Genomic DNA, 55,584 nt, shown 5'->3' on the forward strand with positions numbered 1-55,584 from the left:
GGCATTTCCAAAGCCTGCCCATCTTCCAGTATGGAGTGTAGGTCTACTTCCAGCTCATTTGCCTCAATCACTTTATCTCATTTCTGGACATGTGCAGATATGGTCATCTGCTTCTGTTTTGTGGGCTTATTCAGGAGTTATCTGTGGCCTTAATACTTAGATGGGTATTTTGGCATTTTGTATGCTCTTTGATTGCCTCCAGGTACATGTGATCAGGAAATGGTTTCCCTTTTCACTCTTCTTGAGAAATTTCAAGATGCCACTGTTGGTTGTTTTGAGGTAATTTAGGTTTTAATTTTCAGCTTATTTCCTTTTTTGTCTGCTTGTCCCACTCCACAATCCCCGTTCAGGCCTTTTTTCTAGTTGTAAACAGTTCAGTGCCAGCTGTGGCCGTTTGGTTTTAATTGGAAACTGTCTCTTTAAATTTCAAGGAGATCTGTACACATGCGTAGTAGAAACCTCCAAGGGTGGGGCTGGGGTGCCCACTAACTCAGGCACCCCTATAGTCACCAGAATGGAGGTGCAAAGACAGCAAGGGACCAATGAACAGCTACCAAAAGAAAATAATGTCCACACTTTTATCTCTGCGGTTCTGCCAGGCGTCTATGGCCGCTCTGATCCTTCCCCTGTGTGGTCTCAACCAAGATGGTGGCACCTGGAGCAGCCGAGCGTCCCGCACTAGAAAGCAATGGATTTTTTGCTTCTGCCACAAATTCCCGCAGCTGTAAGCCTTCCAACCTTCTAAATATTCTTTTATATGTGGTTCAGAGTTCTGGGACCATCCCCTGAGCCTGCTTGGTCAGGTAATCTGTGTTGTTGCTGGCGGAGCTCTTTACGACACTTCCACCCAATCAGCCATCTTGTTTGTTCTCTGTAAACACCTTTTAAAACAATTTTTTAAACATAAAAGGTGATCATATACATGGACCTCACCAGATGAAATACACAGGCATCAAATTGACTACATCAGTGGGAAGAGACAGTGGAAAAACTAAGTATCATTAGCTAAAGGGCCAACTCATTTGCAAGTTCGCACTGAAACTGAAGAAAATTAAATCAAGTCCATGAAAGCCAAAATATGACCTTGAACCTATCCCTCCTGAATTTAGAGACAATCTCAAGAACAGATTTGATGCATTAGACATTAATGACTGAAGACCATAACAGCAGTGGATGACACCAAGAGCATCATACAGGAAGAAAGCAAAAGGTCTTCTAAAAGATTGTAAAAAAGAAGGCCAAAATGGATGTCAAAAGACACTTTGAAACATTCTCAAGTTTAGCGAAGCTAAAGCAAATGGAAAAAATGATCAAGTAAAAGAGCTGAAAAGAAACTTTCAAAGTGCAGCTAGAGAAGACAAAACAAAACATTATAATGAGATGTGCAAAGTTAGAAAACGAAAAGAGAAGAACATACTCAACATTTCTCAAGCTGAAAAAACTGAAGCCTTAACTTGTAACACAGAAGGAGTCTATGGGCAAAATATTGAGTGGTGCAGAAAGCATCAAAAGAAGATAGAAGGTATAATGCAGAGTCACTGTATCAAAAGAAATGGTCAATGTTCAGGCATTTCAAGAGGTGGCATATAATCAAGAACTGATGGTACTGAAGGAAGAAGTCCATGCTGTACTGAAGGTATTGGCAAAAATCAAGGCTCCAGGAATTGACAAATACAAATAGAAATTCTTCAACAAACTGATGCAGCGCTGGAGGCACTCACTCATCTATGCCAAGAAATTTGGAAGACAGCTACCTGGCCAGTGGATTGGAAGAGATCCCTATTTATGCCCATTCCAAAGAGAGATTACTCAACAGAATGAGAAAATCATCAAACAATATCAGTAATATCACATGCAAGTAAAATTTTGCTGAATTAAAAACTGATTGCAACAGTACATTGACAGGGAGCTGCCAGAAACTCAAGCTAGATCCAGAAAAGGATGTGGAATAGGGATATCATTGCTGACGTCAGATGGATCTTGGCTAAATGCAGAGAATACCAGAAAGATACTTACTTGTTCTTTATTGACAATACAAAGACTTTTGGTTGTGTGGATCATGACAAGTTATGGATAGAATTGCCAAGAATGGCTACTCCAGAACACTTTACTGTGTTCACAAAGAACCTGTACACAAATCAAGAGGAAGTCTGACTAGAACAAGGGGCTACTGAAAGGTTTAGAATCAGGAAAGGTGTGCACCAGGGCTGTATCCTTTCACCACACTTACTCAGTCTATATGCTGAGCAAATAATCTGAGAAACTGATTATATGAAGAAGAACATGGTATCAGGATTGGAGGAAGATTCACTAGCAACCTGTGATATACAGATGATACAACCTTGCCTGCTAAAAGCAAAGAGCACTTAAAATACTTGCTGGTAAAGATCGCAGATTAGTCTTAAGTATGGACTGCACCTCAGTGTACAGACAACAAAAATCCTCACAATTGGGCAATAAATAACATGATAAATGGAGAAAAGATTGAAGCTGTCAAAGACTTCATTTTGCTTGGATCGACAATCAACACTCATGGAATCAGCAGTCAGTAAATCAAATGACGATTTGCACTAGGCAAATCTGCTGCACATGACCCATTTCAAGTGTCCAAGAGCAAAGATAGAAGTTTGAGGGCTAAGGTGTACCTTGACCCTGGCTATGGTATTTTCAGTAACTCCATATGCATATAAAAGTTTAATAATGAAAAAGGAAGGTCGTAGAAGTATTGATGCATTTCAGTTGTGATGTTGGAGAGAAATATTGAAAATATCATGGACTGCTAGAAGAACAAATCAATCTGTGTTGGAATAAGTACAGCCAGACTGCTCCTTAATATTCAGCATGGGCAAACTTCGTCTCTCATACTTCTGACTGGTTCAGAAGGAACCAGTCCCTGCAGAAGGACATCACGCTTGGTAAAGTGGAGGGTCAGTGAGAAAGAGAAAGACCCCCAAGGAGATGGGTTGGCACAGTGGCAGCAGCAATGGACACAACTGTAACAATGGTGAGGGTGGAGCAGGACCAGGCTGCATTTCACTCTCGCTGAAGTTGGAGTTGATTCAATGGCACCTAACAACAAGCTGGACCACTGCAATTGCTTCCTTTGTAAATCGTCTCCCGCTTCCCAGAAATCCTTGATGGTAGCATAATTGATTCTATTAATTCACAACTCTGCTCATGCCAATATCCTGCTAAAAAATGTTTATAGTACTTCCTTCTTTTCTGTCAGTGATACACTATTCCTCATACTGGAATAAAGACTACTCTCAAAATATGTTCTTAGGGAGCATATGTGAATCTTTTCCATGACATGTGTTCTAGTCAAGTGTATAAACTTCCTTTTTCATCCTCTATACTGCCCCTGATAATTCAGTCCCTGGAATTTCCAGGCTTCCATTCCCATCTTCACCTATTGCATCATCAGCCTTGGAGATCTCAGCTTTGCTGAGATCTTACCTTGCTCTGAGGTTTCTTTTTTTGGCGAATGCACATAAAGCTTCATGCATTGGTACTTCAGAATTAACTCCAAGCTTCTTGAGTCCTTGACATAGATACCTTAGCCTAATAGGTGCCCAGTCCAGTGATCTGATGAACTATGTCCCTTGGCAGTGTCCCAGCTGTTCTGGTCTACTACAACCTTGCCTTCCCTGCTTCTCTTTTTATTCAGACACAACCAATAACTTGGCATGGGAAGAACTCCAGCCCTCATGGATTTTGTATTTTGTTGAAGGTGAAACAAATGTTCGAGATTGAGGTCAGTATCAATTTAGACTTATTTCTGGAAATTTTTGAAAATGACTTTTTTTAAATTTGAGAAAAATTTGAAAGCTAAGGAAATAAGATACTGTTAAAACAAACATGCAATCTCTCCCTCTCCCACAACACACAACAAAAAGTCTGGCTTTCTGCTCAATCCTGTCAAGTAATCTGTAGGGCAGAAAACCTGGTAGATCAAGGGGTAAAAACAATTGGAATTTGGTTGCCTAATTTTGAAACTTTTGTTTCCTGGGTGCTACTCAATATGCTTATCATTAACTGGACGGAAAGGTTAGAAAGGGACAGTGTGGTATAATGAATTATCGAATGTCACGTCTAGTCATAATCTGAAACTCCCACCCCACAACATGTCTGCCCTGCTACGTGTGGATCAGAGAAGGTGGGAGAAGATACTGATAGAATGACAAGATTCAGCTTGGATAAGCAGTGACAGAACGTTGCCTATGTAGATGTTAGCAGTTAATTATAATTATAAAAATTGGAAACTCTAGCATGGATATAAAATGAACCATCTCAGAAGCAGGAGGGGGGAATTCACTATTATCAAGAGTCAGGAATAGAGTGCATTCTTCAGACCCTGAAATCCCTGTGCATTGAACTTCCTGAACCCAGGAGACAGCTGTGACATTAAAGCAGCAGCAGCAGCAGCAGCAGAACCAAGGACCAGAGCAAGAGACAGAGCAGTGGCTTTCCCAGCCCAAAAAACAAGTAACACAGAGTGACTTTGGGCAGGAGGATTGTTTGCAGAATGGGGTGTCTCCAAATACTTACTTAGGGGAGCTAGGTTTGCTGACCCATGGAGCTAGAGCCAAGTGCCTTCAGGCTGAGGCTTATGGTAGTGTGATATGCCCTGTGGGTATTTTATCAGCAGTCTAAAAAGAGCTTTGTAACATTGGTGAGGTAGGAGAAGCCTGCCTATAGGCATGGCTCAGGAGAGGCGGTTCTGAGTCCTGACTAGAACGATTGTGCCCTGAGAATTTCTGAATTGTTATCTGCTAACTTCCCTAGCGCTGGACAGCAAAGTCAGTTTGAACTGCAACGTTGGAGGTTCAAGCTCATCAGCCGCTCTTCGGAAACCCTATACAGGATTACTATGGATGAAACCAACTCGATGGCATTTAACAACAGCAGCTTCCCTAATAAACCCCAAAACCGTGAGTATAGTATCTGAATTCTGTGTGGCTATTGAACTCAATAGAGAAAGTGTTATGAGAGAGGCGGTTGGTAACATTTTTTTGCAGATGGGGTTAATATTAACTGGGGTGTGGAGAGAGGGGCACAAGTGGTATCCATAGGGGGTCCAGCCTTGAGCCGAGTAGCCCTGAACATTGGCATGAATGGGCCAAGGTTACAAAAAAAGAGAACATATTCAAAGACAATATTAATATCAAGGTGAGGGAAGGAGTGGTGTTGATGAATGATAAAAAATGCGCTCTTGGCAATTATGTAAGTGATTAACACATGTGTATAGGCTACGCTAGAAGAGTTCATGTTTAAGGAGGAAAAAACCCCAAACAAGCATCAGTGTAGCATTATACTAAGAATAGATATTAAGAAGAAGACATACAGCATGTAGGCTCCTGTAGCCCTAAACTTATATCCTCTTCCAAACTCCTTGGCTAAAAATGGGAAAAAGAAATTTGGATATCATTCAAAGGAGAACTTAAGCTGGGTTAGGACATAGGAACTAGAGACTCTACTAAAAAAGTTAACTAAATCTGGTTTTATTGCACTTAGAAATGGACCATCTCATAAGGGCAATAAAAAACAAAAACACCAATAGGTTTAAACAGCAACACATGAGAACAAAACTTAGTGGAAAGACAACTTTCCTTAGTATTAAGGTTGATAAATGAATGGGACATTAAATTAGAACAGATCTATCTGGGATGGCTTGAGTTTGCTCCAGGTTAGCTGGGAGGCAGACCCAGAGCACCTCTGAAAAGATCTGCTCCCACTCCACATGCTTATGAGACTGCTTCATAGTAGTTATTTAAATACTTCATTGAACATTAAGAGGTGCTGTGGGTTAATGCTCCAGACTGCAAAGCCATTTGAACTGCAAGGTTGGTGGTTCAAGCTCACCAGCTGCTCCTCAGAAACCCTATACAGGGTCGCTATGGGTCGACACCGACTCACCGGCACTTCACAACAACAACAATACCTCCATCAGAGTCCTGGTGTGGTGCTGTGGGTTAATGCGTCAGACTGTAAAGCTGTTTGAACTGCAAGGTCAGTAGTTCAAGTTCACCAGCTACTCCTCGGAAACCCTATACAGGGTCACTATGGGTCAGAACCGACTCGATGGCATGTAACAACAATAGCAATATCTCCATCGGAGTCTTGGTGTGACTAAAGAATAAGCACTGGACTGCTAACCACAAGGTCGGTGATTCAAACCCACCAAGTCGTTCATTGGAAATCCTATACACGGTTCGCAATGAGTTGGAACCAACCCAGTAGCACTGAACAACAACAAAACTCCCTCCATTGCTATTATGGCCTCAGGATTGGTTATTTATAAAGAGAAATTATAACCTGTGATGAAGCTATTCCTTCAGACCAGCGCTGGAGACACTAAAAGCAAGCCTGTTGTCCCTGGGTGGTACAAATAGGTAATGCATCCGACTACTAACCAAGAAGTTAGAGGTTTGAGTCTACTCCGAGTCACTTCAGAAGAAAGGCCTTGTGATTGTGTCTCTGAAAAATCAGTCACTGGAACCCTGCTCTGACACACATGAGCTGGAACAGACTCGACTCCATGGAACTCATTTTAACAATAATGGAACCTTGCCTATGTGGATAGTGTGCAGAGATTTGATCTGTGCATAGCCACCCAGGTAACAGACTCTTTGTTTTCCCACTTTCAGTATAAAGAAGCCCATGACTGTGTCTGAGTAGATGGGAACGCGGGAAACTTGAGTCTATGGCACCTTAAGTAGTGAGTGTCTGTTCCCAGCCTATTCAAGCATTTTAGGCAGGAGAGGGCACTGAAAAGGCAAAACCAGAACCCGAACCCATGGTAGTTTCCTTATACTGCTGAGAGTTAATAATCACACAGTCAGTTTTATGTAAGTTAATTCTTTAAATTTAATCAGTCCTTTATAAAACTTCCCAATTAATTAGTAAAAGTTGGCTTATTTTATTAGCCTTAAACATTGGTCACTATTTAAACAAGACATTCTAAAAAAAAAAAAAAAAAAAAGCAATCACATAATAGTTTATAGTAATTTACAAGTGGATGGTATACATTTAGATACAGAGGTAGAAGTTCACTTTTACAATGTTTCACTAATACACATATACCAAATTCAAGGCACAAAATAGTTTGCTTTACAAAAAAATACTGTAAAAATCTCATTTGCTGTTCTACAATGTGAACAAAACTTTCAAAAGAATCTTTACACCCTTCCATACATACTCCATAGAATATGATTTTTTTTTCCCCCTCACTAATCATGGTTGGCACAAAAGTAGGGACTTTTCTTGGTAGAAGGTCCCAGTTGTAGAAACGGTTTCTTTGTGGAGCTGCTATGTGAGCTTGATAAGAATCCATCCAAAGACAAGAAACACAGCAGCTTCCTGAGGAAAGGGCACTTTCAGTATGCAGCAAAATTCACAGGTAGAAAATGTGTGGGCTTTTTGGATAACTAGGTCTCCAGAGCAATAGATACTTAATGAAATATTTCAAGAGCGAAAATAGAAAATTCGGCTAATGCTTTAGTTATTATCATTTTAAAAAGAGACCTAATCACTTTTATTACAAAACTCAAATATTATTCACCTCAAATTGAAAGAGATTGAAATTCCTTTTTAACAGAGCTGAACACACAAATACCATGAAAAAGCCACATAGGTTTAGCAAAACAGAAACTTAGGAAACATGAGAAATTATAGCACTATTAGTCCTTGAAGTTGCAAGGATGTCAACTGGCTAGAGTTTAAGAGACTAGAGTTTAATTATAAGAATTAATAAACTCTAAGGGAATTGAGAAAAAACACCACACATGAAACACACTGTAGTTGTTATCTTTAGACTTTCTGTTCATTACAAAAGATAATGGTAGTCTGAAGATACCATACAGGGCACGTCTAAAGGTTTGATTGGTTTTAGGGTTCTCTCTAAAAGGACCCCGCTGGCAACAATCTAACTTCATTTTCACTGATCACATTTTCCCAGTACTCTATTCAGTTAATTCACACTTTATTATTTTTTTAAAAAAGTTGATTAAAAAAAGAAAGTCAACATGGGTGTAGAATCCAGAGGATGTCTGTCAGTAATGCTGATGTGCACTGGATTGAAACATTTTGATCATCTCCTACTATAAGTGATATTCCATACAAAAAGATTCTTAGATTCCATTTTTTGCTTCATTATTGTTTGTGGCTTGCTTTCTTTGAGCAATAAAGGGGTACATACACTTGTCCGCTCCCAGGAACCGATACATACACACAACTGCTTCGAAAGGGAGGATGCTGAAAGAGGAAAGTCACGATCGTTAGTCAACAAGAAACCTGCTCTGAGCCAGAAGGGCAGGCAAAACGAATGGGCCCACGTAGGAACACCTCCAAGCAGACTTACCTCTTCATGAAGGTCACGATGTACATGAGCCGCGGGGTGCAGATCATGGGCTGGTCAGTGAGGATGGCCTGCATGGCCTGCTTCACACAGTAATCAGGCTTCAGAGGGGGCAGGAAAGGCTCAATTTCTTTCCTGAAAGTTATTCAAATCATGAAAATAATAATTAACCCAATTAACTAGGAATTAAGAATTACCTGATTTATCCCCAAGTATACATTTGTCACCAACACACACAAAGAATTAACCCAAAACATGAAAGTGGAAATACATTCCCAAGGCTGGCAGTTCAAACCCACCAGCCACACTCCTTGGAACTCTCAGGATAGTTATGAGTCAGAACCAACTCGATGGCACTTAACAACAGAAACAGTGAGCTTATGGGCATGCTTTATTTTCTTCATTGTGCTTTTACGTACCCAATATTTTCCTACTATGAATGTATTTTATTTGCAAAAGCTGGAAAGCCAAGTTAAAATAAAATTGGTCTGCTTTCCCTTAAAATGAGAAATTCATATTATTCAATGCCTTACAGTGCATTTCAGATTTTTTTCTTTTTTCCTTGCAACAGAAAACATACAAGGTGTTTGATATAACAAACACCATATTCACACAAGATGCCCAGCTTTTTGTAGTAAATGTAGTAAAAATCACTGTGCTCAAAACATTGGCATAGCCTTTCTGAGTGAAATAAAAGTTTTATGATTACCAGAATGTCTGAATAGGGAGATTTTCAGGGGCTCTGTAACTTTAGTTGAATCCACTAAGTTAGTTATATGCTGAAATAACCTAGCACAATACGGCTTCTTCCTTTCCCTTTCTGTTGTCCCACCACCGCCATCTACTTATCTCATGCCCACTCGACTCAACCAGGGCAAAGAGGCTGAGCACCACTCTATTCCTGAGTCTGGACCTGGGTCCGTTTGAGATGATTCAACCATAACGCTTCCATTTTAAGAATGGAGGCAATAAATCACCCTCCACCGACTGCACTGCTTGTCCAGGTTCAGTGTGTGTTAGGAATGGCCACTAAGTCTATAGGGAACTGGGTTAGTTATCTTCCTTTGACTTTCAAATTCATCTAAGCAGAGATCTCAAAATAAGGAGGACTCACAAGTATCCTCTTAATGATTCAGTTTTGCTTACTTAGTTCATCTCAAGTTAGATGTAACTTCTTGTTTATATTTCCATATGCCAAAGTGTGTGAGTATTTTATTTCATTTTTGGGAAATCCAAACAGTTCTTCTCACTCTATCAGAGTGAATCTAGCTCCATATACTCCCAGCAAAAAGGAAGTCTACAAATCTAGAGTATAACATTCCAAGATCTATTAGAAGGCTCCCTGCTCTTCTGTGACAGACTTTCATTCCAGAATCTGTCATGGTAAAGTCACCTCTCCTGGAGTCCCTTTTTGACCAATACTTTTATTAGGTCGAGGAGCATGGTAGCTTCATACAATAAGCACTGGATTGTGAACTACAAAGTTGGTCATTTGAGATCACCAGCCACTCTAAAGGAGAAAGATGACTTGAAACCAACTACACGGCACTTAATAGCAACATTAGGTCAGTGGTTCAACCCACCTTCAAAAACCTTACACAGGGTCACTATGAGTTAGCACTGACTTTGATGGCATGGAACAGCAACACATAAAGATTGCAGAAAAGAGCCCTGGTGATGCAGTGGTTAAGTGCTTGGTTGTTAACTCAATGGTTGGTGGTTCGAACACACCAACTGTGGGAGAAAGTGTGGCCATTTGCTTCTGAAAAGATTTACAGCCTTGGAAACTGTACTGGGCAGTTCTATCCTATCCATTAGGTTTGCTATGAGTCGGAATCAACTTGATGGCAGTAGGTTTTGTTTTGCTCTAAATAATGTATAAACAAAAGAACTTCTAAAAAAGCAGCTTGTTAAAAAATGCTGTGTATTTACTTTTTTTCCCTGGGAGGTGTGGGGAAGCCATTTCTTTTCTTGTGCTTCTAGATTAACTTCTGAAAAGTAATGGTACAGCAGGATTGCAGTAACTGATCCCACTAAACAAAACATGCTGATGTGGCAAATGTTGTGCTGTTCATACATTTACAATAATAAAGATTAGACGAAAACAAGCACTACACATCAGCAATCTTTTCTAATCCAGAAATTTTATAAACCATGACCGATAAAAACTATAGTTAATTATTGAATGTTAAAATGCAAGACTACGTTTTGAAGGTCCAATTCCTATATTCTCCTGATATGGGAAGATGAGTTTTAAAAAAAGAAAAATAAGCTTTTACTGACCTGATTCGGCAGCCTCTGAACATGCCAGTGTCTACAAGGTAAGGGCAAACCAATGTTGTTTTAATGCCATCTTTTTCAGCAGCCTTTAGTTCATGGCTCAGTGATTCATGAAAACCCACAACTCCAAATTTACTGGCACAGTAATCCTGAGTTAGAGGGGAGAGAGAACAGAAATGTTACGTAAGTGCACAAACTCCCTACCAAACAGACACTTCCCTGGTCCTATTGCTTTGGTTAGATGCTTGATACAAAAAGTTACAGGTGACTAAGCATAGAAAAGGAAACTGTTCTAAAAGACTGATAGCTGATGTGGTTCAGGGTAGAAACAGTATTTTCAAAGCAACAGCAGAAACAGATGAATACTTTTTGCTAAATCAACTACGGATCATATTACTTCAGGGACGTTACCACAAAAGGATTCTATGAAAGCTAACAAGCTGAAGTTAAAAATGGGCAGAGGTTCACTTTGAAGTGTCTGGAAAACTTACAAATGGTCTCTTGTTCAGTAAACTAGACTGAAAACCCAGTTTGTTTAAATTTATGTTAGAAGAACAAAGACAAGTCTAGCTTAGGATATAAATTGTTGTGATCTGACTTTCTTTTCACAGTAAAGTAAAATGAAAACGATAACCATACCCTATGAACTTAAACTAGAACTTAATCTTAGGATACATGGTATAGAAAGTTCTTCTCCATGACTCAACTTTAAATTCAGGAATGGAAATGTAAATCCCTTGAATGTAGAAATTCTATAGTATAAAGTGATGTTTTCTATTTTATGCAAACAGCACAAAAAACTACACACACACATGCTCTGGATTTGAATATGGTGAAGAACAGAGTCTGATTGAACCCAGTTCTTTTAAGAGGTTCATTTCTACAAATTTAAGAGCTTAGGATGCCTCACATTTGAGGTGGCCATCTCAGCTGATGACCTAACATGAGAGAGCACACTGTCAGCAAGCTTAACCAAAACAGAACCTCAGCGGTTGGCCTCATGCACCTCGTACCACAGGATTGCCACTGTCCTCCCACAGCTCCATTCTTGACCGTACGCCTTCAGCATCATCCAGCAGAACTGCTAATGAAAATGGGCTGTGCTGAGGCTGCCCAACCAGGTCTTTAACTGCTGCTCCTTTGTCAAACCAGCGAGGTGATTTTATGGCAAGAGAGGTAGAATTGCATTTTGACAGTTGTCAGTAGGTACAATTTCCCCCCCTGTTATTGTGGAACATTCTGCAAACAGCACACAGGTAAAATGTTTTCACAGACAATACCATCCTTAGGATTTTGGTATATTCCTCACATGAAAACCAGTTAAATGAAGGAAATTGCTTTATATCTGACAAACCTCAACTCCAGCAGTACTGAACAATCCCAAGGAGCTTGCAACTGTCACAATATGACCATGATTAATCTCCAGCATTGTGGGAAGAAAAGCCTTAGTTGTCTGAAAAACAAAAAAGGTAGAGTCAAACTTTAGAACTGATGTCATGAGTTTCATCTAATACCGAATTCAAGATTATAAGACAAGTTTTTACCTACATACTATTACAGTTCCCAATTCATTAAAAAGAAAAAAAATCTATTTAACAACGAGAGGTCCTACAAGCCTCTGGTTACTTTGACACCATATCATTGGCACTGCAGGTCATAAGCCATAGTCAATAAGACTGCAAGACAAAAGCTTTGGGCTACAATGTCCACAGATGAAAGGACAGCTATTACTCCCACTTCAGGCAGTGACACTAGATCAGAGGCACTGAAGTGCTTTGACACCTCAGTTTGTGAGGGTCCTACAGTCTACCCGTGTGTGCTGCTGGTGGTGGTGGTGATGGTGGTAGTGTGCCGTGGAGTTGGGTCCTACTCATAGGAGTCTGTATTAATGCTTCCCACATGACTATGTCTAAGTAGGAATAGGCCCACAAAAGAAGAGCTCTCCCATCATCATGTTCCAGTGTCCAGAGCTTTGCTACCAAGGTGTACTATACTCACAGGTGCTGAATGAAAATATTTTAGGACAAAAGTAGAGAATCATTTAGGATGAGAATGTGTCATAATGGTAACTCGGCACTGAACACAACGTGTAGCATTTTAAATGCCTGCACCATACTGTGGAGTTTACTGGGAATGACTCTTTCATGGAGGCAGGTGACCAGTCATTTAGAATTAAAAAGCTACATGGGCGAAGTCCCAAGGAAGTGCTGATTCCTTATCCACTAAACTCTCTGGCTTTCAAAATGCAATGCTGTATTTAAAAAAAAAAAAAAATGAGTATCAACTTCAAATTGCTTTAGGATGATCTATTAACTACGTTACCAGATGTCCAACAGTTTTATAACCTGCTTCTTAAAAGAAAACAGCAAACAGTAATCTGTCTACTATTGAGTTATAGCCTACTGCCAACACAGCTTCCCATGATTTATGTTGTTAAAAAAAAAAAACAAAATACAAAACAACACTATACAGTTTATGTAGAGAAGAGTTACATTCCTTTCTTGAAGGATTTCTTGGCCACAGTATCACCGAGCATTTGTTTTAAGTATGAATATCTAATTTATTATAACTTTTACATGTACAAGATCAAAAAGCTTGATTTCATTAGTGCTGAAGTTTTTTATGCTCCAATCCATGATGCATGCGGTTGCCATTCTTTGCTAAGTATCCCAAGGTTTTCTCCAGTTTGACTCCTGGGCAATCGTACAACACCCTCCCCCAGCACTCATTTCCTACCCTGATGACTCCAAGTCTCTATATGCCATCCTTACTTTCACCTGCCACTCTAGGCTGGTCCCCATCCATCACGACAATCTACCCCTAGTGCCCGCCTATACAATTCAACCACATATTTATATTCTTCAAAGTACTTCACTGAAGTCTCCTAATTATGCATTGAAAGTATTTAGGGACTTATGCCTTTGGCTAATTTTTATTCTAGTCCACCTTGACTTTGTCTATTTCTCTAAGATACATTTTCTGGGACTGTCTTTTTTGTCTTTATCTCTAAGATACATTCTGGGACCAGAATGGTTAGGACAATTCTGACAGTAATTTTTGTTTTGATCTTTTTGATAGTACAAAAAGTTGAGACCTGGTATTTCAGGTAATGATTAATTAAACTTTAGGATTAATAGGTTATATGTGTGGCTACTATATCAAAAATATGAATAAGGAAAACCAAGGAAGATTTGATGCCTTTGAATTATGGTGTTGGTGAGGATGGTGAGATGACTTCTGTAATACTCTGGACAAGAAATATTGTCAGAAAGGACCAGTCCCTGAAAAAGGACATCATGTTTGGTAGAGAGTCAGTAAAAAGAGAGCAAGACCCCCAAGGAGATGGACTGATGACCCAGTCAGTGGCTACAACACCTGGGAATGCTTCTGAGGATGGTGCCAGGCTGGGGAGTGCTTCATTCTGTTGTGCAGACAGTTACTATGAGTTGGCTGATACTTACCAGCCCTGAATTGTGTGTTACATCAGTACACCAAACATAAAGCAGTTCTAGTTTCTCCTTCACACACACAGGATACTATGTCTGCATATTCTAGAAGCTGATTTGGAGCTGCTCTGCCAACCATCTACCCGCAAAGAAAAAAATAGTGATCCAAATGGCCAGTTATCAGTTTGGTTTTTAAAACAAAACAAAAAAAAGATATGAAAGAATCTAAACATGGTTATGTGAGGTAAAATCTTTTGCAATTCTGTGTTGTAAACATATTTTCAAGCAAATATGCTTCACATTAAGTAGTTAGCAAAGTCTAAAGCAGGCTTGTTATAATATAGTTTTGTGTTTGTTTTTTAAATGTAGTTTTCTTTTGAGAGTGAGAAATCAGTTAAACAAACAAAACATGAAGATATTAGCAAAATATGTAATTTATTCCCTCCCCTAAGCAAGGGGCCTTCTATATAAATAATCTCTAATGTGTCAATCTATTTTCTACATTCCAAGACAAAGGGCGATGTTCTTCACCTGGAGAGGTTCAGTACTCATAGGTAAAATACTGCAATTACTACAACTACTACTAACAATGTGGACAACAACAAACAAGTTGTTGAGTAAACTGTAAACCACTCAAGGCCATACAACCAGCACAACCAGCCTTGGAACCCAGACAGTTGGACTCCGAAGCTCATGTCAAATACTTACTGAGCTCCTGATGTGTGCTGGATAAAGATAAGCCTGGGAGAAGAGCATTCACATCAGGACCACTCACACTTCTTTTAAACCCGTGCTCAAGTTTCACTTGTGAGTGAGCACTATGACGGCTAATCACTTCCTTCACTGGCTGAATGGAGGTGAGCAATTATCACTGGTGTGTTCTTTCTGCAGCCAAACTCTGCCTTATGTCTGGGGCACATTATCAAATAAACCCTGATCAACACTAATTCTATCCCTTACTTTACAAGAAAAATGCTACTCATGGGTGGCTAGAAAGCATCACATTTTCAGGAATTTTCTCAAATAACCAGACTAGTTTCCCTTTCTAATTACTCTTGCCCTCAAAAGTCTGGAAGGTGACATCTGAGATAGCACAGAATAGTCGACCCTTGACACAGTTTGACAGCACAAAGAAATCTGGCACTTTGTAATGAATTATTAATGTGCACAAATATTGCAGTATGTATGCAGTGGGGACCAGCAAAAGGTGAAGTGCTAGTTGCCATGACACCAGTCAGTTCAAGTTAGGGCTCATGATCTTTAACGTTGTCTCAAAGAGTCATTAGAAGAACATAAAGGGCAAATCTCAAATGGCTTATGTATAAATTCATACCTGTACCGCCTCTCTCAGTGAATCTAAGAGGAACTACTCAGATAATATATACCAAACAAGACGGCTGTGTTAAATCAACTCCAAGGATGGGCTATCTCGGGCAGGAATTACCAGCGAGTTAGTTGCTGCTCATGGAGGTTGGCAAGGTTAGCTAGATGCTAAACCTATGCAGAGAATTCTACTCTAAGAAACAGTATCACATCTATCTAGTGCCTCATCAGGATAAAAGGGCTGATCATTGATCTGGGCAGTTTCAGAGTCACATCCTGGTGTGGTGCCAAAGGATAAGCACTCATCCTCGAGGTTGGTTTGAACTACAAGGTCGGAGTTCAAACTCACAAGTTGCTCCTCAGAAACACTATATACAGGGTCGCTATGAGTTGGAACCACCACCACCACCAATATATATCCCTCTGTCTCATTTGAACAAGGAGGGATAAGAGAATGTAAAGTTGGAAAAGACCTAGAGATCATCTTTTCTGCAAAACAGGAAATTATTAATATCGATTATATAAAGCTTTGATTACTGTGATTTAGTGCCATTGAGTTGGTTCCCACTCATAGCAACCTTGTATACGGTTTCCAAGGAGTGCCTGGTGGATCTGAACTGTCCACTCAGGAGTCAGTAGTCTAGTGTTTGGACTCCTGGGTGGCATTGTAGAATCAGCATTGGATTGCGAACCACAAGATCAGCAGCTGAAACCCACTAGCTGCTCCTCAGAAATCCTATATAGGGTCGCTGTATGTTAGAATCGACTCAACAAAGTGTAGTGCCTATCCTATGGTGCCCATGCTTAACTTTATCACAAGACTCCAAAATGATAATCAGCTAACGACCCAGTGACAAGTTGCCATGTAATTCCAGCAAACGCACACACTGACATGCTTAGAAAACATGACTTACAAGCCTCGGGGTACCATGGTTCCTCAACATTCCCCTCCCAAGCACTGAGAGTGCTTTGAAAGACAACCGTGAAAGACATTTATAATATAAGTAAGAACTCGGAAAGAAACGTAAGTAACTGGAACTTAGACGTGCCATGTCATACATCTAGAAATCTTTGAAAGTTAGGTTTATGCCAAATTAACTTCCAACAGGCCCAGCCCTCCAGTTTATTCCTGATGCTCTTAATGACAGACTGTGCAGCTGCAGTGTCAGGACAAATCAGTCTAAAGTGAAGCAAAAGAGAATGCAAGGAAACATGGGATTTTGCAAAATTGCACTTTTGAAGTTTCTAGATTGAGAGCAAAAGTGTGTACGTAGAACACCCAGGACTGTGCTCCCCATATCTGTAAGCAATTCCAGGTGAAGAAAGCAAATTTCATTTTTTCACAGTAGGAAAAGGCTTCACAGTGTTATTACAGCAAGGCATATGCACAATTGTTCTGTGATTAATTCAATACTTTTTTTTTTTAAAGTTGTTTAAGTGTTTATCTCTTATTTGAATTTCCAAGAGACAATGCACATTTATGTCTAAAGAGGACAATACAATTGTGATGGGTAAACAACACATCAGTACACGGCATATCACAGCTTTCTGATGTGCTGAAAGGTTTTAAGACTCTTAACAAAACAAACAAGCATCATGCAGGGTTTGGGGTAGTGGGAAATTACAATGAAATCTCCACTGAACAAAAAAACCACGTAACTAGAAATCCTTATGTTGCCCCTCCAAATTGTGAAGTCTCATTTCCCTCAGTTTGCTGCTTCTGCCAATGTTGCATCCAGGAAGACTTATCTTTATCAGAATCACAAAAGCATATTCTCACACTTATTTACAAGGCAAAAATGACATCTGGTGGCACATTTCGCTCGGAGTTCAGTCATTGCTCCAGGAAAACAATGATTCATCAGCACAAGCTATTTAAAAGACTGAAAATATAGTGAAATGTGTGTTGTGAGGGTTAATAAAATAAATTAGTATGTGTTCAAAGGTTAAAAATGGCTAGTTTGGATAACGACAAATAGCTACTCTGTTGTTGCTATAATAATGAATATATTGACCACAAAACTTTATTTTGATCATATCAAGTGTTACTTGAAAAAGTACTTTTATTCATTACAGAATATCTAACTAGGAAGTAAAGCAGACTAAATCTACATTTACTAGCAGTATATTGACTTAAATATTGTAGTTGCGGTTGACAACACAAATTCTGAAATTCAAGTTGTTTAATGAGCCACCCCCATCCACCCACCTGAGTTTGTACACACAGAAAGGTCTCCTGACCAATTGTGCAATAAAGTCCCAAGATAGCTAAGCCTGGCAATACACTCAGACTTTACAAAATGTTCACCTTCATTCCTATCAGATCGAGACAAGATGTTCTTTCTTTAGAAAGGAGACTAAAGAATGCATCATCATAGTCAAATGTGTACCAATGTTACACATGCCATTTAAAAAAAATTTTTTTTAATTTTTATTCTGAGGCCACAGAACAGTTTAACGGCATAGTAGTTACTACTTAAGACACACACACAAAAATACTCCTAAAGTTAGTTACCCTGAAACCAAGAAGCTAATAAAAGAGCTGGGTTTTTCTAACGAATGTCTAGCAAAAGATACGCATTGTTAACTTGTCTTCCTACTGCTATAGAATGAGATGAATTTACCCCAAAGCAGCGATTCAGATACCAACATTCTCTTATATGTAAGGCCTTGCTACACAGAAACACCAGAAACTAGGTTACTTAAAATTCAGCCTGGCAATATTTTTGTGGGTCCCAATATGGGGCTGTGGAAAGTAAACTGGTCTTTGGAATCCAGAGACCACACAGTCCTGATTCTGCCAAGACTTAACCTATCTTTTATTGTTCCTTGAATGCTCTCTGAATCTTGGTTTAACTCAACTTGTGAGATAACGAGGAGATAGCTCCATGGTTTCTTAGCTCCAAAGTGTTCTATATTCAATTCTTTCTTCAGTTCCCACCATACATTCAAAGTACAAGTCATAACAATGAAGTTATTACTTTCATAAGACTCTCATAAATAGCTCAATAAGGTATCAACTTCATTAATGTAGTTGTTAGCATCTGGTGATCAGTAAAAATATCTATTCATTAAATAGTTATGTTGCCATGGTTGTATTTTAAAAAATAATATAGCAAGAACTCTTGTCTCCTACATATTAAATTATAAATTATCTGTGTGAAACAATCATTGATTTTTCTGTTTTATGTGAAACCAGTGCAGCTCAATGTTTTAACAGAACCTATGAATGCTGAACAAGGTCTTTGAAATCCTGTTTTTCCATGAACTGCCACCTGAGAGTACTGGATGCCCAAAGGAGTACTCAATGATCTTCCTTGAGTTTAGGCTCCTTTTTCTTTATGGAATAATGAAAATACCTCACAAAATTGCAGCCATATAGTCTGCCAGACAACAAGTTGTCATAAGTCCCGTTGCTTTACCCCATACTCAAGATCCTAGCAGATAATGTAATAAGACAGACCTCCCAAAGGGTAGAGGTTTTGGTTCTTCTTGGCAAGGGCACATGCACTGAGCTCAGCCATGGCTCAGGCCATCAGCAGTGACAGGACTCATTTGCCCCTGTTCCAAAAGTACAGCCCAGAAATGTCCTCATGATTAACTTTCGTCATCCCTTTAATTTCACATAAAGAATTCAAATTCTTCCCTTTTTTATATTACTTACTGTGGAAACTTCTTGAAAGATTCCTCTTGAAAACTAATTTTAGGTTATCCTTGAACTTAGATTTCACTTATTAAGGGTCTGTGAGGTGTCTTTTTTTGCAGTGTTGTTGAGAGCAGTACAGCCGTTAATGGACTCAAAGCAATTTATGAAAAGCAGAATGGAACACTGCCTGGTCCTGGACCATCCTCACAATTGTTGCTATGTTTGGATCCATTGTTGCTGTTACTTTGCAACCCATCTCCTTGAAGGTCTTCCTCTTTTTCACAGACCCTTTACAAAGCATGATGTCCTTTACCAGGGACCAGTCATTTCCGACAACGTGTCCAAAGTATAACAGATAAAGTCTCTTTTTGAAGTACTTCTTCCAAGACAGGTTCATTTGTTTTCTAGTACTCTTCAATATTCATCACCAACACAGAATGCATTGATTCTACTATATCTCTTTACTGATTGTCCAACTTTCACATGAATATGAGGTGACTGAAAATACCAGGGCTTAGGTCAAGTGCACCCTGGTCTTCAAAGTGACATCTTTGGTTTTGATCACTTTAAATATTTTGCAGATTTGTTCGTTTGAGTTCTTGACTGCTACTTCAATGAGCGCTGATTGTAGATCCAAGCAAAAATTTCAATCTTTTCTCCATTTATGTTATTTATTGGTCCAGTTGTGAGGATTTTTGTTTTCTTTACATTGAGATGCAATCCATATGAAGGCTGCAGTCTGACCTTCATCAGTAGTTCTCTTCATTTACAGCAAGCACGGTTGTGTCATCTGCCTATCACAGGTTCTTAATGAGTCTTCTTCCAATTCTGATGTTATGTTCTTCTTCATACCGTGCAGCTTCTCAGGTTATTTGCTCAACATACAGATTGAATAAGTATGGTAAAAGGATACAACCCTGGCGGACACCTTTCCTGATTTTAAACCATTGAGTATCTTCTTGTTCTGTTTGAACAGACTCTCGATCTATGTACAGGTTCCTTATGAGCATAATTAAGTCTTCTGAATTTCCCATTCTTAATGGTGTTATCCAGAGTTTGTTATGATCCACACAGTCCAATGCCTTTGCATTGTCAGTAAAGCACAAGTAAACATCTTTCTGGTATTCTCTGCTTGTAGCCAAGATCCATCTGCTGTCAGACATGCTATTGCTCATTTCACATTCTCCTCTGAATCCAGCTTGAATTTTGGGCAGCTCCTTGTTGATGCACTGCTGCAACCATTTTTTAATTATCTTCAGCAAAATTTTACTCGCATGTGATTGTTGTTGTTGTTAAGTGCCGTCGAGTCGTTTCCAACCCATAGCGACCCTGTACAGGGTTTCTGAGGCTGTAAATCTTTACGGGAGCAGAACACCTCATCTTTCTCCCGTGGAACAGCTGGTAGTTTCGAACTGCTGGCCTTAAGGTTCGCAGCCCGATTCGTAAACACTACGCTACCAGAGCTCCTTGTGATATCGATAATAATATTGTTCAGAGATTCCGCACTCTGTTGGGTCACCTTTCTTTGGAAAGGGCACAAATAGGGATCTCTTTCAATTGGTTGGCCAAGTAGCAGTCTTCCAAATTTCTTAGCATAGGTGAGTGAGAGTCTCAGTTTTGTGAAATACTTCAATTTGTACTCTGTCAATTCCTGGCACTATACCAAAAATAAAAGGTTGATATTCAATCATTTCAAGAGCTAGCATATGATTAAGAGTCAATGATACTGAAGGAAAATGTCCAAGGTGGACTGATGGCATTGGCAAAGAACAAGGTTCCAGAAATGGATGGAATACAAACTGAAATATTTCAACAAACTGATGTAGCACTGGAGGCACTCACTCATCTATGCCAAGAAATCTGGAAGACAGCTATCTGGCCAACAGATTGGAAGAGACCCTATTTTTGTGCCCATTCCAAAGAGAACTTGACCCAGTGGAATGTGAAAATCATTGGACATCATCATTAATATCACATGCAAGTAAAATTTTGCTAAAGACAATTCAAAAACAGCTGCAACAGTACATTGATGGGGACTCCAAGTGCTTTAAGTTGGATTAAGATGAGGACGTGGAATGAGGGATATCAGTGTGGACATCAGACAGATCTTGGCTAAAAGTAGAGAACACCAGAAATCTTACCTGTGCTTTATTGACTATGCAAAGGGTTTCATGACAACCTATGGACAACACTGTGGAGAATGGGAAAATGAGTATTCTGGAACACTTAACTGTACTCATGAAGAACCTGTACATAGACCAAGAGGCAGTCACTGGAACAGAACAAGGGGACACTGAATGGTTTGAAATTAGGAAATGCGTGCACCAGGGTTGCATTTTTTCACCAGAGTTAATCATCTGTATGCTAAGCAAATAATTAGGAAAGGTGGATTATATGAAGAACATGGCATCAGGACTGTAGGAAGACTCATTAGCAATATGTAAATGATACAACCCTGCTTGCTGAAAGCAAAGAGGACTTAAAATACTGATGAAGATTGAAGACCACAACCTTCAGTATGGGTTAAGCCTCAATGAAAAGACAAAAGTCCTCATCATTGGACTAATAAATACCATCATGATAAATGGAGAAAAGATTAAAGTTGTCAAAGACAACTGGTTGTTGCTGTTATTGTTAAGAGCAGTGAGTTGGTTCCAACCCATAGCAACCCTGTATAGGGTTTCTGAGGAGCATTTGGTGAGCTTGAACTGCCGACCTTGTAGTTAAAATCGACTTTGCAGTCCAGCTCATTAACCCACAGTGCCGCACTAGGATTCCAAAGACAACATGTTGTTGTTGTTATGTGCTGTGGAGTCGGTTCTGACTCATACTGATTCTGTACAGGGTTTCCGAGGCGGTAAATGTTTACGGGAGCAGAGCGCCTCATCTTTCTCCCGCAGAACAGCTGGTAGTTTCCAACTGTTGACCTTGCGGCTCACAGCCTGATTTGTAACCACTATGCTACCAGAGCTCCTTAGCATTCAAAAAAAATCAAATTTGTATTAAGCGAATCTGTTGCACTTCTTTAAAGTGTTCAAGAGCAGAAGTCTCACTGTGATGACTAAGGTGCCTCTGACCCAAGCTATGGTATTTTCAATAGCATCATACACATGTGAAGACATCAATCTTTATATGCTCAAGTTCATTGTTGATGACTTCAATATTCCTAGATTCATACATTCCACATTACAATATGAATGGATGCTTATAGTTGTTTCTTCTCACTTTGTATTCCATTAGCAAATAAAGATCCCAAAAGCTTTGCTTGTTCCAGCCACATAACTCAGTTGAACTCTACTTTTAGGAAGTCCTATTTTGAGTGCCTTCCAACCTGAGGGACTCATTTTCCCGCACAGTATCAGACAACGTTCTGCTGTTATTCACAAGGTTTTTGTTGGCTAACCTTTCAGAAAAGGTCTGTCTCTCCTTCTTTCTAGTCTGTCTTAGTCGGAAAGTTCTGCTGAGACCTGTCCACCATGGGTGACCCTGCTGATGTTTACAATACCGTCCACATAGCTTCTAACATGACAGCAGCACACAATTCACCACAGTTTTACAAACTGACAGGTGAGTGGTGGCCGATCAACAAGCGGTGGTATTACCAAAAACAAAAATAGCTCTTTGTGAACCTGTTAATGAAGTTTACAAACTGTGTAAGTCAAGTCAGTGATTCTTAAACTAAAATAGCTCTCATGAACCTGTTAATGAAGTTTACAAACTGGAAGTCCAGTTACTGATTCTTAAACTTTGGTATACATTAGCATCGTCTAGGGACATTGCCACATCCCGTATCAGTTATATCAGACTTTCTGTGGGAGACAATCAGGCACTGGGATACAATATTCCCCAGTGATACTAACAGATAGCTAACTTTGAGAACCAATGCTCTAAAACACAATTTCTTGTGTTTTAGAATTGGACTAGGAAATTTTATGTTGTGAGGCGGCACTGTCCTGTGCATTGCATGATGGTTAGCAGCATTCCTGGTCTTTAACCACTGGATACCTGTTCCTCCCACCAGCTGTGATAAACAATGTCTCCACACTTTGCCAAATGTTAGTGGGGAGGCGATTTGTCCCTATGAAGGCTACTCTGGAAGTAACATGTTGTTGTTAAGTGCTGCTGAGTGGGTTCTGGCCCATAGAGACCCTGTATAGGGTTTCTGAGGTGCTCCTGGTGGGTTTGAACCACCAACCTTGTGGTTCAAATTGACTTTGTGATCCAGCACACTATTCTGCAGTGCCACACCAGGACTACAGAAAGAAGTAACCTAGCTGTTGCTGTTGTTAAGTGCATTAACCCATAGCACCACACCAGGATTCCATACACATTAGCAAATCAAGTTCCATGTAGTTCAGTGATGAGTTTCTTCTAGTTTTGTCACAGTGACTTTTCTAGGTTTGCAATACATTTGCACTGAAGACAAACAAACAAACCCAACAACCACAACTTAAATTTGGGCTGGAAAAGCCATCATTTTGAGTTTTTATAGACCCAGGGGTTATGATCATTTGACTTATGGACAACTTTGAAATGACTGAACTGATCTCTATTTGCAACAATTCTTCCATCTCACTCATCTTCCTTCACTTGTTGCATGTGCAGCTTTTAAGTCACTCAAAAGGCTTCGAGCTTTTTCGTGCACTAACGCACCCACTGCTGTTGAATCAAGTCTGACTCACAGGAACCCTATTGGGCAGAGTATTACTACTCTCTAGGGTTTCTGAGGCCATAAACCTTTACAAAAGCAGACTACCTCAAAGTGCTGACCTTCTGGTTAGCATCCAGACACTTGGCCCACTGTACCACCAGAGCTCCTTCTTGCATTAAAACAAAAAATTCACTGCCTTTGAGTTGACTGCAACTCAGTGACCATATAAGGCGGTATAGAACTGCTCCTTAAGGTTTCCAAATCTAAGTCTGCATGAGGGCACACAGCCTCATCTTTCTCCCACAGAGCACCAGGTAGGTTTGAACCACTGATCTTGTGTATAGCAACCCAACGCTTAACCCACAGTATCACCAGGGATCCTTTCTTACACTAAAGTAAGGCTAAATAAGAACCACATGCACCTGTTCCAAACTTACTAAAATGTGACTTAAAGAAACATGTAGAAATGGATCCTTGTTAGTAACCTGGGGACTGCCTCTAAATCAGTATCTTGAAACTACCACTGTAATACTACCTGGAACTCTCCTGAAAGGACAATAATGCAGGTCCCTAATAGCTAGTCTAAGGAGCTCTGGTAGCATAGTGGTTACGAATTGGGCTGTGAACCTCAGGGTCAGCAGTTCGAAACTACCAGCTGTTCCGCGGGAGAAAGATGAGGCTTTCTGCTCCCGTAAAGATTTACAGCCTCAGAAACCCTGTACAGGGTCGCTGTGAGTCGGAACCGGCTCCACAGCACATAACAACAACAACAATAGCTAGTCTAGGATGTTCTAGCTTCTTCACAGAAGAACCAAATTAAAGTATAATAGAAGATAGCACTAATCAATTCTTAATCATAGTTCTGGCTAAAGCACTCAAAGGATTACTAGTAAATCTGAGAACTGAAAAGAAAGCTTTCTTTTAAGCACAGTTTAGTATGTGGCGACCCCATTCCTTCCAATACTCCACAATATTCAATGTCTACGATGCTAGTCACTGAGCTGGTGGTGGTGGTGGTGACAGCAAGATAGGTGAGCTCCCTCTCTCCTGGAGGCACTAATTTCCAGACAGCCATTTTGGTCTTCTATGCATGGCCCTGACTTCCTGCCATGAAGCTTATGGTTGAGGAGACTCCACCCTAGGCACAGGTCAAACGTGAAAACTGAGCTAAAAGGCACTGCTACAAATTGGATTATGCCTCCCTCCCTGCCCCACCTCACTGGAAAAAGAAAGAAATGTGGAAGTTTTCACCCCTGGATCTGTAAATACGTCCTGGCTTAGAAATCAGAGCTTCTTTTGTTATGTTAATGAGGTGACACCAGAGCAAGGTGAGCCCTAAACCTAATTCATCCTGAGTGGTGTCATATCAGAAGAGCAGAATAGGTACAGGCACCATTTAGTGATCCATTTATATGCCAGAAACTAGCAGACACCTACAAAAAGATTTGACAAGGCTGAGACCCTGATTTGGACTTTCAGTCTATGGATTTGTGTAAAACTAAACTTCTGTCCTTTAAAGCCACACACTTGTGATATTTTTTGTTGTTGTTATGGCAGCACTAAAAAACGAGGATAAGCACTTTGATTCTTTTAGAAGGTGGAGCTGAACTTATATATATAAAAACACTCTCGATCTGGTCTGACATTTTCCTAGGCTTTACGATTTCTAAAGGGCTAGCTTGCTCAGGAATGAAAGAGAGCTAGGGGTGGTGAAGAGAACAGAGAAAGTGGTTAAGAAAAGTGTTCAAGAGCCATTTCTCCTCATACTTTCATACATTAACAATCACCTGAAGATCCAAGTAAAATACAGTATGGTTCAGCAGATCTAGAAGAGAGGTTGGCAGTTGGTCTTCTGAACCTGTCCCCACTTGTGACACACTATTGTTGTTGTTGTTAAGTGCCTTCGAGTCGGTCCCGACCCATAGCGACCCTGTACAGGGTTTCCGAGGGTGTAAATCCTTACGGGAGTAGAAAGCCTCATCTTTCTCCCTGTGACACACTGGACCACATGAAAAGAATGGCGCTAGAGTCTATTACTCTAAATCCGAATTGGCTTCCGATCAAGTTCTCCTAGAAATTCACAATAGACAGACTAATCTCTTTCCCTTCTATCTCTACCCATGTGCCCTGAACCAGGATATTAAGAGGTTAGGGGCCCCATTCTCAACTCCCCCTACTTCCCCACACTGATCAGATAAAGATTGGTTTAAATAAACATCAAGAGCCCTCAATACTTTGTGTAGAGAACCACTGGAGTGTATGGACTGACTGTACATGTATTTGCCCTAGATCCATTCTCAGCACTAAAATCCCTGACCCTCAATGGAACAAGCTCTCAGTAAGACATCTAAAACATATCAAAACTTTACCCTCTCATTCACTGAGTCTCTGCAGGTTTAGTTTTCAAGATGAAGACAGGCTCAGTGATCTGCTTACTAAATCTACCATTACTAAACATTTTGCTCAAGGACTCTATAAAAGAATCCCAATCAGAAGGCAATACAGAACAGAATTTCAAATTCTCATGGAGTCCAGATTTTCTGGAATCTTCTTAAAACCAAATAATCTATTAGTATAACTAGTAAAAAAACAAAAACAAAACAAGAAAAAGTCTGCCTTGAGTACTAAGTGCTATTTTAAGAACTATGTGTATAGGATCAAATCAACAACAGCAACTTGAAAGATAGACAAAGCTTACAGAGCTATCTGGATCCCATGAGATACTGCTTAATCTTGGCAGAGCTATCTGGAATTCTGATTCCATGAGATACTGCTCAATCTTGGGCCATCCTCACAATTATCATTACACCTGAGCCCAATACTGCTGCCACTGTGCCAACCCATCTTGTTGAAGGTCTTCCCATTGCGCCAGACTGCAAAGTCGTCAGCTCACCAGCTGCTCCTTGGAAACCCTATACAGGGTCGTTATGGGTCAGAATCGACTCAACGGCACTTAACAACAACAACAACAATACTTTACCAAACATGAGGTCCTTCTGCAGGGACTGGTCCCTTCTGAAAACATGTCCAAAGTATGAGAGACGAAGTCTAGCCATCCTGGCTTCTAAGGATCAATCTGGCTGTATTTCTTCTAACACATATTTGCTTATTCTTCTGGCAGTCCATATTACTTTCAATATTCTTCTCCAATAATGTAAGATTATAGAACAGACTTTACATTTTCTAGGAGATAAGTTAAAAAACACTGTCATTGAAACTCTGGTACTAAGTATTTATAGAAATGTGTTCAGTCAGCCCTTGCTAAAAAAAAGTCCTTTTCATTCATTACTTTTTTCTTGCCCAGTTTGTTAATGTTGACATGCGAATAGGAATAGAAGGCAGGAAGATACACTACACTGTTCTCAATACCACCTCGGATATGGACTGTGAGAATTACAGAAGACGCATATAGAAAAGCAGTTGGGTTGGGTTCTAGTAATAAAACTCTAGGGTGGCACTGGTTCTTTAAGCTAGAAGTTTGCATGTGCTCTAATTTATGGAATAAACTTTTTGGAGACACTAAGCTAAGGCTAATCAGCTGATGGCTTTGGATGAACACTGGACTGCTAGCCACAAGGTTGGTAGTTCAAACCCACAAGTCGCTCTTCAGGAGAAGGATGAGACTTTTCTGCTACCATAAAGATCTGCAGTCTCAGAAGCCCTATACAACGTCACTATGAGTTGGAACCTACTCGACAGCATTTACCACCACCAATCAGTCATTGCTAAACTAGGCACTGTAATAAAAACAGAACAAAAAATTAAAGATGAAATCTTATATTACACCACAGGGTCAAAGCATAAATCTGTTATATGAGGACTTTCAAAGTTAACATGCAGCCCTGATACCTCTTGGTACAGGGTCTAATCCGGCTAGGATGAGGGTCTGGGCCCTAGCTTCTCTTTTCCTTAGTGGTGACCTTAGGCAAGTCCTATAACCTCTTTAGGTTTGCTTCCTCACCCATAAACACAGGGATAATGGTCCTACTTAATTCAGAATTACTATGAGGCTCAAATGAGAGAAGAGTGTTTATGAAACAGCTTTGTAAAATTTAAGTGCTATATAAAAGTACAGTGAATGCATACATAGCTCATTAAGCATCCATTTATAGGCTATTTTGGTTATAAGGGCTATCTATTTTTGGTTATGTTGTTGCTTCAAGTTCCTGCACTTCCTGGTTCTTACTATGTATGACTCCCAGTTTTCCCTGCCCTCTGTGGAGTGCCAGACCACTCCCGGCTAAAACCCAATACTGAGCACTAGGAGAAGCCTTAAAACCAAACAGCTGGCAATTAACTTGCAGCTGCCTACCTGTTTCCATCCAAAAACCTAGATGATGTTGTCAAACAAAAACAACATTCTCTCCCATATATTCCTTTTCTAATCCTCTTCCTTCAGTCTTATTTTACTAGGTGCAGAAACAATTGTTTTTAATATAAATATAAATCACACTGCTTGAGGGAAAAGAGTCCAGCAAACACAAAATACTGAAAGTTAATACAGAATTATTTTCAAACATTATACCTTAGGTTTCTCTTTCCCATGAGACTGTAGACTATCCTGTTTTTAAAATCCTTGAGAAATCAGTTGGGGGCAGTATGTTAATTACAATTTGCAGGTGGGAAAATTCAGGCTTTGAATTTTAAGTTTCACTTGTCCTCAAAATACCCATGTGCTTACATAAGTGACACCACAAATATTTTCCCAGCTACACGGATTTGAGAAGTGTTATTTTGAGGCCCATTGTTTAGAATAACACTAACAAGCTGAACCATGTTAATATTCAAAAATCTCAGAACTAAGCTATTTGAAGGAAAGGCAAGAAATTCACATTTTATGCAAGCAGCAAATGAGAGGAACACTGTGGTTTCCCCCAAACCGAAAAAACAATGTTAACAACGATACCACCTTTCACACATTTGAGTGTCTTTGAAAGTTTCACAGAACCAGTAATGTTTTGTTTCCAAATGTGAATTCATGGTAAGTGACTTGTCAGTTGGGTTAATTTGACAGCACTCAAGGTTGCAGCAGTAATTGCCCTTACTTGTTAAATATTCTAGCAGCATTTGCTGCGGTGTTGAAAGTTTTATGATCATTATGAAAGGATATTCCATTTTTTTCCCTGTGGCTCACTTAATTTTCGTTTCAGAGCATTTAGAAAAATGGTCCCTGACAGGTGTGAACTTGGGTTTTAAGAGAATTGACAAATAATGTAGAAAAGAAAAAGGAATTCAAGACTGGGCCATGCTGGGGATGATCAAGTAAAATATGTTGTTAGCAATCTTTCCTATGGAAAGGTTGTTGTAGTTGTTATTAAGTGCTCTTGAGTCAGTTCTGACCCTCAGTGATTCTGTATAGGGTTTCCAAGTAGTGGCTGGTGAGCTGGAACCATCGACCATGTGGTTCACACTGGACTCCCTGGGAATGATGTCATGATATAAGCCTACATGCCTGTATAAAGCTAGAGTAGAACTTGTTTCCAGGGCAAGATCCAGGTGACTAAAATTCGTAAACCTGATAAAACCTTTAAGGTCATACACTGCCTAACTATAATTTGAACAATGCTATCTTAACTAAGTGCTAAGTAACGTAACAGCAAGGTAAGTTTTTTAAGGCTACTATATAGAAACCCACTTAACAACAATATGGAAACCCTGGAGTCCTGGTGTGGGGCTGTGGGCTAATTCATCAGACTGCAAAGTCATTTGAACTGCAAGGTTGGTGGTTCAAGCTCACCAGCTGCTCCTTGGAAACCCTATACAGGGTCGCTGTGGGTCGTAATCGACTAAATGGCACTTAACAATAACAACATCTAGTAACCCTATACAGGGAGGGTTGCTATGGGTTGGTATCAACTCGATGGCACTTACTAACAACAACATATAGGGGCACAAATCAGCTGCACAAGACCTTTTTAAAATGTTGATGAGCAAAGATGTCAGCTTGAGCACTAAGGTGTGCCTGACCCAAGCCATGGTATTTTCAATAACCTCATATGCATGTGAAAGCTGGACAGTGAATAAGGAAGACTGTAGAATTGATGCTTTTGAATTATGTGTTGGAGGAGGATACTGAAAGTGCCATGGGCTGCCAAAAGAACCAACAGATCTGTGTTGGAAGAAGTGCAGTCAGAGTGCTCCTTGGAGGCCAGGATGGCCAAACTTTGTCTCTCATACTTTGGGCATATTGTCAGGAGGGACTAGTAGCTGGAGAAGAATATCATGTTTGGTAAGGTGGAGGGTCAGAGAAAAAGAGGAAGACCCCAACGAGATGGGCTGGCAAAGTGGCAGCATCAATGGGCTCAAGCATGGCAACAATTGTGAATTGGCCCAGGATTGGGCAGTGTTTTGTTCTGTTGTGTGTAGGGTTGCTATGAGTCAGTATCGACTCGATAGCACCCAAAAACAACAATATATAGCGGCCAACTATGTGCTTTACCTATCTACATTACATATTTGTATATTTTCAAAGAAAAAAACCGAGAGTTGGCCCTCTGAGTTATGCTTACAAGGGGGTCTACCTGAAAGGAGCTCTGAGGCTAATTAACACAAGCAATAAGGAAGGGTTTTGTTGTTGTTGTTAAGTACTGTCGGTTCCGACCTATAGCTACCCTGTATAGAGTTTCCAAGAAGTGGCTGGTGAGCTCTAACTGCTGACATTGCAGTTCTAACTGACTTTGCAGTCCAGCGCATTAACCCACAGCACCACACCAGGACTTCCCAAGAAAGGTTTAGGAGGTTCAAACTGACCAGCCGCTCCTCAGAAACTATTCAGGGTTGCTATGAGTCAGAACAGATTAACCGGCACTTAACAACAACCTACTAGTTTTTGAGGCACCCGGTGGTGCAGTGGTCAAGCGCTGGACTACTATTCAAAAGGCTGGTGGTTTGAACCCAGCAGTCACTCCACTCTGCAGAGAGCTGTGGCAGTGTGCTTCCATAAAACTCCAGCCTGGAGAACCTGATGGGCAGTTCTACTCTGTCCTATATGGTTACCAAGAGTCAAAATCTACTCCAGATAAGAAATCACTAATTGAACCAAGAGATTGTTGTTGTTAAGTGACATCGAGTCGGTTCCAACTCATAGCAACCCTGTTTAGGGTTTCTGAGGGCCAACTAATGGTTTGAACCACTGATCTTACAGTTCAAACTGACCTTGCAGTCCAAGAGACTACCATATCTTAACCTGATCCCGGAGTTATAGGCTCAAAATATTAGTCATAAACCATTCAGCTGAGAAGAAACAATTCCTTATTTCCTAAGGGCTATCGGTCAGTAGTTCAAATCCACCAGCTGCTGATCGGAAACCCTATAGAGAGGGTCACTATGAATGGGAACCAATTCGACGGTGCTTAACAACATTAGATTGCAAAAGTAGCACTGTGGCATAGTGGGTTACCAGTTAGACTGCTCACTGCAAGATCAGCAATTCGTATTCATCAGCCACCCTGAGGGAGAAAGATGAAGCTGGCTGTTCCTGTAAGATTTCCAGTCTCAGTAACCCTAGGGAACAGCTCTATTCTGTCCTAGAGGGTCTCTAGGAGTCGAAATTGACTCTACGGTAGTGTTTGGTTTTATTAGATAAAATTTTTTTTAAAGTAATTTTCTTTTTGTTGTTGACAATATACACAGAACATACACCAATGCCATAGTTTCCGTATGTACCATTCAGCGACATGAATTAGTCTTCAAATTACCAAACCATTCTCACTCTCCTTTTCTGAGTCATTCTTTCCCCATTAATATCAACTCACTGCTTTGGAGTTGCTGCTATTAATTTGATCCCATATAGATCTTAAAAGAGCAAAATACTCAATGGTGACATTATTTACTAGCTAAACTAAACTACTGTTTGGTTTAAAAACTTCAGGGGAATTGTCTATTAGATTTTGTAATACTCCAAAGATTAGCTACAAAAGGCCCTTTCCCCCCAAAAAATATAGGTTGTGTGTGTAGAAAGAAATAAGATGCAGATCCACCCTACCAGTACACCCCCTAGTGGAATTTCTTCAGAGTACAGTTTGGGGGTCCAAAATTATCCTACATATTCAGAACTGTCAGAGACCTGAATAGACCCTCCCACGTCTGGTGTCTACAACCACACAGTAGTCACGTGTCTTATTATTGACTAAGCATACCAGAATGAACCAAAACTCTAAGCATGTCATCTATCCACTCATCCATATGGGCAGATATCTAAATTATGCAGAAGCAAATTGGCTACTTAACGTAATTAAAACAGGCTTAATTGTAGTTTCTCAAAGAACAAAAGCAGAATTTTTATATGATGCTGCTATTAATATTCCTTAATGCAAGAAGAAACTTATATATATAAAAAAGTATTCTAATTCCCAAGTGAGGTTATTAAATTGCTTGAAAGAAATTTTCTGATTGCCATGCTTAGATATGTTCAAGTTACTGAAATCAATTTACTGGAATTTGCCCAAAACCTTGAAAATCTGAAAAATGATTAGAGTGGAAATATATTTAAGGGATGAGAGTAAATGGAAAGAGTGTGATCTGTTAAGCTAATAACCACAGGATCTGTGCTTCTTCCCCAGACCCTCAGTGACCATCCTGCTGTGAATGGCTCAGTATTTCTGGGGCATTCTCCATTCAGCCGCTCTGAACAAGCTATTCAATCAGGGTTAGCATTAGCACAGGTTAAAGAGGGCTTCCACTCTGACATGTCCTGGAGATTAATTTCTACGTGGGCAGATAGCAGATAAAGCCTGCGACCTAGAAAAAACAAGGGAGAAGAGAACAAATGCCACTTTTGCTTCCAGCCATCAAGCTAAATACCACAACTCACTGCAGGCTCTAACAAGGAAAGACCATTCCCATACCAAGAAGCTGTTGACTATTCTACAGGGATTACCACCCTTACTTAATATATTGTTGTTGCCAGCTGCTGCTGACTTGGCTCCCAATTCATGGCAATGCCATGTGCCACACTGCTCCTTAAGTTTTTCTTGGCTGTAATCTTTAGATCACCAGCCTTTACATTAGCAGCTGATCGCAATCTGCTTGTGTCACCTGGGCTCCTTATGCTTAATATTTGGGAAGGCTTCAAAAAGTTTGTGGAAAAATTCAATTATCTTTTAATTCCATCTTTCCACGAACTTTCTGAAGCTCCCTCGTATAAAGATATTATTTATTGTGCCAACATGAATTTGTCGTTTTCTCTCAGCAGCAGTAATTTATTTTGGTGGAACCATTCAATGCCTTTTGTCTCCTATTAAAACAATAATCTACTGGTAGAAGAGCAAGCAGAAGCTCTTTTTTGCAGGTTTCTTCATGGCTCTGTGCAAGTCCAGCTGGCTGGACTTCAGGATACACCAGGAAATGGAGCAGGTGAGCAGCTTGGGAAAGTAGGCAGAGATCAGCTTTGGGAAGATCTAAAATGTCAAGTTCATGAGTCTGGGCTTCATACATTAGGCATGATATGGTCATGCGAAGGTTTTAAGCAGGCATATAACAAACTTGAGTCTGGCTAAGACAACCCTAGGTGGGAGAGCAAATGCTGTAAACAGGGAAAGAAGTTCAGAAGCTCTTTCAAGAGCGCAGGCAAGAGGTGATGAAGGGACTCAGTAGGAGGTAAGAGTGGAAAGGAAGGAATTAAAGTGTATGGTGGCAACAGGACAGTTGGGACTAGGTGACCATGAATGTATGGTGGGCAGGGGAATTCAGGACAATGCTGATGTTTCTAAGCCTGATGATTGGCCACATCAAAGAATTCATGAACAGCCAAGAGAGTTGTATGGATTTGGGACCTGCCCTAGAAACTAGTTTGATTATCCAGCTTGAGATGCCCAGTGAGAAGAGGTGTGAGCATGGACTATGAACGAATCCTTGCATTTCAGGGGTAGGGAGACAGAGCGTTAGGAAAGCAAGTGAAAAAGAGGGAGAAAGGTGGGCATGTTATAGAAGTTAAAGGACTAGAGTTTCAAGGAGATTGTCAGGGTCACTCTCTGTAGAAACATCAAGCCACACACTGAATGTGACATTTAGAAGTCCACTGCTATTTTTTCATATAGCACAAAAATTATGATATTGGTTACTCAGCACTATTTTCTAAACTGAGATAATCAGGCACAGATTAGAACATACACAGAAGATGTCGGGAAGCTTTTGACATGATATAGGATCTAGTGTCTTGCTCATCAATTACGGGACATGACATTTCATTATGTCAGAGATTTTGATTTTACTAGCATGTTATAGATAGAGAAATTCAAAGTTCAACAGGCATGTGATCTTATTTTGTGTTAGGAAAGAAGCCTATGAAACAATGCTTTCAGGTACATAGTCCCAAATATCCAAGCAGTTGCTTAGAGTAAAACAAATATGCTTTACTCATGTTTTAACTGTTAACGCATCAGTGCATTATATAAGAACAAAATGAAGTATGTTTAACCCAGTGTCAATACACAATTCAGACCAAGACAAATGAATTCCATCTTCCCAGTGCTATCCTAAGATAGGGTCTTGGTGAGAGGCTCTGTAGGATAAGCACTGGTTAGTAAACCACAAGGTTGATAGTTCAAGCCCACCAGCCACTCCTTGGGAACCCCTATACAGGGTGGCTATGAGTTGGAACTGACTGGAGGGCACTTAACAACAACATTCTAAGAGATGTGAAGCAATACTCTCTAAAATATTCAGTTTTACAATTTTTAGTATTCTGTTACAGAAGAGGAACTACTGCCCAGTTAGTTTTATCTGAAAACTGGAGACATGATTTTTGTTTTTTTCTAACTCTAAATCTAAGAGGCCTTGGACAAAACTAGGTTTCCCTAACTAGAGAACAGAGGACTACAGTGTTTGAGATTAAAACCCAGTAAATCACATAAGAACTTAGACACTCGTGATTAAGGACATTTCTGTGATATGAGGCACAACCCGAGCACTAATGTCTTTAAGTGCTACATTACTCAGATCCAACTGGTGGGCTTTTACTTCTCCTGGATGGATTTTAACTAAATAGACTTTAGACATTTGGATATAGATAAATGCCTAACTCAGTAATTAGTATTTTAAAACTGTGAAACCTTTTAAGTTAAGTGGCCTATTAATTAACTACCAATTATCTTGTCTGACTACCATATCAATAGGAGTAAATTACCTACTAGCTATTTGACAGATTCAGTCCTTTACCATGCAAAATTTCTTCTAGAACATAAAATGCTTTTTGCTTCCCCCTTTGGTTTATCAGGGAACAATTTGCTGCTCACAAACAAGTTCTTTAGTCAAAAACAAAAAACAACAACTAGAGATCAATTTCTGCTATTAGAAAAGGCAAGGTAAGATTTTAGTCACTCTCATTAAAAAAAAAAAAAAAAGTGAAGCAATAATATTTTTGGAAAACGCAGGCTTGTAGATCCTGTATGGAGCCAACTTTTCATATAAAGTGGGTTCTTTTCAGCTTTCTGCATCTGAGACACAAAAACAGCCTAAGTGAATGATTTCTATGATCATTCAAGAGTTAGGATGCACTATATTGCATTTGTATAGCTTTTGGAATTCTGGTATGGCACTGTAAGATAAGCATAGGACTCTAAGGTCAGTTTGAACCACAAGTTTGAAACCCTGTATGGGCCACAATGAGTCGGACCCAACTTGATAGCACAACACATTGCATATGGAAGCTCTTGGTGGTACAAACGATTAACATGCTCAGCTAGCATTTCCTTTAAAGGCTGGTGGTTTGCATCTATCCAGAGATACCTACGACCGGGCAATCTACTTCCAAAAAGTCAGCCACTGACAAACCTATGGAGCTCGTAGTTCTACCCGGATACACATGGGGTCATCATGAGGTAGGGCTGACTCAATGGCAACTGGTTTACTTATCTTGCATCCATTCTCCATGGTCTCGTCACAATGCTACCCTAAGTGTTTCCCAGCAGATTACATTGACTACAATCACTTAATAGGCAACCTTGCTCTTGGGAGAACAGTGAGAGCAGAACACGGGGTGATGAAGGGTCCCAACAGACTGGAGGGCTGTGCAATATAGCGCCAGGCAGTGTGAAAACTTCGACAGAGTCATGGAAATGGCATGTGGCTGAGGCAAGGAAGGAAGTGCTATAGGGATTCTCCCCTTGAAGCCTAGCAGTGCCTTCAACTTGAGCTTGATTCAAATGGTTATATCAACACCAGACTTCTTAAAGTCACTAACATCACACCAATGAGCAGAGCTAACAGGTGATATTAAAAACATGCATGCAGGTGGGACAAGGAAGTGAAAAAATTGTATAGTAAAACAACAGGAGCTACAAGCAATAATGAATATAACCCAACACCCATTTGAAACATCATCAATCTTACATAGCTTGGCTTAGTCCAACATAATGCTTACCTTTTGAACACCAACCTGTGTGAGCATTTTCTGTGTAGGTTATCTTCTAAATATTTACGAAGAAACCTAACCTGTATTATTGTAGTTGTTGTTAAGTGCCTTTGAGTTGGTTCTGACTCATAGTGACCCTGTATAGGGTTTCCAAGGAACTGATGGTGGGTTTGAACCACAGACCTTACAGTTACACCAACGTCTAGGGTTCAAATAGTGCTATCTGCTAAGCTGGTATTTTTTGTTCAGTGCTTGATAATACCTAGCTGGCATTATCAAACACTTACTGAGTGATTTATGATTAGAGTTCTGTGCCAGACAGGGTAAAACAGATGTATTTAACAAATAACCTTCAAACAGCTTGCCATATACTTTGGTATGTAGGGTATGTGCATCCCAATGTAGACAACAGTGTACTCTGAATAAATACATACATACTCAGGAGTCCTGGTGTAGAGCTGTAGGATAAGCACTGGACTTGCTAACCAAAGAGTACTTCAAACTCACTAGCTGGTCCTTGGAAACCCTATCTATACAAGTCGCTAAAAGTTGGAACTGACTTGACAGCACTTAACAACCACCACAATCCACAACGTATATAAAACAGAGTCTTGGTGCTGCAGGACCGATAACCACAAAGCGGGCAGTTCAAACCCACCAGCATTCTGCGGAAGAAAGATGAGGCTTTCTGTTCCCGTAAGGAAACCTTGTATAGGGTAGCTATGAGTTGGAATGGAGTTGATAGCAGTGGGTTGGCTTTTTAAACTTATACCAAATGACACATGCTATTTCCCCCATGATGAGAATGACAACAAACGCTGCAAGAGATTAAAGAAAAGAAAAAGTCTTACGCATTTTACTGCTGCCTTCATCAGAAAGTAGAGGTTGGACAAGATGGTCTCTAAAGTTCTTACAGCTCTAATATCCAAAAATGCTAGGAAAGCCCTGCAGTGGGGAGGGTGGGGTCTATTGAGAACTTGAGCTAGGACTTATAAGGCACATGGAGTGGAGGAAGAGGGCATTCTGGGCAGGGGGAATAGTAAGAGCAATCATCTAGAAGTGGACTCACACAGTTCTTGAGTGGAAGGTGAGTATTCTGCATGCTTCTTCATTTCACTGAGCATGATTTCTACTATAAGTCAGGATCAACACACTATTTGTGTTTCTAGGAAAACAGGTATTAACTGCTGCCTCCTAGGAATCTGGCTCAAAATGACCTGTTTGAAGGACTGAACAAGTCTTTGCTAAGGTGATCTACTTTCTAAAATGTGTGGAGCAACTTCTTTGCCCTGCCAAGATAAATGACACCCTCATTTGTTTTTTTGTTGTTTTTTTTTTCTGGAAGGAAAACAGCACATGCCAATACATCTTTGAAAATTTACCACCTCAGAAGATTAAGGGAAGGGAAGCTGAATTCTGGTGGCTTTTATGACACCATTTAAAACAATATCACCTCAACCAACAAAAATCATTCAAAATTGTAGTGAGCATTCTTTTACATTTTAGTTGCTAGATCTCAGCTTTTTAAAAGGATTATAAATCTTGGCCAAGAAGTCAGAACTCCCAACTCTAAAATGAGTTTTCTGACTCAATATTGAAAATAAATTCTTAAGTTTAGATACTTAGGGGGAAAAACAGCTGGAGAATTCAGGAGCCACCCATATTTTAATATGAAGTGACGTCATAACTGACAAGGCTTCCAAGAACTCCCTAAATTGTGTGGTTAAGTCACATTTCAAAACACAGTGAGTAGGAAGGTACACAGATTCTGTTCCCGAATAATCTTCCTAAAATCAGGAAATAGCCTAACATTAAGCATAGCCTGCATATTTCGAAAGCTAAGACTATATAAATTTTCTGTTCCTTACACATTCATAAACTTAGGACTCATTTTTAGTATGCCTGTTGTTGTTGTCGTGTGCTATCAAGTCAGTTTCCACTCATAGGGGTTTCAAGGAGTGTCTGGTGAGTTTGAACTGCCAAACTTGCAGTTAGCAGTCCAATGCTTATCCTACAGTGCCAGAGGATAAAATGCTTTCCTACTATAAGTGTTTTTGGAGTTCTGGTGTGGTGCTGTGGGATAAAGCACTGGACCACAAGGTTGGTTTGAACTACAGGGTCAGGAGTTCGAACCCACCAACCACTCCTTGGAAACACTATATACGGTCGCTCTGAGTTAGAACCGACTTGATGGCACTTACCAACAGCAGATGTTTAACTGAAATTAATATGGGTTTTCCCTAGCAATATGGCTGTGAAATTTTTTTAATTCAGCAAAATAATCATGCAGAAAAAGTAATAAAGATAGCTAAACTCCAGAATATTTTGTGTAATTAAAACTGATACTGACATCTTACATTACCTAAGTCAAAGGGTACCATAAGAATCAACTCCAGTGTCTGTGGTTCATAACTATTCTATCAATGGTTGTATACATTATTTTTGAGATTGACTGGTTGACTGAAATCAATGAGTTTCCATGGTAGCTTTATCCTTCCTCTTTTTCAAATCTGAAAACTATAGCCTATCTATAATTTTCATGCATTTTTATTCAAATGGTGGGTGGTTATTTTACTCAAAACTACAAACACACAAGATTCTTGATGAACTGTACTGCCATCTTCTTCAGACGGGCTGGCTTGTATCCACCGGGCCACCCCTTATTTCCTTTGCTGCCTGTTCTTATGGATCCTATGAAGCAACAAGAACTGTAATTCTGTTCCCTACCCTCACTGCACACAACAAACACACAACGGTGTGCACACAGCAGCATACATACTCCCCCAAATTGGACTTAGGAATCTCCTTTCTTGTTGAAACATAAATATGAGTTAGCTCACATTATTTTTATGTTCATCTCTAGAAGTTTGGATATGAGAAGGCAGCTCATGTTTAAAAACAAAACAAATACCATTACAGTAATTCTCCAGGTTCAGAGAAAAGGTCTGATGTTTAGTGAGCAACATAAGTACTTACAAAGCTAGATTAAGTTTTTAAGCCGTTGCTAAAAAATTAACGAGGTTTAATGTGACCTATTTAGGAGAAACAGTTCTTTGTTGTGTTCTATTAGAAGGCTAATTAATCTGCCTATGGAAAAATCATGTATCTCTTTACTCTCTTTCTTCTTTGGATCCTATCTGTCTACAAAAGTAAAGATGAAATATATTATGAAGAAGAAAAGCATAAAGTGGACCAATAATAGACAATGTTACAAGAGAGATCTTCACACTCACCCTTGTGAAACAGGAAGTTCAATGGAAAAATGGGGGTTAGTCTTCCCCTCAAAGTAGTAGGAGTCACTCAGCTATCCCTTAGCCCCAGATGCTACAGCAGGAGTTCTCATGGTTAGAGTCTGAGGGGCTTAAATCCCAGCTCACCAGGTTTCACGACTCACCCAAGTGTACAATCACTGTCACCGGAGAGGCATCTTCTCAGCTGCAAAATTCTTGATGTTTTAAGAGGACAATGCCATGGACCTTGTGGAGGCTCAATGGATATTAAGCGACTGTCAGGGTGGCCTGACCCCTCCTAGTGGACCACAAATGCTGAGCTCTGAATCTCTGGCACTTTCTGAAATGTGGCTGGAACAGAATTTGGAAGCCTAAACTTTGACTTTAGGGATTCATATGAATAACCAATGTTTTACAAACTTTACAGAAAGTAAAATAAACAAATTCAGGGCTTTATGCTCCCTCTTGTTATTTTTATGGCAGGCTTTCAAAATGTTCAAAATGTTCAGTCCTCTGCCCTCTCAAGAAAAAGAGGGGGGAAAACTGGGGTGGGGGGGGTCTAAAACAAGTATTTTATAGTAACTGGCAAACATTGTGATTCACCACGGGGGGCAGTTAATTAGAAGGAAGCTCTGTGATGAAAGTACACAGGTGGCTTTCAGACGGGTACTGAAGTCTCTCTCCTTCCCAGCCTTCTCCCTGAGGATGGAATAGCAATAAAAACAAGGATGTTTATATTTACCCAGAAGTGTGCGTGGCAATTGACCATCATAGTTCTCTCAATGAGCTCATCAGGACATTCCAGAAGGTGATGCCCAGAGACCACGCCAGCATTATTGACCAGGACGGAGACCTCGCCAACTTCCTTGCGGACCCTTTCAGCCGTCAGGTAGACATTCTCTCTCTTCCCCACATCACAGGTGTAGGTAAAAACCTGCAAGTTACAGTGGGGCAGAATTTCTTCTTCACCATCCCCAGCTGTCCTCAGGAGACCAGATGAAGGCAGAAATGGAACAGAGAAGGGGGTACAGAAAGTGAGTCACACGGCAATGAAAGGGCAAATATCACACACAACAAAAGTACTACAGCGAGCTTCAAATTTCTAACACCATAAGGCTTGCCAATGACTAAATTTACAGTTGCCTGCCTCCCTCCCCTAAAAATATTTGGGAATTACAGCAATTTACCAGATAGCTTTGCTTACAGGAAAATCGTGTTAATTGTCACAAGCACAATATAAATCAGACCACATGGGACCAGATTCCTGGAGCTTAAAGACAGGTATACCGGCAAGAAACTTTCTCAGCCCAGAGTACGCCCCTTCCCAAACACACCCAGTACACACTCATTTTTGTGGGGGACAGTGGTCAAGGTGCTTACTGTTTCATGTGAGCACCTTCAAAATCAAAACTGTAATTAATAATCTGAATCCATCCAATTTCAAGAAACAAATGTAAAGTTTCTCATGAAAAAAAAATGGAGGTCACTGGTTTATCCTAACTTTGATGCTGACCCCACCTAAGCTTACAGGTAATTTTGCAATTTTACTTCAAGCCTAAGGGTAAATTCAATGCAATTTTACTACAGAACACACACAAACAATTTTAAAACCCAAGACCTTTTCATTGTAAAACACTTTTAGGTTGTGGCCGGCGCCCATAGTAAGCACTCAACCTCAAGGTCAGTTTGAACTGCAAGGTCGGCAGTTCAAACTCACAAGCAGCTCCTCCGGCATTCTATACTATGAGTCAGAAACGACTCCACGGCACTCAACAACAACAACAATCACGGCTAGTGAATATATAATCATTTCAACCTTGAGTTTTCTGACCTAAAATGCAGCTGCCAAAGATTTTGGTGACACATGATTGATATGGATAAGGTGGTGGAGCCTAAATTCTCAGCATAGTTCAATACTGTTTCTGGAAATGAAAAATACTGTCAAAAAGCAAGAATCATTATCCTTATGGTATTTACTTTGGCTTAAATATAAAAAAAAAAGTCTCAGATTCAGCTTAGTTAATAAGTATACAGAAATGAAGATTTCCCGAGGTTACGAAAAACATGGGAGAGCTTTTCAAAGCTTTCTAGTACTTCCCTCAAGAGGTGGGTATCTTTTCAATCATGCTTAGAGTATGTAACTAAAGCACTTAGTTATCTCTAATAGAAACAATGTTAATTTTCCTTTGGCTAAAGTTAACTGAAATCATCAATCCTTTCCCACTCTAGTGCGGTTCAGACCACAGAAACACAGATACAGTCCGAGAACATCTTCCCAGATACTAGTTTCCCATCGCTAACACGAGGGAGAAATTTTAGAATCCAAACCTGTGGCAACAAGTTTTCTCAGCTCCCCTACCCTCAGTGGGCTTATTAGGGAACACCACAGTCGCCTCAAAGAGACGAACTCAGTCAGTTACAGGTTTCGCATATTTTCAATACAGAGGTGATCACATTCTTTTATTACGGGGCAAATTTCACTTGCTTTCCGGGAGACCGATGCGATATTCTTTTCCTCGACAGCGGGGTTGACCGTGGCAGTGGAGTTGCGGACTATCCTCCCCACCCCCCAAACACACACACTGACGAAGGGCGCAGAGCTAGAGAGAAGGTTTGACCCAACAATGATCCGGCGTGGGTTACCTTGCAGAGCCGCGGCATCGGCAGCCTCCAGGTCCCGGTAGATGTGGCGCACCATGCCCGCCGTCTCCTCGTTGCTCTGCGTGTTGATGTCCCAGAGCACCAGCAGCGCTCGGCGCCGGGCGAACTCGAGAGCGAAGAGCCGGCCCAGGCCGCTGCCGGCGCCGGTGATGAGGCACACCTGGCCCGCCACGCTCTTCTCCTTGGGCCGCACTAGCCAGCGCGCCGCGGCCAGCACAAACGCCCAGAGCACTTTGAAAGTGACCACGAAGAACTCCACCACGATGTTCATCTTGACGCCCGGGGCCTCGCACGAGTCGAACAGCAGCCGCGAACGCGCCCACCCCGCGCCGGGCAGCCGGGCTCCCGGCCCCGGGGCGCTTGTCAGAACGGCCAGAACGAGAAGGTGCCCGCCGGGCTGGAGTGCGCGGCGCCGCTCCCTGCCTGCGCGGGGCCACTCCCGCCGGGGCTTGGCGCGGTGGCCCCGGGCTGTGCCCGCTGCGGCAGACGCCCGGCTCGGCGCCTCCTGCCGGCGGCCACCCGCCTGTATCGGAGCGACTGCCCTGGAGCGCTCGCCCGACCGGTCCGGCTGCAGCGGAGGTGACAGCCACGAGTTAGGCGGCGCGCGCTGCTCTCATGGCCAAGCCACCTTTGCCCGAGCGTCCCCGGAGCCGGCGCGGCGGCTTCCTCTCGACCTGGAGGAGGAGCGCACAGTGGAGACGGCGCGGGCCGGCAGGCAGCCGCGGGAGTTGTCAACTTGACTCAAGTTGCTAGAGGATGGGAGAGTGGGGTGCGGGGCAGAAGCGCCGAGAAGGGGTGACTCGCTAAGCGCAGGCGAGCAGAGCCCAACGGTTTGCAGCTGCTCTCGCGGTCTCGTGTCCCCGTGCCCTGCACGCCCCGCGGCTGTCACTCGGGCACCGGGCTCCGCAACGCAGCGCTGCTTGTAACTCGGAGCGCTCCCCGCTGGCTCTGAGCGGGCTCCACGCTCCGCTCTACATAACCCACGACCGGGAAGAGCCGGCGGCGGCATCGGCCCTCCCTCTGCTCGGCCCTCCCCGCCCCCGGGCGCACCCCGCCCCCCGGCCCAGCCCCCCGCCCGCTTGCTGTCCACCGAGCCGCGGCGGGGCTGCCCCTCTCACATGGCCGTGGCCGCAGCCTCCAGCCCTCGTCGCACCTCCCTTCGATGCTCACGCCCCCTGCCGTGGGGTGTCCCGGCCTCCGCCTGCCGGGCCCCGGGGTCGGGAGTGGTCCGGTCGAACGTGGCCATTCTTCTCCGGCCGTCCGGTCTTTACGTGTCCCAGTTCAGCCACTATCGTTAACTAGGAAACTCTGGACCGTCCCCACCCGCGGTCAGGCGCTGCGAAAGACAGCCCTGCAGGCTGGAGGAACGAAGAGGACCTCGGCCGCGCGGCAAAGGGAGCATCAAAGTGTGTGACGACTCGGCAGAAAGCCGGGCTTCCGGAGCGACTGCGACCAGCCATTTAGAAAGTGGACGAAAAGGCTCTCGTTTCCCTAGGCTGCTACCACCACCGCGGTGGTTGCCTACAGTACCCCATAACAGGCGGTTCCCTCCGACCGGTGGGCAATAGAAATACTGCATGCCGGGATTTATAGTTCTCAATCCGGTGGCATGTCATTTGCGTACATTAACCCAAACCCGTCGCCAACGAGTAAATTCTAATACAGTGACCCTGTTAGGGCATAGTAGAACTGCCTCATGGTGTTTCCAAGGCTGTAAATCTTTACGGAAGCACACGACCACCTCTTTTTTCCATGCAGTGGCTGATGAGTTCAAACCACCGACCTTTGGCAAACAAACTCTTTAGCCATTGTGCCACCAGGGCTCCTTTTGGATGCAATACAAGGTGGAATCCAGCGCAGTGTTGTCAGCACGGCCCTAACTAGGACCCCAAGTAATTAAGGTGTCAGCACTCTTTGCTCTTGTCATATTGATTTAAGAGCCTAATCAGTGTATATATTTTACCTGAAGTTTGATCAGAAAAGGCTGAGCCGAGCAGTTCTTAACTTTGTGTCTGGAAGACGGGTTCTCAGTTGTGGTTTCTTTTCTGGCTTATCCTTAGACACCCATAGACCGTGGGGCTTCACTCTCGCTGTCTTTAAGCGGACAGTGCGCAGGCGCCAACTTCCTTTTTTTTTTTAACCGGCTGGGACCATGGAGGTTGTCGAGTAAGTTGCTCCTTCCTGCTTGAGAATCCTTCTCCATCTTCATGACCAGGGCCTTTTTGTCTCACTTTTCCCTTATCTGACTGTAGCCTGTGCTTTTGCCCCTTTGTCTGTGTATTTGTGACGCTCTATGACACTAGTGGGACCCCGGGCTAAGGCGGGATACGGGCGGCCTTGGAGTTGAGGTGTTGGAGGTAACAGGGAACGGGAAGTTGAGAACCGACTATGTGCAGACCAGTTGGTTAGGTGAAGATCCAGTCTTCGGTAGACGCTCTTTTTGAGCCACGTGCGCGGAGCTTAAGGATTTAGTTCGTTCTTAGGCTGGCATTCGGCCAGACGACCCTGCCATCACTAGGCCTGTACCTATTACATGTGGGATTTCGAGACTAGAACCAGGGTTGGTTTTTCTGACTCCTAGGCCTTCTTTCGTTGACAGTGTAGGCACCCGCATCTCGCAGCGCCCTTTCAGACATAATGAATTCTGATATTTCGCTGTGGACTGTTTTTACTAGAGTATGGAGGCCGGTGCTGAGCAGCAGACCTAAGTTTGTGATTGCCCTCTTCATAAAAGGGCCCGTTGTTGACGTGGAGAGAACACGGCCTGCAACTTAAAGATAAAACAATTAGTGTGAGCCAGTGGCATGGTTCTGTTAAACCACCCTGTGATCTTTCTAGAAGGGAGTGAGCTTTTTGAGCTATTGCTAACATTCTCTGTGTGCCAACGTCAGAGAGAAGAAGAAGAAGGTTCCTGCTGTGCCAGAGACCCTGAAGAAAAAGCGACGGAATTTCGCAGAACTAAAGATCAAGCGCCTGAGAAAGAAGTTTGCCCAAAAGATGGTGAGTGTTCTTTTTTGAGGCACCTAACTATGTAAGATGGCACTTAACACCAACAACTCTGTAAGAAGCGCTCTGGTCGTCAACATTGAGAAGGAGTGCTCATTGCTTCGCTCGTGGGATTGCTTAGGTCTTTACTGGGGCATTCTCAAATGAAAGGTTGTTTGTTAAGTTAGGTGTTAGTATCTGCTCTTTGGAATGGTATTAAAGATTCTTACTGCTAGTTGTGTTTTGTTTTGATAAAGTCAGTTGAATAACAGATACTTGTTTCAGCTTCAAAAAGCAAGGAGGAAGCTTATCTATGAAAAAGCCAAGCACTATCACAAGGAATATAGGCAGATGTACAGAACTGAGATTCGAATGGCTAGGATGGCAAGAAAAGCGGGCAACTTCTATGTACCTGGTGAGCCCAAGCTGGCATTTGTTATCAGGATCAGAGGGTAAGTTCCATGTTTATTCTGTTAAAGACATTTCGTTTTGGTCTTAGGAAAGTTACAACTTCACAGTGCTTGTTGAGGCTTGATTCAGAAATGTAATACCTGAGGTAGATAAAAAAAGGAGTTAGCATTTTTAATAGAGTTCTGGTGTATCGCTGTGGGTTAATGCACAGGAATGCAAAGTCTGTGGTTCAGGCTCACCAGTTGCTCCTCAGAAACAGGGTCGCTATGGGTTAGAACCGAAGGCACTTAACAGCAACCAATGGTCTAGTTGCAAAACTGGGAACAAGGCACCTATCTTGCCTCTGGATGGATGCTTAGTTTCATGGAGACTAGGAGTCCTGGGGTTACGCTGTGAGATAATGCGCTGGGCTGTAAGGTCAGTCAGTGGTTCAAGCTCACCAGCTGCTCTTTGAAAACCTTATACATGGTTGCTATGAGTTGGGATCAACTTGAAAGCACTTATCACCTTCAGAAGTAACTAAAGTACAATTACAACGCTTAAAACTAATAATATTAGATAGGTACAGAATGAGGACAAGGTAAGGGAGTCAGAAAAAGATTTGCTTGAAAGAAGTTGGGGAGAGAATTTGGGTAACTAAAAGAAAATCTCCAGTAGTTTTGTGACATGAGAGGATTCATAACTATTTAGGTGGGACTTGTCTTTCCAAAATTACAATGATTAAATTTCTTATAATTGATTAGTGAAAATTCTGATAAAGATCAAATAGAGTGTTTTTTCCCTTCTCATTATCAGTATCAATGGTGTGAGCCCAAAGGTTCGAAAGGTGTTGCAGCTTCTTCGCCTTCGCCAAATCTTCAATGGCACCTTTGTTAAGCTCAACAAGGCTTCAATTAACATGTTGAGGATTGTGGAACCATATATTGCATGGGGGTAAGTTGTAACCATTGTTTAGTAATGTTTTATTGTCAAATTGGCTACATAGGAAAAGAAATTTTAGCTTTCACAATCATAATTCTTAAGGCGCCATGGTAGCTCTGGACTGCCAACCATAAGGTTGGCAGTTCAAACCCACCATTTGTTCTCCGGAGAAACAAGGAGCTCTCATCCCTGTAAAGATTAGCAGCCTCAGAAACCTTATATAGGGTCTCTATAAGTCAGATCCTTATTCTTTGTTCATTTATGTCTGCATTTTACATTCAGGTACCCAAACTTGAAGTCAGTGAATGAACTGATCTACAAGCGTGGATATGGCAAAATCAATAAGAAACGAATTGCCCTGACAGATAACACATTGATTGCACGTTCTCTTGGTAAGTTCTGCCTATTTAGGGAAAAAGTTTGATATCAGACTGAGATGTTTTTTCTGGGATTCTGTGGCCCTGCAAATTTCCCCTTGAACACTATCACTTATATATTCTCTACAATATTTAAGTCTAAGGAAAACATGGTGTGTTCTTTGGTTTAACGCCGATCTTAGTTAATAAAGCCATGCATTTCTTCCCTTGTTTTTACTCTTAATTTACTTTTTTTAATCTCACAGCCTGTATGTAATTGACAGTCATTTGAGTGCCTTAAAATTTCCAGGTAAATATGGGATCATCTGCATGGAGGATCTGATTCATGAGATCTACACCGTTGGGAAACGTTTCAAAGAAGCAAATAACTTCCTGTGGCCCTTCAAATTATCTTCTCCTCGTGGTGGGATGAAGAAAAAAACCACCCATTTTGTAGAAGGTGGAGATGCTGGCAACAGGGAAGACCAGATCAACAGGCTTATTAGAAGGATGAACTAAGGTGAGAGACTGCATCCTGAGAGAAGATTATTTGATAGTCCTGGATACTTACCTGCATTAAATATTGATTTGGGTTGGGTTTTAGTCTTAATGTTTTTAGTAAGTAAAAACTGTTAAATTACTTAAATTGGTGGGCATTTCTGTTGGGAACCAAAAGCCCATTTTTACAGTTGTCTGAAGTGAAATACATTATTAGCTGTTAAAGTCATTTGTTTGACTTTTTCTTTTTCCCTTTCAGGTATCTACCATGATTATTTTTGTAATCTGGTCAGCTAATAAAACAGTGAACGTTCTCAAATTGAAATTGTTGTATTGGCAACTTTTGTTAACCTGTCCTTTCCCCCCTTTAATTATGATAAATCTTGGTGTGTAATAAAATTTAGCCAAATCAACAGTCCATTGCTTCTAAACCTAGGGTCAACTTTGTATCTTGTGAGAAAGTTTATTACAGGGATTCCTCTACAGGTTTTTTTTTTTTTTTCTTTTCTTTTCTTTTTTCTTTTTTTTCCTGGTTTTGGACTTTGAATTGTGTCATATGGGTATCTTAAAGCCTCATGCCCAATTCACAGGCATTTGTGCATGATTCTTAAGTTAATGTCAAGCTTTTTGTTGCTGCATCCTTTGTTATGTATAATCAGAAGAAAACGCACTTAGGAGAAATTATTTTGTTGCATAATTTACACTTGGCAGTGAAGTTTATTAGCAAAAGCTTGGACAGCATAATTTTAGTATTTTTATAAATCACATTCCTGTATATTCTCTGCATCATCCAGACTAGTGAACTGAAATTTAGGTGTAAAATACATAGCATGGAGTCAATACAATCTCAAAGGTTTTTTTATGGTCTGTTGATTGTGCCAAGGGTGTTATGCAATGTGAACATGCTGTGAATTCTTTTGGCACTGTCACATTAGAATGCCTTAATTTTTAGTATTTGAAAGTTGCTAGGTAAATAGATTACGTTTTTCAGCTTTTGTATTGGCAAGTTTTTTGGCTTAGTGAGTTTCTATAGTATTAATGAGTTAGAGAGATACATTTGTTAAAAATGTTTTTTAAATGACATTGAATTGGTTCCAAGGAACAGCTGATGAGTTTGAACTCGGATCTTGTGGTTAGCAGACTAGTGCTTATCCTATAGCGCCACACCGGGACTTAATCTCTAGGTGGAGCCAAAGAGCATAAGTTTTGAATTTTTCTTTGATTTTGTTTAACTGGTTTAGTAGAATATAAGGATTAGGCCTCGTAGTCTTTGAAGGAAGATGACGAGAATGTATGCTAGATTGTCTTGTATGTGCTTTTGTGTCATGAAAGCTAACAGTGGCTCAGATGATGTTCAAGCCTGTTTGGCTAAGTGAAATAATGAGGGCCATCAGTGGCTTTTGTGGGAGTCCTGGTGTGGCACTGTAGAATAAGTACTAGACCACAAGGTCATTGTTTCAAACATACCAGCTGCTCCTGGGAAACCCTGTACAGGGTTGCTATGAGCCAGAACTGACTCCACTGCATTTAACAATTCACTTTAGTCAGTCCTTTCAGGCTTCATTTTGGATCTAAAATGAGCTTTTCAAAGGAACAATATTTTAGTCCCTCAAGGATGCAAAACTCATTAAGATAATGGTGTAAATTGAATGCAGAATCCTTTGGGAAAGGGCTAGGTGCTATAGTTATGTTAGCAGGGCTCCTGCTCTATGCATTAGTTAACTACGGTTAAAACAGTATCACAAACTTTTAAATGGCTTAAAACAACACAAATTTATTCTCAGTTCTTGAGTTCAATAGTCCAAAGTCAGTTTCACTGAACTAAAATCAAGATGTCAGCAGGCCCTTTTGGAGGGTTTAGAGAATCTATTTGCATTTTTGCCTTGTAGAAGCTGCTTATAGTCCTTGGATCATTGCCCCTTCATTTTATAAAGTGCTAACTTCTGTTTTTCATTCACTTACTCAAACACTGATCTATGTGCCTCATAAGAATTTATGTGATTACATTGGATTTCACTGGATGTTCATATCACAGTATCCTTAGTTAAAGTGTATCTGAAGTCACAGATGTGCCATGGAAGTCACAAGTCAGGGATTAAGGTGTGGATATTTTGGGGAGGCCATTCTGTCTCCTACAAAGATATTATTTGCGTGTACTACAAAACCTGTGAAATCTGGAACCTATTTATGGATTTTTAGGGAAACCCCAAATATTTTCTACTAAAAGCAGTGATAGAAAAGTGGTAAGATGGTACCCTGTTAAAGGCAGAAAACTTGAGAGACCTGGAAAAACAAAGGCAGCCCTAGCATATTCCAGTTTGTAGGTTCCCCCATATGACAGCTTGTGTCTCCTATCCTTTAAGTAGCTGTCTCACCAACCAGTAGATTCATAGCTGGTTTCCTTTACCTGATCTCTGTTTGCCATAGCAGCCAGTGATCTTTTCCAAAACAATTTTTTCTGCTTTAACTTTCTTTGCATCCAGCGGCTCTTACCACCCTTTAATTTGTTTCCCCTTCCCCTGTTACTTTAAAAACTGGCATGCTTCTGCTGTGGGGTCTTGGCACTTGCTAAACTTTGTGTGTGGAATTCTTAGCCCCTAATCTGTGGATTTGATTTCTTTTTCATTCTGGTCTCAGCACAGATTATTAGAGATCTTCACTGACACATCCCATCATATAACCCTATTTTTCTTAATAGTAGTATTTCTTACTAATCTGACCTTTTCCCATTTACTATCTCTGCTTTCCCCAGACCCTCTCTAATATAAAAGGCTTAAGTGTTCTTAGTATTGTAGCACTTACAACATGGCCTAGTGTGTTGCAGCACTTACAACATGGCGGAACTTTTTTGATGAGTATCCTCTTAAGGGAAGAGCCATTTAGAAATTTTGAATCTTTTCCTGGCACGTTGAGTATGAGTGTTTGGCGATAAAGGATTAATGAAAGGAGAGGAGTGGGGATTAGTGTTGCAATTATGATCTTTTTTTTTTTTTTTTTTTAACCGTGGAGGACTCAATTTCATCGTATAGGCTCCTGGAGATAGATAGGGTCATTGAGCAGAATTAAATTTACTAAGGAGTTCTGATAGTGTAGTGATTATGAGTTGGGCTGCTAACTTCAAGGTCAGTAGTTTGAAAATTATGTAGGAGAAAGATGAGGCTTTCTGCTTGCATAAAGAAACCGTATCTAGGGTTGCTAAGTCAGAACCAACTCCACAAAACATCACACTACCACCACCTAAGAGTCTTAAGGCCTGAGAGAAGATTTATCTTCAGTGTCTGTTATGGGCAAGACTTGGGAAAAGGTGACAAGTTGTACCCAAATAATTAAAGTGTATGATAAATAATAAAAGAATAGTCCCAGAATGGTACAAGTGATTGCTGCACTTGGTTTGAAGGTTAAAGTCTAGCTAGAGGTGCCACAGAAGGTCTCATGATCTACTTCCCAGAATGCCATTGCCAATCCTACGGAGCACAGTCTCTGACAACATAAGGTCTACATGAGCTAGAACTGCTCTGGTAACTGGTTTGCTGGGGAGATAGGTTCATGCTGAAAAGATTGAGGGTTTTTTTAAAAATAAAAATTGGACATCTGGTACTAGAGAACAATATGCATAAAAGAAAGTCAAAGAGATGGAAAAGAATGTTGAAATTGGGGTTAAAGCCAAGTGGATGGTCTTGATAAAACTCAAGGGAGCTGTTGCAGACCATTTAATAGACATTTGATCACTACAGAATGCCAATTTATTATTTAATCCAAGATCTCCATGTAGGTTTTAATGTACATCCTACTGTCCATAACAGGTAAGTTGATCAGTGTCTATTTTTCTTTTGTATGCCTAAGGGTCCTTGGAGCAGTTTCAGGGGTTCTGTGAGATCTCTAGCCATATTCCCAGAACTAAAGCTAGCAGTTTTAGGGTTAAGAAATGAAGGCTTAAAAGGTTGGGAACATAATTTGGTCAGACGCTAATAAAAGCCTCTAAATCAGGGTGTTAGGCACGCATTAGGAAATGCACACACCTCACCTTTCACTAAAGGACCTAAACACAGGAGTCATAGAAACATGGAATCTAGGATTGAATGACAGAACTCTGGGGTGACTTTGTCATAATCTGAAAGGGGCTTGCTAAAACGGCTAGTTAGGTATTGCTGGGCTAATAGCGGAGAAGTGCAGGCTCATCTGTACCTAATAACTTTGAAAGCTAAGTCTGATAAAAGCTGGTGTGCAAACACCTCAGAAATGTCTGAGTAGCACCAACGTTGTCATTAAACACGGACATCCTTCATTTACCCTATACTGAGGTGACATTGAACTCACCTTGTTTCATGATTGGCCCCCTGTGGATGAGCACTTAGAGAGGTGGCAGCCACCCATTACTGTCCATCCCCTACCATAGCCCCAACACTAAAGGCAGCGCCCTATAGTTCTTGTCAAGTAAGGCCTGGCAACCTCTTAGCCGCCTCAGCACAGATCCTGGATAGGCCACATCCTCTCACTTGGTGGGACAGCGGACCACTGCTTGGTGGCTCCCAGCACCTAGCAACAGGCTCCGCTTCGTGGGTGGGTGGGGTGGGCGGGGCTGTCGGGGCTCTGGGCCGGGCCAGAGCGGCTAATCGCCGCGCGCGGTACTATTCTGCGTCGCCGGGCTGCCGGCCGCCGAGCATGCTCGCCCGGGCGGGAGCAGCGCCCGTGCAGGCGCTCGTTCGCCTGCTCCGCCTCGCTGCCGTGACCTGCCCCGCAACATCGCCGGGCTGGGGCCAGGGGTCGGGTCGGCGCCGGGCCGCCGCCTGCTCCCACACTGCCCGCTTCCCCCGCTTCCGGAGCCTCCTGCCAGGGCGCGACAGGCTGGGTATGAGAAGAAACCCCACCCCTCCTCCACCGGACTGCAGGAAATGTGAGTCCTGCCAGGTGAAGCCTGAAAGGGAGGTCGGGCCAGGAAGTCATCTGGTCCAGCTTCCTCCCAAGATGGGGAAACTGAGGCTCAGAGGCAAATAGGTCAACAAGAATTCTTTTGAGTCATTTTATGAAAGGAGCTGGGAGGAAGTTGTCGTGGGGACCTGACCAGGGTGGAAGGGCGAGATGGAATGAAACCAGGAGCGATGGGCCTGTCTGCAGACACCTATACAAGCACACATCCTTCTTTAACAAGTTTGCTCTCCAGCTCTTGTTGTTGTTGTTGTTAAGTGCCATCGAGTCGGGTCCGACCCATAGCGACCCTGTGCGGGGTTTCCGAGGGTGTAAATCTTTACGGGAGTAGAAAGCCTCATCTTTCTCCCGCGGAGCGGCTGGTAGTTTCGAACCGCTGACCTTAAGGTTCGCAGCCCGATTCGTAACCACTACGCTACCAGAGCTCCTTGCTCTCCAGCTCTACCAGGGTTTAAATTTAAGAGAGGAACAGAGTGGTTCCCATTTTCTTCCTCCTTGTTTCCATTTCTGCCCCTCTACATGTGTGCCTTGTGTGTTGAGCAGGACTTGGAAGGCTGACCATGTTAATTAGATTCTTCTAACCCCGTTTTCATTGCTGATTTTACTTAGTACCTTGTGTGATTTACTTATAATTCATGTATTACTATTTTGTTGTTAAGTGCTGTCAAGTCAATTCCAACCCATAGCGACCCTGTACAGAGTTTCCGAGGCTGTAAATCTTTCTCCCGCGGAACAGCTGGTAATTTCCAACAGCTGACCTTTCGGTTCACAGCCCGATTCGTAACCTTTACTATGGGTTAAAAACACTAGAAGCAAATACTGTTGAATGGTGATGCATGGAGGAGATTGTAACCATTGCAGTGACATGAAATATGATAGGATGGGTTCTCCCTATCCAAAACTGCTGTTCTCCCATGTAAGCAATCACTCAGTACACAATAAAAGCTTTTAAAACACACGCGCATACTAGAAAAGGTTTGTGTAAATAAAACAATGCCTGGTCCTGAGACATCTCACAATTGTTGTTATAGTTGAGCCCATTATCCCCACCACTGTGTCAATTCATCTCATTGGGGGTCTTCCCCCCATTTTTCCTTTACTCTCCACTTTTGTCCTTCATTCAGCTTGAAGTTCTTCACCAGGAACTGGTCCCTCCTGATAATATGTCCAAAGTATGAGAGCCAAAGTCTGGCCATCCTTGCTTCTAAGGAGCATTCTGTCTGTACTTCTTCCAAGACAGATTTGTTTGTTTTTCTGGCAGTACATTCCGAATTCTTCACCAACACCTTAACTCAAATGCATTAATTATTTTCTGGGCTTCCTAATTCATTTGTCCAACTTTCACATGCATCTGAGGCAATTGAAAACACCATGACTTGGGTCAGGTGCACTTTAGTCCTCCAACTGTTGTTCTTGCTCTTGAACACTTAAAGACATCTTTTGTGGCGGATTTTCTTAAGACATCATTTCATTTCTTGACTGCTGCTTCCATGAACATTGATTGTGAACCCAAGCAAATTGAGGTCTTTGACACCTTCAATCTTTTCTTTGTTTATCATGTTATTTATTGGTCCATTTGTCAGGACTTTCGTTTACTTTATATTGAGGTTCAGTGCAATCTGAAGGCTGTAGGCTTTAATCTTCATCAGTAAGTATTTCAAGTCCTCTTAGCTTTCAAACAGCAAGGTTGTACCATCTGAGTATCACAGGCACAGGCTGTTAATGGAGGCTCTTCCTCCAATCCTGATGTCACATTCTTACTAGTTTTCTCAGATTATTTGCTCAGGATACAGATTGAACAATATGGTGAAAAGATACAACCCTGGACCCACACATCTCCTGATTTTAAGTAATTTAGTATCCCCTTGTTCTATTCAAACAACTGCCTCTTGGTCTATATAAAGGTTTCTCATGAGCACAACAAAGTGTTCTGGAATACCCTTTCTTTACAGTGCTATCCATAGTTTGTTGTGAGCCACATAGTCAGTGCCTTTGCATAGACAATAAAGCAGAAGTACACATCTTTGTGCTGTTTTAGACTTTAGCCAAGATCTATCTGACATCAGCAAAGATATCCTTCATTCCATGTCTTCTGAATGCAACTTGAATTTCTGGTAGCTCCCTGTCGACGTATTACTGTGATCATTTTTGAATGATCTACAGTAAAATTTTAGTTGCAGTGTGATATTAATGATATTGTTAGATCATTTCCCCATTCTGTTGGGTGGCCACCTTTCTTTGGGATGGGCACAATATGGATCCTTCCAGTCGAATGGCTAGGTAGATGTCTTCCAAGTTTCTTGACATAAACGAATAAGGGCCTCTAGTGCTGCATCAGTTTGTTGAAACATTTCCATTTGTATTCTGTCAATTCCTGGAGCCTTGTTTTTCACCAATGCCTTCAGTGTCGTCAGTTCTTGATCATATGGTCCTCCTTGAAATGACTGAACATCAACCAATTCATTTTAGTACAATGACGATGTGTGTTACTTTAATCTTTTGATGTTTCCAGCATCATTCAATATTTTTTGCCCATGTTTTTGTTAAGTGCTGTCGAGTCTGTTCCCACCCATCAAGACCCTGTAGGGTTTCTGAGGCTGGTGGGTTTGAACTATTGATCTTTTGATGGGCTTACTGTATAGTGCAGCACTTTACCTATAGGACTTCTTCCTTCAATACCTGTATACACCCTGTATAGAGTTTACTACAGTGCCACACCGGGACTCCGGTTTGCCCATGCTGTTGTTGTTGTTGTTAAGTGTTCTTGAATTGGTTTCAACTCATAACAACCTTATATAGGGTTTCTGAGGAGTGGATGGTGAGTTTGAACCACTGACTTTGTGATTCAAACCAACCTTGTGGTCCAGTGCTGCACCAGGACTCCATTTTGTTCATTGTTGTTAAGTACCATCGAGTCAGTTCCGGCCATAGCGACCCTATAGTGAGCAACTGGTGAGCTTGAACCACCAACCTTGCGGTTCAAACCAACTTTGCAGTCCAGTGCGTTAACCCAAAGCGTCACACCATAGATTCCTTCAGTATTGCAACCTGAGGCTTGAATTTTTTCTTCAGTTCTTTGAACTTGAGAAATGTTGACTGTGTTCTTCTCTTTTAATTTTCTAACTTCAGGTTCTTTGCACATTTCATTATAACATTTGACTTTGTCGTATCGAGTTATCCTTTGAAATTTTCTGTCCAGCTCTTTTACTTCATCATTTCTTCCAGTCTCTTTAGCTTCTCTATGCTCGAGAACAAGTTTCAGAGTCTCTTCTGACATGCTTTTAAGTCTTTTCTTTTTATTCCTGTCTTTTTAAATAGCATTTTGCTTTCTTCATACCTGATGTTCTTGATGTCATTCTATAACCCTTTTGCTCTTTGGTTGTTAGTGTCTAATGCATCAAATATGTTCTTGAGATGGTCTCTAAATTCAGGTGGGATATATTCAAGGCCTACAGGGAAGCCCAGCTAATACCACTATTATTCAAATTTATGCACCAACCACTAAAGCCAGTGAAGATGAAATAGAAGAATTCTACCAACTT

The 55,584-nt window shown here is 41.3% G+C and overlaps 2 protein-coding genes across 2 annotated transcripts; one reads left to right on the plus strand and one right to left on the minus strand.

The window, feature by feature from the left end:
- Positions 1–7,968: 7,968 nt before the first annotated feature.
- Positions 7,969–42,448, minus strand: RDH10 (retinol dehydrogenase 10 (all-trans)). The gene is made up of 6 exons (XM_006860013.1): positions 41,928–42,448; positions 40,027–40,262; positions 11,991–12,089; positions 10,640–10,785; positions 8,360–8,491; positions 7,969–8,253 (listed from the first exon to the last, which is right to left on the minus strand). Exons 1-6 carry the CDS (start codon positions 42,214–42,216, stop codon positions 8,130–8,132), a joined length of 1,026 nt encoding a protein of 341 aa, XP_006860075.1. The 5' UTR covers positions 42,217–42,448; the 3' UTR covers positions 7,969–8,129.
- Positions 42,449–44,069: 1,621 nt separating this feature from the next.
- Positions 44,070–47,442, plus strand: RPL7 (ribosomal protein L7). Its single transcript, XM_006860014.1, has 7 exons — positions 44,070–44,111; positions 44,837–44,945; positions 45,216–45,382; positions 46,137–46,274; positions 46,545–46,654; positions 46,929–47,138; positions 47,376–47,442. The coding sequence occupies exons 1-6, from the start codon at positions 44,098–44,100 to the stop codon at positions 47,135–47,137; spliced, it is 747 nt and encodes a 248-aa protein (XP_006860076.1). The 5' UTR covers positions 44,070–44,097; the 3' UTR covers position 47,138; positions 47,376–47,442.
- Positions 47,443–55,584: the final 8,142 nt, after the last annotated feature.

This window comes from Chrysochloris asiatica, unplaced genomic scaffold (assembly GCF_000296735.1).
Source record: "Chrysochloris asiatica unplaced genomic scaffold, ChrAsi1.0 scaffold00036, whole genome shotgun sequence".
NCBI lineage: Eukaryota > Metazoa > Chordata > Mammalia > Afrosoricida > Chrysochloridae > Chrysochloris > Chrysochloris asiatica.

Coding starts and splice junctions, on each gene's coding strand:
- RDH10 (XM_006860013.1), bottom strand. CDS start 42,216: ATGAACATCGTGGTGGAGTTCTTCGTGGTCACTTTCAAAGTGCTCTGG. Junction 12,090..40,026: donor ATTGCCACGCACACTTCTGG/GTAAATATAAAC, acceptor TTTGTTTTTCAG/ACAACTAAGGCTTTTCTTCC. Junction 10,786..11,990: donor TCAGTACTGCTGGAGTTGAG/GTTTGTCAGATA, acceptor CCTCTAACTCAG/GATTACTGTGCCAGTAAATT.
- RPL7 (XM_006860014.1), top strand. Junction 44,946..45,215: donor AGAAGTTTGCCCAAAAGATG/GTGAGTGTTCTT, acceptor TACTTGTTTCAG/CTTCAAAAAGCAAGGAGGAA. Junction 45,383..46,136: donor TTTGTTATCAGGATCAGAGG/GTAAGTTCCATG, acceptor TCTCATTATCAG/TATCAATGGTGTGAGCCCAA.